Raw genomic sequence first — 72089 nt, 5'->3', positions numbered from 1 at the left:
ATTGCGCTCTACAGAATATGCGTCACAGAGCGGAAATCTAATTTCGCATCCACGTTAACATGGGTTTGCGGAAAGTGGCATTGCTTTATACATGTTGGTCAAATGACGGATGCGTAATTCCGCTTGGAATCATTGCGCAATGATCGCGGAAAATGGCATTTCTCATCCACGTTAACATGGGTTTGCGGAAAGTGGCATTGCTTTATACATGTTGTTAAAAATTAAATGGAAAATCTTAGATTAGTGAAGAATACAGTATTCTTATTTTAAATATTATATCTAATAAAAAACGAATAATACTAATAAATTATAACATATGGCCATCAATTGATGATTATGTAATAACAAGCATATATTCTTAAAGATACAGTAAACAACACAACTGATTGAAAATAAGAGTCCAGGATATATTTATCATTCATTTAATTGCGGAAACTATTAACTCATGGGACTACCAAAGGATTAATATTTTTCTATTGATTTGTTATTAATGTAAATATTTTAAACATGGCATGATTAGTATTAATGATATGCAATCCTCATTTAATATATTACAGATATGGATGTGGCTGCTGGATCCTCAAGCCAGGGCTTGTCACAGTATGGTATGTCTCATTTTAATTGACATTTGTCTTAGAAACATGGAATGAACATTACATACTAAATACACATTGTTCTATATTTATATGTAATGTCTATTTAATAGATGAAAATTATATAATTATTCGGATATACTTAAATAACATATTTGATTTTAATTGCATGCTCAATACCATTCATTACATCAACATATGGAGTAGATAATTCATTAACAAACAACAACATTGTGGAATCTATTTAATTTTAGATTAAAGGGATACTGAACTACAATTATTAATATTGTCTTTCACATACAGTATGCAATATTAATAAACATAAAATATAATACTATCATCATATGTGACATATTCTATTGCTAAATGTATTTTAAAATAAATAAAGTACGTTTATGTGCATCTAAATATTTGTTGACCAACCTGGGTTTATATTGATGATTGGTGGATACCTTCAACAAACAATATTTATTGAATCCAATATTCCTTATCTGCCTTTAAGATTAATATCGAACAACATTCGAATTATAATAGGAGTCAATGTTAAATCATTTTTTACAGTTTGAACATAGAAATCAATTATTTAAATTAATCATGTCAGTGTCCCCTTTAAGACAAAATAGATTCATTCATCATTACATTATTTTTATTAAAAACTATTGATATATAAATCTAATTATCTGTTGGAGTTACTTTATATATATCTGCATACTCTAACAGCACCATGATTACATATTTGTAATAATAAAGTTTGTTATGTATTGTGATAAATATGTGTTGTGTCCTAAACAAGATTACTGTACATTGAAAAAATGGCTCGATGTGACACATGTTTGTTTAGATTTGTCAACAGATGCTCCTCAATATGTGGTTTGTGTGTATTCTTGTAACTTCTTAAGGACATATGACGGAATTATTCCGTCATAAAACAATTGAGCTAAGTGAAAGCTGTGTCCTTAAAGGGTTAAGAACATTGATCATTGGGTATATTTAGATATGCAATAGCAGCATCTGAGATGAATTTGATGTCTAATGTAGTCTGACATTAAACATATGTTGAATACAGATATGTTTACAGAATCCCCTTGATTCAATCAAGCATTTTCTGGTGTAATGACTGCTCTATTCTTCACATTTTAAAGTTGATTAATGTTAAAATTCTAGACAGATGTGATTTAGTGATATCCAAAATGTATTTAATAATATATATCTATATCATTCATAGAGAGAGTTGGTGTGGGGAGCCCACAGGAATCCAGCAGTGACATAGAGCCGCCTTTGCGGTCTCCTGGTAAGTCCATTGACTCATTTATATGTAATTGAAGGTGTATTGCTAATCAATATTATGATCATGATTCCGATGAAGCATAACATTATAAAAAATCATAGAATTTATCTTCTGATTATATATTTATTTTTTATATTGAGCGATTAATAATTTCTACTTTATTATTCTACACATTTGTTATTCATAAGATGTCTAACATATGTTTTTTTAAATTTTTTTTTTTTTAACAACAGTCATCAAGTGATACACACATGAGAAATCTTAAATGTTCTATGTACTATGCTTTTATGAATTTAACATTAAGACAAACAATACATTAATATTCTGATTTATTGACAATAACAAATCTATTGTCATTTGTATGCTCCATCAAAATGATGTAAATCATAACTTTGTGTGTGTATATCTTTAATGCAACATTGATGTGCGTATTTGAGCAACAGTAACATATGTTATAATATCTGATCTTAAGGTGTACACAACATGTTATGTTTTACAGAGATTGATGTCACATGTGGGATGGAGGAGGAAGAGGCTGCCTTGGAGTCTGATGGTATGTGAAATATATCTATCATGTTTCCAACATGTTTCTTTTTTTGAAATCATTTTATTGAAGACATTCAAAGTCTACAGCTTTTTCCCTTTAAAAAGGAATATTATTTGTCTGTTCAAATACACTACTGCCCCCTTTCTATATCAGGCAGCATGAAAATCTGCTTGTATACATTTTTTTAAGAATATATAATTCATGCCATCATTATGTCACATGCATATTCCATGCCAAAACACAATAATAAGTTTCACATTGTACAGACAGTCATTGAGATTCATCTGAGTGCCTATATAGATACCATATCCTCATTTCAGAATAGTTTACAGATTCAAACACACTTCGAGGTATATTGAAAACATAATCAATTTTAAATGCGTTGATTTGATGTCAGGATGTATGAGATGTTAATATATTTATTTTACATTTTCAGATGGATCCACCACTTCTGGTCATCTGGATTCCGCCCCTGCCCAGTCACAGACCCCTCCCCGTGCACACACCCCTGACCATGGCCACACCTCTGCACACACCCAGAGCCCTTCCCATCACCAAACCCATGACCATGCCCCGACCACTGCCAGCCCTTCCCATATTTCATATCCTGTCCCTCCCAAAAAACGCCCATACACCCCCCTTCGCCGCTCTCCCCGTATTCTGGCCCGTACAGCTGCCCAGACCCAAACTCCCCACTCCCCAGCTGTACGGCCTACCCTGGAGCAGCAGCTCACCACTCCCCAAGCCATTCCCATCCCTCCCCGAGCCAATCCCATCCCTCCCCCCTGTTTAAACCTTCATTGTCCTGGGTGTCAGATTGTCCTTCCCAGGCACAGCTGTAAGTATCATTCTAAATACACTTTATAAGATACTTAAAGGTACAGTGAAGTTAAATTGGTTAAATTGTGATTCAAATCCAGCATGCAATGTTAAGCCAATGTATAATAGAATACTCTTATGAATTATTCGTCATTCTCTTGATATATTTATTGAAAACAACTTATTCCTATAATTAGTTTAAACAATAAAATAAATGTGGCCATCATTTCTTTATTGTTGGATGAATGTATCCATCAACCAGCATGCACAAACAAGGTTCATCAACAAATATTGGCTTCCATAAAAACCAACATTCTTGCATTCAAAATATAGCTTGACAATTAAAACATATAATGAATATGTGTAATTTCTAAAGATTTGTCATGTCATGCTCTATCTGAATCAGTCCATTAAATATTTAGGTTCAGTGTCCCTTTAATTGGATATCACTACATATACCAAACACCACTACTTGGATACAAAATTTTATGTCCAAATGTGGATACATTATCTCTTGTCTAACCCAGTGGGAATGTAATTTCTTCTGGTTGCTATGTTTACACAGCTTGTCCTCAATGCCAAAATGTTTAAGGATATGTGTGCCTACCACAGTCTAAATTGAATTTTTAAATTGCTAATGTAAGTACAATGTAAATCCTTTAACAAGATTTGATACACTCAAGCTGTATAAGTGGATCATCTAAAACCAATTAAAGGGTTCAACATGTTTGAGTAACATGAGCCTTTAATGATTTCTGTCTGTCTGAATAACCTAATTCATGTGTAAAGAATATATGAAAAATAATTGATGTAAATAATTATTTGTCTTTATGATGACAATGTATGTATTAAAATCTTTTATTCTGTTGTGTAATTATCCTTAATATTAATTTTTATTTTATTTTAGGCTGTGACTCAGCATGGCTCATGCTAGAAGGGATAGCAAGAGTAGAGCAGGCCGTGTTGAGGAACGCAGCTGTCCTGAGAGGGATGAACGACACCATGCAGGCCCAGCTCCGGGTTCAGGACTTGACTCTGCGTGAAATTATGCAATTACGTTCAAGGCCTGAATCTGGAGCTGGACATGCACAGGACAATGAAGAGGATGACCAGTAAGTGGAGGATCTGGATATGCTCCATGGTGGCAGATAATAATCCTCTGTCCACATGTTGAATTTGTATTTATATTGTTGCCATTTGGCCTTTTTATCAGTTTTTTGTTGTGCCTGTTGCACTCTTTTACCTTGTCATGTGTCTCCAATGAGGCTATGCTGGCCCTTGGCAACTCTCTTCATGGACTGTGATGCACTGTGTTACCTTGCCATGTGTCTCCAATGGGGCTATGCTGGCCCTTGGCAACTCTCTTCATGGACTGTGATGCACTGTGTTACCTTGCCATGTGTCTCCAATGGGGCTATGCTGGCCCTTGGCAACTCTCTTCATGGACTGTGATGCACTGTGTTACCTTGCCATGTGTCTCCAATGGGGCTATGCTGGCCCTTGGCAACTCTCTTCATGGACTGTGATGCACTGTGTTACCTTGCCATGTGTCTCCAATGGGGCTATGCTGGCCCTTGGCAACTCTCTTCATGGACTGTGATGCACTGTGTTACCTTGTCATGTGTCTCCAATGGGGCTATGCTGGCCCTTGGCAACTCTCTTCATGGACTGTGATGCACTGTGTTACCTTGTCATGTGTCTCCAATGAGGCTATGCTGGCCCTTGGCAACTCTCTTCATGGACTGTGATGCACTGTGTTACCTTGCCATGTGTCTCCAATGGGGCTATGCTGGCCCTTGGCAACTCTCTTCATGGACTGTGATGCACTGTGTTACCTTGTCATGTGTCTCCAATGAGGCTATGCTGGCCCTTGGCAACTCTCTTCATGGACTGTGATGCACTGTGTTACCTTGTCATGTGTCTCCAATGGGGCTATGCTGGCCCTTGGCAACTCTCTTCATGGACTGTGATGCACTGTGTTACCTTGTCATATGGCTCATATATTCCTTATTTTTACAAGATTATTTATAAACGTTGTGTATGTTTTCTTACATACTAATAAAATAAATTTTATTTCACAAATCTTTGTCCTCATTCTTCCTGTTATTTTTTGCAAGCTCTAGTTTATGTTGTTTATCCTTAAAGGGACCTAACAAATCTATTTGTTATAATGAAATCATATATGTAAGACAATAGTAAATGACTTTAAGATTAACATCTCCAATGTAATCTTATTATTTGTGTTTATATTATTTTCTCTTAGCTCTATCATTGCCTGATTATGATTAGCAGAGTAATTTCTTTATATATGTATATATATTTTTGTATTTGTGTATATATGTATATTTAAATGTTCATATCCATGTGTGTATTTATAAACTCTGCATGAATTGATGCACCTTTACCAAATGATCTGAGTATTGATACAATGATATAATCCCTGTAAAGTGTTCATTTTATTTAAATAGTATTGACTATGTGTATGCTCTTTTTAAAAACAAAATAATGTCCCTTTAAGTGATGTTGATCACTATTGTAAATGAATGTATTTCCATTTGTAAAGCGTTTTTGTCCTTTTTACAAGAACAAGGACATATAGTTTTATTAATAAACAATCTTATTGTAATGTTGACAGCACCTGTATTTCATTTTCAAATCTATATTATTGTCAAAGTGTAACCAAATCAATCTCTGTGTGTAATACAAATAATGTAGATGATGAATATTAGTTAACTAATATGTTAACAAAATACATCTCCTCCCATATATGGCTATAGGTAGGCTGACCATAATTAAACTTGAATAAATGACACGTTTAATCAATACATGTATAACTATTGTTATTCAACAACAATCCAAAGATATCTTAAAACATCAATGGCATATGTATTTCTCATGTGTATCTTTTAAATGTTAAAGATATACACCATAGCTATAGTTCAAGGGACAGTCAAGTCCGAAAAGATGATTCATAATTTGGTGACATTCCTAGATAGCAATCTACACACATACTAGTTCCTAAAATATAAATACGTTTCTTAATGATATGCCAAGATGTCACTGAGTCCTTGTATTGTCTGCGGTTTTTCAGCGATCTCGGATGCGCCATGTTGCTTAAGACGTCACCTGCCAGGCTGTCCAATGATTCCTTGTATTGACTGACGTTCTTACGTGATCAGGAATATGCCTTTTATTGGATTGCGTTTTGACGCGATCAAGGATGCGCCTTTTTTTTTTGGGCGTTCTTACGTGATCAATAATGTGCCTTTCATTGGATGGCGTTCTTACGTGATCAAGGAAGCGCCATGTTAAGACGGCACATGTAAAGTTAAAAAAACGTGTGATTGGATTGCGTAGTCCCGCAATATTTGTGCACGTTAAAAACGTTTGTGACTGCATGCAATTTTAAAAAGCTTGCGAATATGTATTATTTGCATCATGTTACATTGTTGACCCGTAGCTGATAAAGACCAACACATTCTCTTTTGCTGGATGTCTGGTTGAATCAACGAACGAAAGCAAAATGTTTTCATGCATAGGATATTTCTAGGCAAGTGCAAATCTCTACAGTCCATGTTTAATATGTTTGTCAACAATGTTCCTTTTTCTTAAAAATTAATGTTGTGTTTAATGTTGAACATATCTAATTAATAAATATGCGCTATTGTGTTTGAATAAAGTAATCAATATGCATTTATCATATGCTAAATATATGATGCCGACTTCTTCTAAATGTAATTTCGTTGTATATTTTATGAAAGGTTCATTAGACACTCACATTATAAATAAAAATATTTGATTTTGTCTCTAGTTAGATAGTCCATTGTTTAACCAATAGGTTTATTTTGTCTTGTGTTGTAAGAAAATGTAAGTAATTTTCTTACTCCTCGCAAAGCCAATGAGTTTCATGTGAGTACCATCTCCAGCTTTGTCCAGTTTGTGTAAAGGTTCTTTTCATATGTTAATGATGGGGTATTGTGTTTTACGGTTGTAATGGTGGTTCATCTATATTTAAAATATAGCTAACCCTATTTTATTTGCAAGTGTTTGAAGCTTTTTAATATTGCTATCAGTATATGTTAATCTTGTTGTTTGTAGTAGTGTCTATTACATACAGTTATGTAAAAAATATAGGATACTGTCCCTTGAATGCAAATGTTGTTTTTTTGTATCATGTATGAGATCCACATAGTTTAATCTTCAAATATATTTTTGTTAGCATATTTCACCCCCCCACTCCTAAAAGGACTTTAAACCATATTCATTGTTAAAATAAAAATAGTTACAATAAAATATTAACACAATAATGTCTCTTAAAGAAAATAGACTTTATTTAACACGTCAATATAAATGTGATTTTCAAATATTTTTTTTGACAAAGTACATGTAGATATAGCAACAAGCTTAAAATGTGTTAGCATATGTAATGTTGTTAAAGGGACAGTTTCGAAAAAAAATATTTTTACATTATTCGAAAAGTCAATTCTGTAATAACAAGGATATCAAATGTTTCTCAACAATTGAACATTTGCTATCTAAATTTGCTATCTAAACCTATGAGGTTGGTGTGCTCATTTCTTAAATCTTGAAGAGTGCTTGTAATCATTATACAATTTGAGCACTAGAGGGCATTTGGATAGCATTTGTATATGTAAAATCTTGTGCTCATACAGCATATTATTGACCATGTATTGATCATTGATATCTAAAATGTTGTTATGTCAGAACAACAAATAAGTGGTCATTTTTCATAGTCATAGATACAAGGGTAAGCACATAAGTCACACATGTATTTCTCCATGTTTTGTTGTTTCAAACTTTATAATGCGTAATACAGTGTTTTCTTTGTAATCAATAATTTTCTGACTGTCCCTTTAAGCTGTGTTATTGGCATTCAAACAGTAATATGCCATCATGGATAATTGTTATGGTAATTTAGTTAGCGATTCGGGAAACAGTTTGGACATCACATCACAGAAACCAATCAATATCATGAACAAGGATAGGTATGTGATGATGTGGTTTTCACACACTTATAACCCACACTCTGCAAAGAATCTTCCTCCATGGACCCGGTCCCATAGAAGTCGATTATATACAGAGTGTGGTCCACAAGTGTATGAAAACCACATCATCACATACCTATCCATTACCCAAAAAAAAAAATTTAAGATGGAAAAAAATACTTACTTCCTCTTCCTTCCCCTCTTCCCACGGGGCTGAGGCTCTGGGAGAGGCAACTGCCGACTCCGAAGAGTCCTCCTTGGAGCTGTTGTGGGAGGAGTGGAAGGAAGAGTACTGGGACGACCAAGGTGAGGAGTAGATGGCTGAGGAGGAGGAGGAGAAGATGGCTGAGGAGGAGGAGGAGAAGATGGCTGAGGAGGAGGAGGAGTAGATGGCTGAGGAGGAGGATGAGATGGGCCGGCAGGAGGAGATGGCCCAGCAGCAAGAGGCCCAGCAACAAGAGGCCCAGCAACAGGAGGTAGACCAGCATGCGCCTCCCGGAAAAATGTGAACATTTCCTGATGAAGATTGAACATTCTTGTTTGTCCTTCTTGTATTGTATTCAGTATACTGATTATTTCGTTTTGGCCTTGAATTATTTGATTCTGCCCATCAAGTATTCTGCGTCGTCCTTCTATGTTTTCTATCCGGGAGGTACGCATCTGGTCTATGTACTCCAGTAGAACCCGCACCTCCGCTATTTCTTCTTGTTGTGCCTGTTGAACCCGTGCACGGCGGGGTGCCCGTGCACGGCGGAGTGCGGGTCTTTGAGGGACCTCGGGTTCCGCGGCTTCAGCGGCATCCTCCTGTGCTTCCGGGGCCTCTTGATCATCTCCCGTGCGCTGTTCGTCACGGGGGGCCTCTTCCCTCCGAAGTGGGAATTCCTCACCACCACTCTCATCCCGGGGAGATGCAGGAGGCTGTGCTGCCTCGTCCCCAGACTCTGTATATTAAAAAAAAATTAAAAAAAGAAATGTATATATTAGCATATTTGCAAATAAAGGTTTAAATGACTTAGCTTACGATACAATTACAAATGCAGAATCATTAATCCACTTTGAAATCTAACAAACAATCAATACGATTTCCGCTTTTTCTAAACAGTGTTTGTGATATCTGGTCAATGTGAATGTTTTTGCGTTTGTTTTCAGTCTGTTTAAATGCACACCTAACCTATAGCCTAGATACTGATGTAACCGCTAAGTAATAGAATGCGTGTAAACAGCGTAATAGCATTAATCGGATCCTTAACACATGAAACCCAATGTTTTATCTTTCATGATTTATAAGCATACATTTAGTATCAACTTTCGAATGTACTTTTGTTATCTAATTAGCTTCATTCTCTGGATATTCTTTGCTGAAAAGCATATCTAAATATGTTTATAAGATTCTGATTGTTAGCTGAATATAGCTGCCTCCTGTGATTGTTTCACCGTGTGCATGGCTATTTCTTCATTAAAATATATCTCAAGAATGAATCAAATTATGTAATATAAGTACATTTGAATGTTTTGTCAAATTGTATTCGCTACCTCAATCATGAAAGTAAATGTTTGCGTATAGTGTCCATTGAAATACATTCGTATGTGAAATTATTGTTCAATGAGCTTACCGTCAGATGAGAGTGGCAGGTTCCCGGTATCGATTCCTCCGATACCGACTACTTCCACCTCGGAGATGCTGGGCCGCAACATTTCCTCCCATCTGCAGTACTCCATTTCAAGGGCAGGGCCGCCACCGGTCCCTGCGGCATGTCGGGCCTCCAGGCTTAACTTTTTTTTAAGTTCAAGTTTACAGTCCCGGTACCGATGTTTGATGGAATCCATATCCCGGTTCCGGCAACCCACTGCATTGACTGCATTCCGAATCTCGTTCCAGAGCCTCCTCCTGTCAGTCGGGGTAGTCTTCTGGTGCTGCAGCATCCTATACCTGGCCATATAGGCCTCTACGAGGGCCTCCTTCTCCTCCATCGTAAACCTCGCCTCCCTAGTCGCCTTGGCCTTCCCCTGTGACGATGCCCTCTGTTTCCCGGACTGTGAAGCCCTACTCTGACCGCCACTGGGCCCAGCCACTTGGTCATCTTGAACCAAGTGGCTGGGTCCACCCACCGCTTCCACCCCCGCTTCCTGCCCCCCTTCCTGCCCCCCTTCCTGCCCTGTTCCTCTCCCCCTCCCTCTACTCCCCCCTCTACCTGTCCCCTGCCTGGCCTCCATCTCCTCCCTAAACTAAACCCCAAATAATAAAAAAAAAGTGAGTGTGATGAAATGAAAGGGGGTCAAAATAAAGAACTAAAAAGACAAAAAAGGTGCTTAAAGTGTGAGGGATGTAAAAAAAAACAAAGAGGGTAAGGAGTATTTAAATAAACGAAAAGAATAAGACTAAAAGGAGGATATGTAAACTAAATGTAACTAGGGGATGGGTATGGGATGGGTATGGGTATGGGATAAGAGTAAATGGGATGAAAGGGAATGGGACTACAAGGAATGGGGTATGGAGTGTAGTATGAGGGGGTAGGGGGTATGGAGTGTATGTAGTGTTATTGATAAGTGTATGTATGTATTGAATGTGTTTGCGTGTAAATGTGTTAAGTGTACAGATAAATCACTCGCTCGCTAACTAACACTACTTCTAATTCTCAATAACAAACACTCCCACTAACGCTCACTAACTACCACTAACTGACGCTCACACTAACAACTATCACTAATAACTCCCACTAACTCACTCACGCTCCCACTAACAGACTCTCTCCCACTCCCGCTAACTCCCACTAACTCACTCACTCTCTCACGCTAACACTACCAACTGACTATCTCACGCTAACACTACCAACTGACTATCTGACGCTAACACTACCAACTGACTCTCTCACGCTAACACTACCAACTGACTCTCTCACACTAACACTAACTCACTCTCAAAAAATCGCAAAATCTCTATTCTTAAATCTCCAAAGACCCACCAGCAACACAGTCAAAGAAGCCCTGCTTGTGTGGTGCTTATATACCCTGTGTAAATGTTTAATGATGTCCCAATTTCCATTGTAATTAGTGTTCAGGTGTGCTTTATTAGCAATTAATATTATTGCAATGTGTATTAGGTGTGTTAATTTGCGCATGCTCATTTTGAGTTGGTATTTGTGGAATGTGTAGAATGCGATGATGTCATAGTGGTCGTTTTCTCTAACATTGTCCAATAGTATTCTTTTTAAATGTGAATTTGCGATGGTGTGTTCTTCGTGAAGTGTTGTATATGTATGTTTTTCATAATATATAATGATATTGAATGCGATTTTTTTTTTAGTGTATGTATATATTTTTTAATCCTTGTTGTTATTGTGCGATTTTCCGCATCTTAAAGTATATGCGTATTCCACGTATAAATAGTATTAAAACTTCCCCCGCTTGTGAATGTGTAATGCTTGTGTGCTTTGTTGATTGATTGATGTTGTGACATTTGCGGCGTGTTATTGTTGTGCATGATGTGGTATGCGTCATATGACCGAGCTGTGCGTATTTCTCGCGAGATCGAGTGTTAGGTGAAAAAAGCTATTTTTTGCCTTTCCCATTGATCTCTATGGGAGACTGTCTAACGCGGGCAGGATTACGCGTGTGACATACACGCGTTAGGAGCATCGTTAGATGGTCTTATATTAACTCTAAATACCGGAGTCAAACAATGCCGTGCGTTAGACATAAAACATGCGTGGCGTTAACAGCCCATCTACCGCCGAACTCTAAATCTAGCCGTAGGTTTTTTTAGTTAGGATTTTATTTGGGGGGTTTTGTTGTGTGGTTCGTGGGTTTTACTGTTGGGGGGGTGTTTGTATTTTTTTTTAAAGGTAAAAGAGCTGATTTCTTTGGGGCAATGCCCCGCAAAAGGCCCTTTTAAGGGCTATTGGTAGTTTAGTTTAGGCTAGGGTTTTTTTTATTTTGGGGGGGCTTTTTTTTATTTTCATAGGGCTATTAGATTAGGTGTAATTAATTTAAATATTTGATTATTTCTTTTTTATTTTGTGTAATTTAGTGTTTTGTTTTGTTTTGTAATTTAGTTAATTGTATTTAATAAATGTAATTTATTTAATTGTATTGTAATGTTAGGTGTTAGTGTAACTCAGGTTAGGTTTTATTTTACAGGTAAATTTGTATTTATTTAAACTAGATAGCTAGTAAATAGTTAATAACTATTTACTAACTAGTCTACCTAGTTAAAATAAATACAAACTTAGCTGTGATATAAAAATAAAACCTAAGCTAGCTACAATGTAACTATTAGTTATATTGTAGCTATCTTAGGGTTTATTTTACAGGTAAGTATTTAGTTTTAAATAGGAATTAATTAGTTAATGATAGTAATTTTTATTTAGATTTATTTTAATTATATTAAAGTTAGTGGGTGTAAGGGTTAGACTTAGGGTTAGGGGTTAAAAACTTTAGTATAGTGGAGGCGAAGTTGGGGACGGAAGATTAGGGGTTAATAAATGTAGGTAGGTGGCGGCAATGTTAGGGGCGGCAGATTAGGGGTTAATAAATTTAGGTAGGTGTCAGCAGTGTCGGGGACGGCAGATTAGAGATTAATAAATATAATGTAGGGGTTGGTGATGTCGGGGGTGGCAGATTAGGGGTTAATAAATGTAACCCCTAATCTAGTTTAGGGTTTATGTTACAGGTAAGTATTTAGTTTTAAATAGGAGTTATTTAGTTATTAATAGAAGGTTAATAAATGTAGGTAGGTGGCGGCGATGTTAGGGGCGGCAGATTAGGGGTTAATAAGTGTAATGTAGATGGCAGCAGTGTTGGAGGTGGCAGATTAGGGGTTAATAACTGTAATGTAGGTGAAAGCGACATGGGGGTGGCAGATTAGGGGTTAATATGTATAATGTAGGTGGCGTTGAGGTCGTTGGTGTGGTTATTAATTAGTAAAATCAGGCATATATTTACTTCACACTACAACACTCAATCTGCAGTAGAAACCACATTCACAGTTATTAACTTCAAGTTGGGATGTGCCTCTATCATTGCATCATCCCACTCGCCACCTTACTTAAATTTATGTTGCTAAATATTATTATTTACCCCTTTATGATATATATTATTTTACATCTCCATTGTGATACATTTTATACTTATTTAATTTGTCCAACGCCACCATCATAGATTCTTGGTTAGATCAGTCCTGATGACACCTGAAAAACAACAATCTATAATATGTGTTATTGGGGAAAGCTGGAAGGAAAGGTGAGAAGCCTTCTATCTTCATTGGTTTTCATCCTGCAAGATAAGACTTCAGACAGTTTACATAGAAATGTTATTGCATGTGGCCTCCCAAAACTAATCACAATGGAGGTATCTGTTATTTGTTTTTGTTTTTTTTTAGAAAGAAAATGCATCAATTAACTATGCATTCTAAACTTAATGAAAAAACACCTAAAATTATTAATTGAACTTAAAACTAAAGAACACATTACACAATACAAATGTACTGCAAACAAATATGCTTATAAACAAAAATGAATGATTTAATTTGAGCCCTCCAACTCTGTCAGCTGTTTCTTTAGAAACCCAATTTCATCTCTCATTCTCCTGTTTTTTTGTTTGAGTTCCCAATAACTTAAGTTGGCCTTATTGCTTATCTCATTTGGCCTCAGCCTCCAATTTTTACACTTGTAAATGTCGCCATTTAAATTCCTGTCTTTCCAGTTTCCTGTATTTGATGCTCTACTATTCTGATATCCCCAAACATGTCTCCTGTTACCCCTCTCTGATTCCTGCCTGTGAATATTCAGATTGTTCTCCAGTGACTGCTTCACTGCAGAAATTGCCTTAATGGTGTATGAGTAGGCTGACCATATTGCCGCTTTAAAAAGGGACACATATGAAAAATACAAATGTCAGGGCTGTTTAAAGAAATGTTTTGAATAATGTTCCATTACAAGAACCCTGACAAATGTATTTTTCATATGTGTCCCTTTTTAAAGCGGCAATATGGTCAGCCAATGTATGGGTGATAATTCCACCACTTCTCAGCTCTAGTGAGCACCATATCTAAGTTTGTTGAGCTTGGATCATACAGCTTTACAAACTCCTGACATTTTCTGTGGACAGCTTCAAGTACCCTCTGTATGTAAGCTGGTGACCCCCAGACCATTTGGGTCTGTGGCTGGCGCAGCACACACCAGAATAAAACTCTTTTTGCTACTTCAAATGGCCCATCTAGAGGTATCATGGTAATTTCACTAATCTCTTTTTCTAGACTAGTAAAATTGAAAACGGTTTTAACTATTCTCCCAGCCTGATCAGATATGCTTGAGGTGAATCCTAATAACCTGTTGGCATAGGGGCCCATGGCATCTTGAATCAATTCTGTCCATTTATGCATGCTCATACCTCATTTTATGGCTTTTTCAGATCCCTTGTGAAACCAATGTGAAAAGTTATTAAAGCTGTTTGTGGGGATTGTGCCCCACCATTTCTGAAAAATGTCTTTATCTGCTACAGTCATTGGCCTAGTCTGATTTGAGAAAACTTTCAGGGTGTTAAAATGCTCAGATATTATAACAACAGCCTTAGCCGACTTTAAGAGACAACAAGGAGATATAATACTTCTCCAAGAAACCCACTTTCTGAAGGGAAAAGAACCCAAAACGTTCCATTATAAATTTGGTAAAAGTTACTATGCATCCCATTCGCAGAAAAAAATCCAAGGAGTTGGTATCCTGATTAAAGACGGAATCCCTTTTCAAGAGCTTTCTGTCAACAGAGATAGAGAGGGCAGATTCATTATTCTAACAGGCCTTCTGTATGGCCTCCCCATCACAATAGTCTCAATATATGCCCCGAACACGAAACAACATTCTTTCCTTAAGAAAGTTTCAAATGAAGTATTAGATCTGCAAAAAGGCACGCTACTCATAGGTGGAGATCTCAATCTCCCATTAAACCCTAAGATGGACAGCTCCACCCAGAATCCCGCCATCTCCAAAACCAATCTAAAGAAAACAAACAATACACTAAGACAACTAGGCTGCTTAGATATATGGTGGACTGCACACCCAGACACCATAGACTTCACATTTTATTCCTTCCCCCATAAAACATACAGTAGACTTGACTACATATTTACAGATATAACCAGCATGAGTTTGGTAAAATCCATAGACATCTCCCCGATAACATGGTCTGACCATGCTGGAGTTAGATGCGCTCTGGAATGGCCCTCTAAGCCTATTAAAAACTATATTTGGAAATTAGACGACTGCTTACTAGCAGACCCTGCAGTTAAGTTGAAAATCCAAAATAAGATAGATGACTTTTTCTTACATAACGTATCCACTGACACATCCCCACAAACCAACTGGGAAGCCCATAAATGTACCATTAGAGGGGAAATAATAGCCTGCAAAGCTTACCTTTCTAAACTAAAGAGGGAAGCAGCTACTAACCTTATCAAAGAAATATCCCATCTAGAAGGGATCCACAAAACAAATCCTGAGGACGCGCTCACCCTACAAACCCTTCAGACTAAGCGTTTTAATCTAGCCTCTATTATTCACAAGGAACAGAACAGAAGAACCTTCCTTTTTAAACAACGTTCATATATAGATTTAAATAAATCAGGTCGCACATTAGCCAGATATATTAAAAAAAAAACAAAATCCAACTACATCCTTCACATAAAAGATAACAAGGGCAGATCACATAGGTCCACCCAGGCGATTGCGGAAACATTTAGGAAGTACTACCAAAATCTATACAACTTGTCACCCTCCCCCCCGAGAGAGGAATCGAGCACCTTGTCTCGTCAGCAACTCATCTCTGAGTATCTCTCTAAACTCAATTTACGTAAAATAACCCAGCTGCAGAGGGAAGCCCTAGATGAGCCTTTCTCAATAGAAGAATTGCAAACAGTCATTAAGAACCTCCCCACTAATAAAGCCCCGGGCCCTGATGGTTACACATACAAATATTTTTCAACATTTGCAGAACAACTATCTATGCATCTACTGCAGTACTTTAATTCCATATACCCCAACCACCCTTTCCCTGAACGGGCCCTAGAAGCACATATAACCATACTACTTAAACCCCAAAAACCCCCAGAAGAACCCACTAGCTATCTCCCTATCTCTTTGCTAAACACTGATATAAAAATGTATTCGAAACTATTAGCAAATAGAATTAATGCTCTATTACCTGATCTCATACACCCTGATCAAGTTGGTTTTGTTTTGGGAAGGGAAGCCAAAGATAACACGGTCAGGGCCCTAAACACAATTTTTTACGCCCAAGATAATAAATTACCATTAATAATGCTCTCAATCGATGCAGAAAAGGCGTTCGACCGTGTTGCATGGGACTATCTGCACTCTACACTCTTGACCATGGGATTTGGGGATGGGGTGATACATAGAATACTCTCTCTATATATTAACCCTAGTGCCAAAGTACTAATAAACGGAACCCTGTCAGATTCATTTAAAATATCTAACGGGACACGTCAGGGATGCCCGCTTTCCCCCTTGTTATCTGCCTGTGTAATTGAAACATTAGCAGTTAGGATCAGGTCCCACCCGGATATCAAAGGTGTCACAATAGATAAACAGCAATACACCGTATCTCTATTCGCCGATGACCTTTTATTCACTCTGTCTAACCCTGAATTATCGCTTCCTTTGCTGATTAGGGAATTTCATGATTTCCACGTCGTATCAAACTTCCTGGTAAATATTAACAAATCAGAAATACTGAATATTACATTTAACCCTTATAAACAAAAGCAATTAGAAAGATTAACTACATTCAAATGGAACAAGCACCATCTTAAATACTTGGGAATCTATCTAGCCACATCCATAGAGGCAATATTCAAAAGTAATTATGAAAAGATCAAATTTGAGGTGATCAGGGACCTTTCATCATGGAGATCCAAAAAATTGTCTTGGCTGGGCCGCATTAACCTAATAAAGATGAACATCTTCCCCAGAATATTATATATCCTACAGACCTTACCAATCCCCTTACCAGAAAAATACTTACCTTTCTTACAGCGAGCGCTTAGTGATTTCACATGGCACAAAAAACATCCTAGAATTAATAAGACTATTATGTCTCTGCCTAAATCACAGGGCGGACTGGGGTTGCCCAACCTATCTTACTATAGATATGCAATATTTCTACAAAGAATTGTGGATTGGAATATTCACAAAAGCTACAAAAGATGGGTGGATATAGAACACGGAATAACTCTATCTCAAAACCTTAGCAGCCCATGCTGGGCATTTAAACCCCCCCAAGCTTTGGCCTCCCGGTCGGGTGTCATCATTACAGAAACTTATAAAGTATGGAATAGCACATTGACCCTGTTTCCGAATCTCTCCTCCAGACCCTCGCCATTAACCTCTCTCAGTAAAAATGGCGAACTTGACCTAGGGCCGAGTATAAACAAACACTCATACCCTTCCCACCTCCACGACTTCCCAGCCTGTTGGGTAGTTCAAAACGAACAGATCAAACCACAGACGGAATTGGTACAACAAGGTTTCTCCTGTTTAGATAACTGGTTCACATACAGACGAGTACACAACTTCCTCACAAATCATAAGCAATCTCCAAATATGACTAGACCCCTGACTACATTCGAACAATTATGTATAAAGGCTCCCCCAGCCCGTCACACCTTATCACAGATTTATAAGATATTGATTACACCCTTCCCGGGGTACCTTGTCCCATACATGGAGAGATGGGAAAGGGATCTGGGAATAATAATACCACTGCACATAAGGTCAAAGATAATCAGCACAACACTTAAGACCTCCATTTCTACGGCTACCACAGAAATTAACCTAAAACTACTCCATAGGTGGTACTACACACCGCAAAAACTACACAGACTATTTTACAAATCCCAAAACAAATGCTGGCGCTGTTGTCATGTTAATAGTGGTATGGCCCACATGTGGTGGTTACCACAGAAATTAACCTAAAACTACTCCATAGGTGGTACTACACACCGCAAAAACTACACAGACTATTTTACAAATCCCAAAACAAATGCTGGCGCTGTTGTCATGTTAATAGTGGTATGGCCCACATGTGGTGGTGGTGCACTGCCATTCAAAACCTATGGAGATCTGTCATTTCTGAAATAGAAGACATACTTGAAACACAATTCCCACTAGATCCCTTGCTCTGGTTGATAAACAAGCCCCCCAAGATAAAACATAAACCCTCCCTCAAACTACTTTTCATAATGTCAAATAGCATAAATTTTTTGATAGCCAAAAACTGGAGATCAAAAGAACCACCTACTATAGAAATGTGGGTACAAAGAGTATCTGAACTAATCCATCTTGAAGAACTGTATTATTTAAAAACGGACAGAATGGAGGTGTACTCCGAAATCTTATCATTATGGGAAACATACCTCAAAGATAGCTAGACGGGTCCTGTATTTACTTTCAGTCCTGTGAAGAACCGGACTTACCTGTGGGATGGAATCTCCCTTTAGTCAAACAGTAATATAAATAAATGAAAGGAATGAACTCTTGTGCATAACCTCCTTTATAAGTTTTGTCGAGAATCAAATTATAAGGTTAAGTGTGCGTTGTCCCAGTCCAGTTCAATGTTAAGTTAATTAAAACTGAATTAGCTTCATATCTAACATGCTGTGCTTTACTTTATATGTATCAACACGGAGCTGCATCTCCACACCCTGCAACTCTACCTTTATTATCTTTTCAATAAAGCTGATTCAAAAAAAAAATAAAAATGCTCAGATATTATGACAGGGGCAATTGGAACATAACTTGGATTTTTAGTGGGGCCCATTTGCATTTTATCTTGTTTTATTACTTGTTTTGCCTCTTTCCTTTGTGGCAGTAAGTGATCACTATCTGCATTGTTCCCAGAAATATCACTAATTATTTTTTCTTCTTGTTTTATTTTCATTTGTAACTCAGTAATTTTGTTTGAGTATTCGTTTCTGCTGTGTTCTGTTAATTTTAATTGACGTTGTAATTTACTGATCTGTATGGTGTTAGTTCAAGCAGAAAGCTTAATACAATCTCTGTCAGTCTCTGTGTTATTTAACTTTAATTTAAGGTCTTTATTTTGCTCTGTCAGGTCTCCAATAATGTTTGTTAGTCCCCTAATTGTTGAAATCACTGCCTGCGCTATCATACATTTTCTTTTATTATTATTAATCTTTTTAATAGATACTACCTGTGTTAGAATCTCTAAAACACTTTCGCATTTTTGGTTCTTAGCTTCTGGGATGAGGAATGGACCATTGTATTTATGAATGTAATTGTTAAAATAATTACAGATTTCCTGTGAAATATAGTTTTTTCCAGACATTTTTAACAGATAGCTGTTAGAACTAAAATAAAAAATATAAAATATATATATATATTTATAAATATACTAGAACAGACTCTGAATAGTGTGTCTCTCACAGCATAGTAGTTTTTTTTTTTTTTAAATGTTAATACAGGATGTACAAGATACCATTGAGATGCTAATTTTACACAACAAAAGGACATAGCAGTTAAGCCATCTAGAAAAGGTAGTAATTAGATTTGTTAATAAGCAGTTCAGCATTCCAGCAGAGGTGGTAGTTAAATTTAGTTTTCCTAACCAGTGCTCAATATTCTTTATTTTAAATCTGGAGAACAAACTTAGAATAGTGTGTCTCTCACAGCATAGTTTGCCAGACTATTTTACCTGCCCCAAATGCAAGGAATTATCATATCTATAGGGCAATGAAACACCAGACTAAACAGAAGTTAAGCAACTTAGACTTTCTGTAAAGGAGATAACTTTGTATATAAGGAGCAGAAATCAAGCATTTAAAAACAAACAAACAAAACTAACTTCCGCTGGTATCTTACACCACAGATAACCTCACATGCCACTAGAAATAGATCCAGACTTTGTTATAGAGGTTGCGGAGAAGAAGGTAATTATAAACACATGTGGTGGGACTGTTCCCACTCGCACAGAGTCTGGAACCAACTATCAAGATTTCTAAGTTTTATTCTAGATAGCCCAATCAAATTGTCTAGGGAACAAGCCTTACTTCATACTAGACTTAAAGAATTTAATAAACACATCAATTTGTTCATTAAGATAACATGCACAGCCACAAGGGTATGTATAGCCCGACATTGGAGGGTGGGAGCCCCCTCCTGGGAGCAAATAGTACTCAAAATTAAATATTATTACAACATGTCAGCACAGGCAGCATTTATCCTAGACACCCAAGAAACCTTCCAGAAAGTTTGGTATTATTGGGTCTTACATAATATGGCTTAACATGCCAATCAATATAACCAGAGTCCTCCCCCCAGGGTGCCCTTACCTCATACTCACTTGGCCCCCCGTTGTGACAGGAGAAAAATATAAATACAATAAAAATTATGGATGGAGTGATGTGGTCAGGAGATAACCCCTTTTCCGTAACTAGTCTTCCCCTCTTTACTTTACTACTATCTATTTCTTTTGGTTAATCTTTTATGACTCTGTTCTTCTTCTTGGAAAAATTTTATTTTGCTGGGTCAATAGGTGATCTATTGTAATTAGCAACACTAAATATTTATAACCAGACCTAGTTTTTATTACATTGATACCTTTATTACAACGGTTGATGTATACCGACTTTCTATGATGATGTGGATTTATAATTAAGGGTATATGTTGATTCTGTATATCGTCATTTTTCCAACTTTACTTGCCTTGTAACTTTTGGAAGCTGAGATTCATGTTGTTATGGATTGTTCCTTTTTCCTTTTTTTTTTGTTATTATGCTTTCATTACAAAAAAATAATAAAAATTACTTTATCCTAAAAACAAACAAATATCTGTAGTCCTTAAATATAGACCAAAATGAAAATGAATGCTAAATTAAACACCCTTCAGATGTTTTTAGTTTAATTTTAAAAATATTTGTGCTTTTAAAATATTGCTCTAACCTATATTACTTGCAAATCCAAGTAGTGTGTCACACACAAAATAACTTGTCAACCTACCTTCCTGCACCTTCCCCCAACAGGAAGGAATTTACATTAACATATGTATAGGGAAAACTACAGTTCTAGGTATAACACATTCACAGAAATTAATCCTTTGTAAAAAAAAAAAAAAAAAATTTTTAAAAGTGCAAGAAAATTACAATCTTTATAAAATGGACATTACATTACATTTATAAAGGAGCAGAAGTAACTTTAACCTTACTATGGCAGCTATTAAATGCTGGTCCACGCAGCAAACAACCATCTTCTTTGTAAGAAAACAAAGTACTGTAAAGCTTTTGTTTGTAAAAAAATAAAACATTTAGATGGGACCAAGACAACAAGTAAATATCATGGGACCTATTTATCAAGTTGTCAACTGCAAATACGCTGGAATTCCACAGCGTAATTGTGGAGAGCTTGATTCGCCTTATTTATCAAAGGCTACAGACCGGCAAAAGTAGAATTTTGTGACGTAACATACGATCTGCCGGTCTCAGTCCGACACAGATCGATGCTTATGTGACTACAGATGTTCCGAATGCAAGTTCGGCACTATCTGACTACTTTTGCAAATTATCAAATTTCTACCAGGTACGCTCGGCATTATTCCGGCCCAGCGTACCTGGTTTTCAATCCGCCGCCCTGGATTCCATTGATTCTAGCCAAGCAGTTAGACCCTGGAAATTGTCTATATAAAGGGAGATGCAGCAGCAATGAAATCGTGAAACTACGCAATGTGAAGTTAACACCAAATTTTTGGCAGAGTATGGTGTTCTAGTATCCCCTTTTCTACAATGATTTGCTTTTCAAACTGTGTACTGCGTACTTAGGGATTGGTGCTGCAATAATCCCAGTGTTAAACTTGCACCTAGGTTTATGATAGCTTATGGAAGGTTATTATCCCTTTGAGTTATTGTGCTATTTTATACTTGTTGATAAAGGGTCTCCCTTTAGTAAGGGATAGATTATATCCGTGTGACTGGGTGATAATGTGTTAAGTCGCTTTGCTCTATCTCTCTGTAGGATTTACTGAAGCGCCATTTATGCCACGTGGGAGGCGCAGTAAAATGGTGCTTTGTATTTTTGCTCTGAAGAGAGTGACTGCCAGCAAGCTGCGATATTACCTCTGTTCTGTAGGGATGTTGCTCCTCTCACAGAGTCCGACCTTTTTCTTCACGGCCTGAAGCTAATTGCAGCCGGGAGTTAGATAGCAGCATGGTAACATGCGAGAGTTGCTGATCGCAGCGGGTGAGACTCTGATAATGGTCAAAACCCCCTAAGCGCCTGTGTCTGCACTTCTCATTTGGGATGTGTGAGTGTGTGCGTGAGTTTGTTTTAGGAGTGTGTTAGAATTCTTGTATGTAAGAGAGATTATGTGTTGTTTTTTCTGAATGTGTGTATGAGAGAGAGTGTATGTGTGAGTGAGTGTATGAGTTTGTTTTGTAAGTGTGTGAGAATGCGTGTATGTGAGAGATTATGTGTTGTTTTTTGTGAGAGTGTGTGTATGAGAAAGAGTGTGTGTGAGTTTGTTTTGTGAGTGTGTGAGAATTTTTGTATGTGAGAGATTATGTGTTGTTTTTTTCTGAGAGTGTGTATATGAGAGAGAGTGTATGTGTGAGTGTGTGTGTGAATTTGTTTTAGGAGTGTGTTAGAATGTGTGTATGTGAGAGAGATTATGTGTTGTTTTTTGTGAGAGTGTGTGTATGAGAGTGTGTGTGAGTTTGTTTTGTGAGTGTGTGAGAATTTTTGTATGTGAGAGAGATTATGTGTTGTTTTTTCTGAGTGTGTGTATGAGAGAGAGTGTATGTGTGAGTGAGTAAGTGTATGAGTTTGTTTTGTGAGTGTGTGAGAATGTGTGTATGTGAGAGAGATTATGTGTTGTTTTTTGTGAGAGTGTGTGTATGAGAAAGAGTGTGTGTGAGTTTGTTTTGTGAGTGTGTGAGAATTTTTGTATGTGAAAGAGATTATGTGTTTTTGAGGGAGAATGTATGTGTGAGTGAGTGTGTGAGTTTGTTTTGTAAATGTGTAAGAATGTGTGTATATGAGAGAGATTACATGTTGTTTTTTGTGTGAGAGTGTGTTTATGAGAGAGTGTGTGTGTGAGAGTTTGTTTTATGAGTGTATGAGAATATGTGAGAGATTGTGTGTTGTTTTTTGTGAGTGTGTGTATGAGTGGGAGTGTATGTGTGTGTGAGAGTTTGTTTTGTGAGTGTGTGAGAATTAGTGATGTCGCAAATTGTTCGCCGGCGAATAGTTCCCGGTGAACATAGCTTGTTCGCGTTCGCAACGGTGGGCGAACATATGCAATGTTCGATCTGCCCCCTATTCGTCATCATTGAGTAAACTTTGACCCTGTATCTCACAGTCTGCAGACACATTCCAGCCAATCAGCAGCAGACCCTCCCTCCCAGACCCTCCCAGCTCCTGGACAGCAGCCATTTTAGATTCATTCGGAAGCTGCATTGTTAGTGAGAGGAGGGACAGTGTAGCTGCTGGTGATTTAATAGGGAAATTGATAGCTAGGCTAGTGTATTCAGTGTCCACTACAGTCCTGAAGGACTCATCTGATCTCTGCTGTAAGGGCAGCACCCCAAAAAGCCCTTTTTAGGGCTAGAACATCAGTCTGTTTTTTTTTCCCTGTGTAATCTAATTGTAGTTGCCTGCCTGCCAAGCCACTTGCCCAGTGCCACCACTCATATCTGGTGTAACAGTAGTGTAAATTTTAAAAAAAAAACTTTTTTGACTGTGAAACATCAGTCTGCTAGTGTAATCTAATTGCAGTTGCCTGCCTGCCAGCGTGTGTGCCAGGCCCACTTGCCCAGTGCCACCACTCATATTTGGTGTAACAGTAGTGTAAATTTAAAAAAAAAAAACTTTTTTGACTGTGAAACATCAGTCTGCTTGTGTAATCTAATTGGAGTTGCCTGCCTGCCAGCGTGTGTGCCAGCCCCACTTGCCCAGTGCCACCACTCATATCTGGTGTAACAGTAGTGTAAATTTAAAAAAAAAAAAACTTTTTTGACTGTGAAACATCAGTCTGCTTGTGTAATCTAATTGCAGTTGCCTGCCTGCCAGCATGTGTGCCAGGCTCACAGCGTATACTGTGCCCACTTGCCCAGTGCCACCACTCATATCTGGTGTAACAGTAGTGTAAATTTAAAAAAAAAAACTTTTTTGACTGTGAAACATCAGTATGCTTGTGTAATCTAATTGCAGTTGCCTGCCTGCCAGCGTGTGTGCCAGGCCCACTTGCCCAGTGCCACCACTCATATCTGGTGTAACATTAGTGTAAATTTAAAAAAAAAAAACTTTTTTGACTGTGAAACATCAGTCAGCTTGTGTAATCTAATTGCAGTTGCCTGCCTGCCAGCGTGTGTGCCAGGCCCACTTGCCCAGTGCCACCACTCATATCTGGTGTAACAGTAGTGTAAATTAAAAAAAAAAAAAACTTTTTTGACTGTGAAACATCAGTCTGCTTGTGTAATCTAATTGCAGTTGCCTGCCTGCCAGCGTGTGTGCCAGCCCCACTTGCCCAGTGCCACCACTCATATCTGGTGTAACAGTAGTGTAAATTAAAAAAAAAAAAAAAAACTTTTTTGACTGTGAAACATCAGTCTGCTTGTGTAATCTAATTGCAGTTGCCTGCCTGCCAGCGTGTGTGCCAGGCTCACAGCGTATACTGTGCCCACTTGCCCAGTGCCACCACTCATAACTGGTGTAACAGTAGTGTAAATTTAAAAAAAAAAAAACTTTTTTGACTGTGAAACATCAGTATGCTTGTGTAATCTAATTGCAGTTGCCTGCCTGCCAGCGTGTGTGCCAGGCCCACTTGCCCAGTGCCACCACTCATATCTGGTGTAACAGTAGTGTAAATTTAAAAAAAAAAAACTTTTTTGACTGTGAAACATCAGTCAGCTTGTGTAATCTAATTGCTCCACATCAACGGCACCCCCCCAGCTCTCCAGGTACTATTCCACATCCCGGATACGGCAGTGTCACGCCGTCTTGGGGTTGACTTGCCTGAAAGCAGAGAGTCACACCGGACCAGCACTCCTGTCCGCCCTGAACGCACAGGTGGATCAGTGGCTGACTCTGCACCAACTGGAGATCGGCAAAGTGGTTTCTGACAACGGAAGTAATTTGGTGGCGGCATTGAGATTGTGCAAGTTGACACATGTGCCGTGCATGGCACATGTGTGTAATCTGATCGCACAACGCTTTGTGCATAAGTACCCAGGCTTACAGGACGTCCTGAAGCAGGCCAGGAAGGTGTGTGGCCATTTGAGACGTTCCTACACGGCCATGGCGCACTTTTCAGATATCCAGCGGGGAAACAACATGCCAGTGAGGCGCTTGATTTGCGACAGCCCGACACGTTGGAATTCAACACTCCTAATGTTCGACCGCCTGCTCCAACAAGAAAAAGCCGTTAACGAGTATTTGTATAACCGGGGTGCTAGGACACCCTCTGCGGAGTTGGGATTTTTTTTTCCACGTTACTGGACGCTCATGCGCAATGCCTGTAGGCTCATGCGTCCTTTTGAGGAGGTGACAAACCTAGTCAGTCGCACCAAAGGCACCATCAGCGACATCATACCATTTGTTTTCTTCCTGGAGCGTGCCCTGCGAAGAGTGCTGGATCAGGCTGTAGATGAGCGTGAAGAGGAAGAGTTGTGGTCACCATCACCACCAGAAACAGCCTTATCAGCATCGCTTGCTGGACCAGCGGCAACGGTGGAAGAGGATTGTGAGGAAGAGGAGTCAGAGGAGGAATGTGGCTTTGAGGAGGAGGAGGAGGAAGACCAACCACAACAGGCATCCCAGGGTGCTCGTTGTCACCTATCTTGTACCCGTGGTGTTGTACGTGGCTGGGGGGAAGAAGATACCTTCAGTGAGATCACTGAGGACGAGGAACGGGACATGAGTAGCTCGGCATTCAACCTTGTGCAAATGGTGGTCTTTCATGCTGTCATGCCTGTCGAGTGACCCTCGTATAAAAAAGCTGAAGGAGAAGGACCTGTACTGGGTGTCCACACTACTAGACCCCCGGTATAAGCATAAAGTGCCTGAAATGTTACCGAATTTCCGCAAGTCGGAAAGGATGCAGCAGTTCCAAAATAAATTAAAAAGTATGCTTTACACAGCGTATAAGGGTGATGTCAAAGCACTTTGGGAATCTAACAGGGGAAGAGGTGAAAGTAATCCTCCGACTCCCATGACAACGCCGGCAAGGACATGACGCTTTACAGACATGTTGTTGATGGAGGACATGCGGAGCTTTTAACTCCTATGCATCGCCACAGCCCTCCGGGGTCCACCCTCAGAGAATGACTCGACCGACAGGTAGCAGACTACCTCGCCTTAACTGCAGATCTCGACACTCTGAGTAGCGATGAACCCCTTGACTACTGGGTGTGCAGGCTTGACCTGTGGCCTGAGCTATCCCAATTTGCGATAGAACTTCTGGCCTGCCCCGCTTCAAGTGTCCTGTCAGAAAGGACCTTCAGTGCAGCAGGAGGTATTGTAACTGAGAAGAGAAGTCGCCTAGGTCAAAAAAGTCTAGATTACCTCACCTTTATTAAGATGAATGAGGGATGGATCCCGAAGGGACTGACATTGGGCGATACATTCGAGTAAAAAAGGCCTGATGAGATGAGCTGCCTTGGGCTAAAAATGGTCCACACGCTGCTGTATTTTATCTTCGAATGCCGGATGACTTGCGTGACTTATCCGCCACCAACTAGGGTTCAAGCCGCAATGTTTTAGGGCACTTTCTGCCTGGGAAACAAACATCAATTTGCAACAATACCTAATTTTTCAGTCATGTGTACATGCCAAATTTTTCTGGCCTCTGGTGCTGCACTGTGGCTTCAAAAACCAAACCAAAAAAAAGGCACGTAACAGGGATTAAACTGATAGGAATAGTACTACTTACCACACCACTCCTATCTGGTGGCACATTAGATTGCACCAAATTTGAAGTAGGAGGACCAACCAAGCATCTTTTTCCATCTCCTGGTTCCTAAAATCCATGCCATATACACGTCCCCTGGCACCGCAACTGCCTCTGGGAACCTTACCATGGGTCACAGACCGCACATCTTGTAATTCTCTGTCTGGGAAATTATCTATCTATCAAATCTATTTATCTATCGTATCTATCAAATGTATCTATTGCATCTATTGATCTATCTATGTAATCTATGTATCTATCTATCAAATCTATCTATCTCGTGGCCGGACTGTTATCTGACAGCCACTTGTGTTTCGGCCAAATGTCCGTCTGCCAAATGTCCGTCGGCTAAAAGTCCGGCCACGATTGCACGCGCAGTGCCCCAAATTTGAAGTAGGAGGACTGACCAAGCATCTTTTTCCATCTCCCGGTTCCTAAAATCCATGCCATATACACGTCCCCTGATAGGGTACGTAACAGGGATTAAACTGATAAGAATAGTACTACTTAACACACCACTCATATCTGGTGGCACAGTAGATTGCACGCGCAGTGCCCCAAATTTGAAGTAGGAGGACCGACCAAGCATCTTTTTCCATCTCCCGGTTCCTAAAATCCATGCCATATACACGTCCCCTGGCGCCGCAACTGCCTCTGGGAACCTTACCATGGGTCCCAGACCGCACGTCTTGTAAATTCTCTGTCTGGGAAATTATCTATCTATCTATCAAATCTATCTATTTATCTATCAAATCTATCTATCAAATGTATCTATTGCATCTATTGATCTATCTATCTAATCTATGTATCTATCTATCAAATCTATCTATCTATCTATCTCGTGGCCGGACTGTTATCTGACATCCACTTGTGTTTCGTCCAAATTTCCGTAGTGAGGACAAGGAACGGGACATGGCTAGCTTGGTATCCAACCTTGTGCAAATGGGGAGTTTGCGGTTGTGCAAATGGACTGTTTGCAGTTGTTTGCGGTGCGTTAAACGGGGAGTTTGGTCTGTCACTGTGAAGCGGGCGTAACCCTTACACTACCTGATCGATACAACATCATACCTGATGTTTTAAAGCACGTTATTCCAAACAATTTAGGAATGTTAGGTGATTTATGCCCTTTATGGATTAAAACCAGACTCTGCATCAACTATGTAATTTTACGTGGGAGTTTTGCCATGGATCCCCCTCCGGCATGCCACAGTCCAGGTGTTAGTACCCTTGAAACAACTTTTCCATCACTATTGTGGCCAGAAAGAGTCCCTGTGGGTTTTAAAATTCGCCTGCCTATTGAAGTCAATGGCGGTTCGCCCGGTTCGCCCGTTCGAGAACACTTGCGGAAGTTCGCGTTCGCCGTTCGCGAACGTAAAATTTTAAGTTTGCGACATTACTAGTGAGAATGTTTGTATGTGAGAGAGATTATGTGTTGTTGTTTTTGTTAGAGTGTGTGTATTAGAGTGTATGTGTGAGTGAGTGTGTTTTGTTAGTGTGTATGTGAGAGAGATAATGTGTTGTTTTTTGTGAGAGTGTGTGCATAAGAGAGTGTATGTGTGAGTGAGTGTGTTTTGTGAGTGTGTGAGAATGTATGTATGTGAGTGAGATTATGTGTTGTTTTTTGTGAGAGTGTGTGTATGAGAGAGAGTGTATGTGTGAATGAGTGTGAGTTTGTTTTGTGAGTGTGTGTATGTATGAGAGAATGTATGTGTGAGTCAGTGTGTGTGTATGAGAGAGTATGTGACAGTGAGTGTGTGAGTTTGTTTTGTGAGTGTGTGAGAATGTGTGTATGTGAGAGAGATTATGTGTTATTTTTTGTGTGAGAGTGTGTGTATGAGAGTGTATGTGTGAGTGAGTGTGTGAGTTTGTTTTGTGAGTGTGTGAGAATGTGTGTATGTGAGAGAGATGATGTGTTGTTTTCTGTGAGAGTGTGTGTATGAGAGAGAGTGTATGTGTGAATGAGTGTGAGTTTGTTTTGTGAGTGTGTGTATGTATGAGAGAATGTATGTGTGAGTCAGTGTGTGTGTGTTTGTTTTGTGAGTATGTGAGAGATTATGTGTTGTTGTTTTTTGTGAGAGTGTGTGCATGAGAGTGTATGTGTGAGTGAGTGTGAGTTTGTTTTGTGAGTGTGTGAGAATGTCTTACTCTGAGTTTGTTTATCTGTGTTATTAGCACTACAACATTTTTAAGTTTGACTACACTCAAAAATAAAGTGTGTGCACATTTTAGTCACTTTTCCAAAAAAAAAAAAAAAATGGGCACAAAATATTAGAGGGAACATTACTGAGCATATAAATAAATGTAAGCATCCACGTGTTGCTATTGTTTAAATTATAGTTAAACCTATTGAATAAGGTTTTAACCTTATATATAACTTAAAAGGTATCCTGACCTAATAAACATAATACAAATACAGTATAACTATTTTTTGTAAACATTTATATACTTATGTATAATTATACCCTCGAGCATGTATTTTGTTGGAAAGTTACTTTTCTTGATGTTCTCTGATACAGAACACAAACAACATGTTTTGTTCAAACACAGCCTCAATCTGTTTATGAAGTATGCACAAGGCAGGGCTTCATTAAGCTATAAACAACCCTGCGATTGCCATGATTACACGTTAGGTAACTCATTTAACTATTAGATTATGTTACAAAGCAGATTAATACACTAATAATCTTTACTGACTATTAAAATAACTATAATTTGCAATAATAAGGAACTAGAGAAGCTGGTTAGATGATGAGGAAAGGGTTAAGCTGTCATGTGATGGAGTCAGGCAATGAGTCACATGACCAGGTTATATAAAGGGAAGAGTGCTGTGTTTGTTTAGTCTGTTTCCTTCAGTGCAGCCTTCAGACAGTCACAGCAGCACCCAGGTAAGTAATCGCCTGGCCTGTAAATTATTAGTGGTCACTTGTATACGCTCTAGAGGTGTAGGAAATAATCCTTGGTTTATGGTCAGTTGCAGTTTAGACCTTGTTTCAAAATGTGTAGTGGGCTGGATGGTAGCTATAGATTGCAGCTTTCTCTGGCAGCTACAGGGTTAATATAATTAACCGCGCCCCCTTTCTGGTGGATCAGTGCTCTGCAGATTGTTTTCCTGGTTCACAGACCCCACCCAGGTCACAAGACAAACGGGCATTCTCTATAATTACTGTCAGTCTTCCCTTTTTGTTATGGGTACACAACCCTAGCAATGCCCACACTGGGAGCTTTATGTTTCTCACATAGATCAATTCACCTTTAGGTAAATGTTAACGCTGCAGCTACCAGGAAGCTTATTGATTTACATAAGGATTTTAGTGTAAAACATAAGTGATGAAGCTCTATATGTTTTAATGCACTTTATAAACCTAGCTAGGGCTCAGAACAGTACTTGTATGTGGAATAGTAAATCTTTTTTCTCTCGGTAGTGTGACACTTAGGGAAGTATATGGTTTCCAGCTACTAATCTGACTTCTGCCCCTGTAAATTGCTGCTGTATAACACTTGTAGCAGTTTTATTTACTTTAACTGTTTGGCTGCCAAAAACGCATCCAGTGATCTATCTCCTTGATTACCATACAACCCTGGGGGTAATTAATGGTTAATAAACTACAGAACAATACCTTGTGGTGCAGCCTGTATGGTGGTGGAAGAAAGGGACTGACAGGATTCACAAATCCAGTCCTATTACCCTGACACAGCCTTTATTTTAAAAAATATCAGCAATTTGACTTCTCTCCCTTGGTTCAGTTGCCTTAGAATGTACAGTAACTTCTTGTGACATCCAAGATGTTTGTAGTTTGCACATAAAGCAATAGAGGGAATCAAATTCCAAAGCAGTTGTGAAATGGTCATCACAAAGTAATGTTATCATATTGTCAGGCTTGTGCAGGCCACAGTTTGCTGAAGATTGTTGAGTCATGAAATAAATCCCTTTAGTTTACTCTGGTTACTGTGCAGATAAAAAAAAAAAAAAAAACTTCCTCCCCCTAGCTGTAGAGATTTGGATATTTGACTGTTTTATTAAAGTACAAAGAAAATTCTTGTTTTAACCTATATGGTTAAACTTGGGCCTCTCCAGAGCTGCAATGCACCACTGGGAGCTAGCTCAGCATATTTGGTGAGCCAATGACGAGAGATGTGTTTGGCCACCAAACACCAGTAATGTAGGATATGTACACGTTTTTTTCAACAAAGGATATCAAGTGGACAAAGTAAATTTGAAAATAGAAGTGAAAATGTGTCAAATGAATTTCATGCTCTGCCTGAGTCATGCAGCTTTAAGTACAGTGTTCTGTTAACATGATTTAATATAGAATTTCAACTCCATTTATTACCTGGTGTTACTAGATTTATTTACAGAGCGGCAAGTCTTCTCAGATGCTTTAAAAAAAAACCCAGCTGGCAGTAGTTCATCTGAAGGGTACAGAGTACCTTGGGAATGTTTAGCAATGCCCATGTGGATGGGGCAGTCTGTGTTTAGTGGGGGTTTTAAATACCAAAATTCTGGAAAGCTTTGATCAGGATGTACTTTTTACTAGTGAAAACAATTGTCTGCTCATTTCCTGCTTTTTTGCTTCTGCCTCTTTATCTGTCTCAGTCTAAAAAATTGCCCAGTTTCTTACTTGCTCAGCAGTTGTGGGGAAATAAGTTGTTACACAGCAATACTGTGTATGCTGACCAGCTTTATCTGAAATGACGTGCCTGTGAGCAAGAATCTGTAAGCACTTTGTCATGTGACTGCAAGCAGGAGCCCTAAACGCACTAATTTCTTTTAAAATGTGTCTTTATGGTAGGAAAGATGTAACTTGTGTGGTTGCAGTTTATCTTTCTGCACCTGCCCTGATTGGTCAGTCCAGGCACATTCAGAGCTGTCCATATCTTTCCACAACAGATACAGAATATGCAATGGACTTGTGCCAATATTTCTTACAATGACATTTAAAACCTTTTATGTATAGTTTTGGCTGTAGTGATCATATGTGGATAAACTATGTATATGTGATGAGGGGGTAATGCCCAGGAAAAAAATGGGTAATTTGGACTAATTACTACAGGGTAGAATTTTCAGTGTTTGTTGAAATTACAATATTGGCGGTGTGGTGGTGGTGAAATTCTACGTACAATGACCTTTTACACTTATCAGTGTGTTGTATCTTGGCAGGGACCATACGCTTTTAGACTTGCCTGGAGTGGCTAAGCTGGGACAATCTGGTTGAAGGCTTGGTCCAACCCTCTACAGCAAACTGGTGGCAGCTACAGGGTTGGGTTAACAATTTAAGTCACCCTGTGTATGCATACTGGATGCTGCCATCTTAAAGCTTATGTATTTACATCCTATGATAAAGTGGTGAATATGCAGACAAAGGAAGCTGCCGGCTTTTACAGCTGTATTGTCTACTTTGATTTGGCACACAGCAGTAGGTTTAAATATGTTTTAAAATATACACACTTTGCCATCTTGAAGATTAGGTATTTTAATGACATTGTCCTTTATGAAGATGTCTGGTTTGATCAAACGCCACGGTAAAGGGACAGTCTACACCAATCTTTTTATCTAAAGATAGACCACTCCTTTACTACCCTTTCCCCAGCCAACTTTGTTCTATTCAGGGCTCAAAATTTCCTCTAGCCATTTTGGCGCGTGAAAGTTAGTGAATGTCTGCAAATTATCTAAAGGGATATTGTATATCCATGAAAGGGCAAGGATACGTGTTTTCCTCTAGGGCTATAGAGACTGGATTAGTGCTTAGACTTCTGAGAGGATAAACAGGAGAAGAGAGATTAAAGAAAATGGGAAAAAAGAGTTAAAAAGTAGTGGAGAAAATTAAAATATGGACTGAGAAGGGAGGAGTTAAAGAGATTGAAGAGAGGAGGGAGTGATAAGACAGATGAGATAAGTATAAACTTTTTGGGGGGCTGGCTAGTAGCTTAGGGCTTGACATTTTGAGCCGTGGTTATAAATATACTTTATAGCATTTAAACCTCAAAATTTCTGTCTTTTTAAGCCACTACAGAGCTCTTATTTGTTGTTTTTTAGCTTTTCACAATAAGACTGGTAATTCATGTATGCCATAGAGCTGCGCATCTTCACTTGTCTCACGATTCGATTCGATTACGATTATCATCGTAACGATTCGATACGATTCGATTCTACGATGCATCGCGATGCATCACGATTACTGCCTATGATTTTCATGATCTTGTTCTATTCCATATTTAATATATATATATATATATATATATATATATATATATATATATATATATATATATATATATATATATATACACACACACTTATATATATATATATATATATATATATATATATATACACATACACACATTTATTTATATATATATAGAGAGAGAGAGAGATCTATACATACACACACTATATATATATATATATATATATATATATATATTATATATATATATATATAGTGTGTGTGTGTATATATAATAATCTTTTAAACAACTGTGTAAGATGGAAGAGCACTTATAAACATAATGCTACAATATGCACAGATATGTATGTGTAGATTTATTTTACAAAGGAAAACCAGCAGCAGTGTACTCACTCAAACATTCTCACGGAGTACATGCAGACATCTGAAACCTGACCCAGAGAGCATTACCAATAGACCTCCTCTCACATGTTCCGGTCAGGAATTTTTATGACACCTATCCTAAAGAGCCGACAGCAGCCTCATGTAAACAGTGAATCTTTTCTTGTATTATAGATTCACTGTTTACTGTTGCGGTCTCTGCTGCATGTTTCCTCTCTGTCAGACCCCTAGCCCAAAGGAGCATTTGAGGGTTGCTGTAAAACTTTTGACTTGCTGTATCTAATAGCAACCCTCAAATGCTCCTTTGGGCTAGGGGTCTGACAGAGAGGAAACATGCAGCAGAGACCGCAACAGTAAACAGTGAATCTATAATACAAGAAAAGATTCACTGTTTACATGAGGCTGCTGTCGGCTCTTTAGGATAGGTGTCATAAAAATTCCTGACCGGAACATGTGAGAGGAGGTCTATTGGTAATGCTCTCTGGGTCAGGTATCTGCGCAGTGTGCACAGGAAGTCCTGATGTGGTGTAGCTGGGGGCTGTAACCAGATTAATCCTGACACAAATGCTGTCGGCTCGTCTGCTATGTGAGAGAGGCGGGGTCACGTGACGTTGCGCGATGATGTCACCCCTGAATCGATTCTGATCTGCACTGCATCGATGCAGCATCGTTAACAGGCTGCATCGCGATGCATCGCAGAATCGATTATTTTAGGCACCCCTAGTATGCCATATAGAGAACATTGTACTCTCATGGAGTTGTACATGACACTGCTCTAACTGGCTAAAATACAGTTCAATAGATAAGTCATGTAATAGGGGGCTGTCAGAAGAGGCTTAGATACAAGGTAATTAGAGGTAAAAAGTGTAAAATATCCATGTTGGTTATGCAAAACTGGGTAATACTTAAAGGGACACTGAACCCAAAATTTTTTCTTTCGTGATTCAGATAGAACATGACATTTTAAGCAACTTTCTAATTTACTCCCAATTATCATATTTTCTTCATTCTCTTGGTATCTTTATTTGAAATGCAAGAATGTAAGTTTAGATGCCGGCCTGTTTTTTGGTGAACTGGTGGATAAATTCATCCACAAATAAAGTGCTGTCCAGAGTACTGAACCCAAAAAAAGCTTAGCTGCATTCTTTTTCAAATAAAGATAGCAAGAGAAAACAAAGAAAAAATAGGAGTAAATTAGAAAGTTGCTTAAGAAAGAAAAAAAAATTGGGTTGTGTCCCTTTTTAAGGAGATTATCTCATTTTAAACAATAAAAAATCTAGAGTAGACTCTTTGGTAAGAAAATGGCTTGAAATATATTGTATAGAGTTCCTGATGCTAGGTATAGTTATCCTCAAACATTTGTTACACTAACAATTCCCTTTGTTGTAGGTATTAATGTATCAAATGATTTTTGGGACAATAAAAGTCCTTTTTTTCCCTTTTTAAAAAGGACACAAGCCCTCACATACATACTACATTGTTTCAGAGTTAATATCGCACAGTAAATGTTTTATGTAAGTAAGCATAAAACTAAAAATGTAATGTAGCTATGCATCAAACTTAAAACTTTACCATATTCACCTCTGGTTTTATCACTGCCAGAGGGCTTCAATGTATTTCTTTGGGAGTTAGGATGGCATGGAACGTTCTAGCAGCTTTCCCCCTTTGGCGAAGGCAAGGATCAGCAAGGGGGCATAACTAGCAGTATAGGCAGTACCCCATGATCCGATCCTGCCCTTGAAATCACATGACCTAATCAATCGCATGATTTCATTTTTACAAAGTGTTAACATCGTAACTTCGTTCCAATGTGAATGCTATCCTGCCACAAAAGGGTTAAACGTGTAGCCTTGCAAAATAAGTGAGTTTTTGCATTCACTCTTTCAGTAGCAAAGTTGCACACACCACTTGCATTATTTGGATGAGCTAATCCTACTTGAAACTGGAATAGCCAGTCATGTTGGCAAGTGCCATTGTTTTGCATTTCCTTCCCTTATATCAGTCTAATAGGGGACAGAGGAACATCAGTGTTAGGCTTAAATAGGAAAGCTAACAAAAGGGAAATTACATGGAGGACCAAATAAAGCGTATTGCAATAGTCTTACTATCCATAATTGAATTGCAGCCTTATGTCCCTTTTTAAAGGGAAACTAAACACATTTTTTTTTTTCTTTCATGATTTAGAGCATGCACTTTTAAGCAACTTTATTATTTACTCTTTTTTTTTTTTGTTCTCTTGCATTTTTATTTGAAAAAGCAGGAATCTAAGGAGCTGGCCCATTTTTGGTTCAGCACCTGGGTGACGCTTGCGGATTGTGTCCAGTGTTAATTTTGACTGCAAATTTTGATTTAGTTTTAGTCTTGACTAAAATGCCATTTTGGTTTTAGTTGTATTTTAGTTTCCTGAATTGTTTTTAGTAGACAATCCCAGTAGATTTTAGTGAACTAAAATCTAAGGGGTTTAAAGTATGAAGCAATGTTAGTACTTCCCTTCAGGTGCTCGCTGCCAGCCCTGGTTCTCCCAAACAGTATATAGAAGCAGAAAGTGTTAGAAATGGCGGTGCTGTCGCCTCCAGGGAACCAAGCTGCCCATGTCCTGAGTCAACCTTGTTGCTTTCACCGCCACAATAAAAGCTTCCAATAGTATAGCAGATTTCGGACAATGTGGTAGGCGCACAAACTGGTTATACTCACAAGATTGCAGTTAAAATAAGTCTTATTAAAATCAAAGGTGTCTTCAGGTTTTATTTAAAATACAGCTCAACGCGTTTTGGCTATAAAGCCTTTATCAAGAGCATAAAGTTAAAACAATTTCTGGAACAAATGGTTATAGCCTAGCAATATTAAAGGACCAGTCAACACATTTGCATAATCAACAAATGCAATAGCACTTAGTCTGAACTTCACATGAGTAGTAGATTTATTTTTTTTGTGACCATTTTACGTTAGGTCTTTCCACTCCCCTGTACCATGTGACAGCCATCCGCCAATCACAAATGCATACACGTACCATGTGACAGCCATCCACAAATGCATACACACTTATTCTTGCACATGCTCAGTAGGAGCTGGTGACAAAGTTTAAATATAAAGACTGCACATTTAGTTAATGGAAGTAAATTGGAAAGTGGTTTAAAATGGCATGTTCTATCTGAATCATGACAGTTTAATTTTGATTGCGTATCCCTTTAACAAACAAGTTTAGTCTCAAAACCCTGCCTGCCTTCAAGACGCCCATCCACAGGTCGCAGTGGCGTCACTAGGGTTGATGTCACCCGGTGCGGTAACTTATGGTGTCACCCCCCCCCAGAAAGCAGACACACAAACACAGGCACACACATACAAAAACTCAGACACTTAAAAACACACTCGGATGCACACACATCGAAAACACACTGACACACACAAACTCAGACACACACAAAATATGTAAACTGCATTAATTATAAAGCTCATGCCTAGTGCTGCTCAGCAGAGCATCAAATGAAACATAAACAGAGCACTCTAAAATAAAAATAAAATTCTGCTCTTACTCTGTTCCAAGTCTGTCAGTGCACAGCCCCGGGCCGCGTGTCTACCGCTTCTTATGGCCAATCACCTCTGCACTCTGCCCTCCCCTCCTACCTCTTCAGTGTGCACTTAGTGTACCGTGACCATACCGGTCTGGTGGACAGCATAAGTGGCTCCTTCACTTTAGAGACAGTGTCAGACAGTCATATAGTCAGGTGCCAGGCATCCCCCTCACGATTTCCCAGTTCCTGTTTAGAGAGACGGCACAGCAGTGAGGGACTCCACTGCTCCACACGTCAGTGAGCACAGATAGGCAGGCAGGTTTAGGCTAGCAGTCTCCAGTCCCACTAATGTTCACAAATGCCGGCCCCTCTAATAAAAAAAAATCTATGTATCCCTACATGTATTTCTTTGAATTTCAATAAAATAAAATAAAAAAAACTGTCACCCAGGTGCGGCCCGCACCCCCCTAGTGACGCCACTGACAGGTCGTGCTGTATTCAGCTTACATCAGGGCTGTATCAAATTCCTATCTTTTTATATCGGGAAGTGTAGAAATATACCAATGAAATTCAGTATGCCAAATGACTTAAATTTATGTTTACTCTTCCACATGACATGCACAAGGTCCTGGGATCGAGACAGAGTGGGACTACTGATTTCTTCATTGGTTGACACAAGGACATTTGACTGTTTATTTTTGTTGATTGGTCACTATCTTTATAGTGATTTTAATATTGATGTTGACAGATCGCAATAAGATGTTTATTTAGGGCACAACTTTTGCATTGTAACAATAGCTAATGGGGTTCATCATTTAGATTATCAACAGACGGTCTGTTCTCAGAATGGAAGCTTTTTATGTGGGGAAGTGTAAACATAAATGTATTTAAGGAATTTGGCATACTGAATGTCATTGGTATATATTTCTACACTTCCTGATAGGACTTGGATACAGCCCTGATGTAAGCTGAATTCAGCACACCTGTGGATGGGTATGTCTTGAAGGCAGGCAGGGTTTTGAGACTATAAATTTGTTAATATTGCTAGGCTATAACCATTTGTTCCAGAAATTGTTTAAACTTTATGCTCTTGATAAAGGCTTCTTTTAGCCGAAATGCGTTGAGCTGTAGTTTAAATAAAACCTGAAGACACCTTTGATTTTAATAAAAGGCTTATTTTAACTGTACTCTTGTGAGTAACCAGTTTGTGCACCTACCACATTGTCTGAAATCTGCTACACTATTGGGAGCTTTTATTTTGGAGGTGAAAGCAACAAGGTTGACTCAGAGGACGTGGGCAGCTTGGTTCCCTGGAGGAGACACAGCTCCGCCATTTCCAACACTTTCTGTTTAGTTAAAGTGTAATGCATTTCTCTATAATTTGCTAACTGATTATATACTCCAGTAGTAAACATAACACCTATTTATGGCATTAAGGTTTAAACATGCAATACAGACACAGATTTAGCGGTTGTAATAACATCTTTATTAAACTTCAGATTAAATAAAACCAAGTTTCATAAACAGAAGTGCAACTTTAAAATATAATAAAAAAAAAGTAAACTAACGCCATTGCACGTATTACCCAATATAAAAACTTTAACAGTTCTCTGTTAATTAAAAAAAAGTGTCAAGTAACTCAGCACAACAATATGTCTGCAGCTAGCACAGGCACCGCATAACTTAAACTCATACTCGTGGGTTATGATTATTTCTATAGGAAAAATCAATTGTTCAGATTTGAAAAAAATTGGCAATGATATTAACACAGCTCCAGAACTTCCAAACTTATTCTATACTGCTGGAGTAAAGGTTTATTAACCTGTGTTTATTTATGGTATTAAGGTTTGAACATGCAATACAGATTTAACTGTTGTGGTATAACATGTCTGTCTTAATTTTATTAAATTTTAAGTTTTTTAAATTTTACAAAAGAGCAGTAATTAGATATGGATTGATTATAACACCTTGCATAAAATGTTTGTCAGCAAATTTTGATTTAGTTTTAGTCAGTCTTTTGACTAAAATGCCATTTAAATCATCAATTTCTTTAGTTTGTCGACTAAACTAACACTGTCTAAATGTACCCACCATTCAGCAAGCACTATCCAGAGTGCTGAACCAAAAATGGGACGGCTCCTTAGATTCCTAATTTATCAAATGAAGATAGCAAGAGAATGAAGAAAAATAGATAATGGGTATAAACTAGAAAGTTGCTTAAAGGGACAGTTTACTTAAAAAAAAAATAAAAAAATTATCTTCTTTAATTTGTTCCCAATGATCCACTTTACCTGCTGGAGTGTATTAAATTGCTTCCAAGTATTTCCATTAACCTTATTTTGGCATTTAAATTTGTTTACTTTAGCCTGTGGTATCCCCACCCATCCTGAAAGTTTTTGGCCTCGAGGCCAAGCTGTGTTAACACAGCCAGTAGAAGAAATTACACTCCCAGTGGGGTATAGAAGAGTTATAACATGTTAATTTTTCCATTGTTCTCTCCAAGTATTGGTGATTGGTTTATGGACAGATATCAGATAAAGAAGCAGCTATATTTACACAATGAGATCTGATTATACCTACAAGCTCAACCCATTTTATTAGGTTGTGGCTTTAAAACACAAAATAAACTAATTCATATACACTCTTAAAAAGCAAATCTCATACATTTTATACTCTGCAGCTGGTAAAGTAATTGGAAACACATTAAGGGATAAACAATTTTATAGTATACTGTCCTTTTAACAGATGTGCTATCTGAATCATGAAAGAGAAAAAATGGGTTTAGTATCCCTTTAAGACCTTGGTCAGCACTTTGCTTTAATGTGACTTCACTTTAAACACAAATGCAAATAAATACATGTATATAAATATACGTTTTACCTCTGATTAACCTTTCATTTTAGCCAATTAGTGCAGTGTCTGCCACAATCCACGGGTGTGATAACAATGTTATCTATATGGTTTACATGAACTAGCTCTCCCCTGTTGTGAAAAGCAAATAAAAAAGCATGTGATAAGAGGCGGCCTTCAAGGGCTTAGAAATATCATGAGACTTCCTAGGTTTAGCTTTCAATTAAGATAACCAAGAGAAAAAAGCAAAATTGGTGATGAAAGTAAATTGGAAAGAAATTTAAAATTGCATGCCCTATTTGAAACTTTTTTTTTGGACTTGACTGTCCCTTTAATTGCAGACTACATTTTGACATACCTGGAGTATGCTATGACTGTTGCAAATAACAATTGTGCTCTTAAAAATGCATCAATTTTTAATGCAGTGCTCCCAAACATCCTGCATTTTATGGGATATTTAGATTTAGTAGCTCTGTCCTAGCACTATAAATATCCCAGCTTCACAAAGTAACTGCATCATGCCTGGTACTAATTGTTTTGGGCCCCACAAAGATAAATTAGTAAGCAACAGTAATATACACTCTGCTCTGTACAAGGGTTTTAAGGATAGATGAACCTGCACTAACAAAAGGCTGCATTAGGATTGAACATATTCGGCGCACACCTATGTTTAGACTTGCTGCTATGGCAGCCCCATCACGTTGTTCAGCCCCAGACTTCCCAATACCACAACTGTCACTAGCCTCCAGGTCCTGTATACAATCTGGGTAGTAATACTTAAATATGTATGTGCTGCACTTGGCTAGAATGGGAGATGTGTATTCAATAAAATCCTTGTGATTTTACTGGTCAGGCCTTAGATCTACAGGTTAACTGCAGTCTACCTTTTGGGTACTCATGCCAGAACAGCCTAGAAAATCGGTTTGCTCGGAACTAAACTTTGAGAGCCAAGCAAGGTAATGATGGAGTTAAACTGGTTTAAATGTTCTAGGACTGGAATATACATGAAAGTAAAAACACTTTAAGATGCTAATGGAATACTAAATTGCTGAGTGGTTTTACTATGCATTACTATTTAAACTGAAACATCAATGAGGATAAATGACAGTAGCTGGTAACTGAGGCATGGATGAATGCAGATTGCTACCTTACACAATTTGTCTGTACCTTGAGTTGTCGCCCATTAGCCAGGCCAGTTTTTTTTTTTTTATAGTTTATTTCAGGGTAGGTTATAAAGAATTAAGGCCAATCGGTAAACTATTAGATTTGGGTGAAGGTAATAAAGTACCTCCAGATGCAGCATATTTACTTTGTTGCCTCCACAAATCAGTCTATGCACCTCCCAAACTAAAGTTGGACATGAAACCCCGACATCTGTCATTCTGCAATATAGTACTCCAGACACGTGCATGCTCCTTAGCCTATCCACCCACATACTTATCCTCAAAGGATACCAAGAGAATTAACTTTGTTAGAAATACACTGGAATTTGTTCTTTTAAATTGTACTCTAGCTCAATAACGAAATATAAGGAGTTTGGTTTGGGGGTAACTTTTCATTGATTTCTAGGGGCAATGTGGGTGGGTTGTGGGCATGGTCAAAATGTACCATGACTGGGTTTGCTTGTTCTATAGTTAAAGGGACAGTTTACTCAAATATTCTCCCATTTAATTTGTTCCCAATGATCCATTTTACCTGCTGGAGTGTATTAAATTGTTTACAAGTATTTCCATTACCCTTATATTGGCATTTGAATTAGTTTATTTAGCCTGTGGTATCCCTACCCATCCTGAAAGTTTTTGGCCTTGAGGCCAAGCTGTGTTAACACAGCCAGTATAAGAAATTACACTTCCAGTGGGTTATAGAAGAGATAAGGTAATAAAATGTTGATTTTCCATTGTTCTCTCCAAGTATTGGTGATTGGTTTATGGACAGATATAAGATAAAGAAGCAGTTATATGTACACAATGTGATAAAGTAGTAAGATCTGATTATACCTACAAGCTCAACCCATTTTATTAGGTTGTGGCTTCAAACCACAAAATCGTTTAATTCATATACACAAACCTTAAAGCAAATCTCATACACTTTATACTCTGCAGCTGGTAAAAAAATGTAATTGGAAACACATTAAGGGAAAAACAATTATATTTTATTGAATGTGTTAGTGAGTAAAGCACACAAATGATCATTCAATCTCACTTAAATTCCAAACCCATATTACCACAGCAGACAAATTAAATCTAAAGTATATACAGGGACTGAGGGACATTGTTCATTACCAGGAAAGAAAAAAATTCAGCTTTTTTTTTTTTCAGACACAAATATTAAACATCAGTTTATTTAATTTTCTGTGATTGAAAATCATACAATTCAAATGTACCTTTTCTTCCTATGTGTGAACAATACGAGCAGACTCTGGTGGTCTCTGTCACGATATTGCTGCTGCGTTAACCCTCATTCCTCTGACCCAGCCCCCTTCTCCTCCGTGTAAGGCAGGGAAGTGACCTCATTTCAGGTCGGATTGTATCAACAGATTGAAACTTAAGCTCTAAAATGGTTACTGCCGTCACAACCAGACTAATTCTGCATAGCTAATGTCTGCTTAGTTGTGGTACAGAAACATTACACTATATAAAAATGCAGTGTTACCTGGAAGTGCAGCTGTAGATAATTGTCAATGCTGTGGCTAGTGCCCTGGGCAGCTGCCCGGTTTGCCCGCCCCTAAAAATGGTCCTGCCTGTGGAGTTATTTAGGAGTCTGCACTGATTGGTTACACTGCATGTCTATTAAAAGCACTGAGATAAGGGGGGAGTCTGCAGAGGCTTGGATACAAGGTAATACGTGTATTAATATAACCAGTCGGTTATGCAAAACTGGGGAATGGATAATAAAGATTCTTTTTAAACAATAATTATGGGGTGGACTATCACTGAGACCAACCTTTCACTGGTCTTCATAACAGTTGTAAAAGGATCTCAGCGAATGTCTGAATGTGTAAGAGGTCTTCTTTTTAATGCTCTTCTACACAGAAGGAAAGTATTAGAGTAACTTAGCTACATTAAACACTAAGTGCTATATTTAATCTATTCAAAGCAAAGTTGGGCTTTAATAGTATGTAAATTATTTTTTTCACAATTGTATTTGTTAAATTCTTGAAATAAGTAGGTTTTTTTTTTTTTTCTAAAACCCAATGAGTGCTGCTATGTTGAAATCTAGGTTTCCCAGTTTAATCTCCTATATCTTAAAGGACTTCTGCTGAGGAAGTTTCAGTGTGCAAGCAATCTATGTGTAAATCCCAATGTAAACCATGCAATTGTAAGTGTGCCTTCTGTGGGCCAATTGGGTAGAGATATAAATGATCTCCTAATGATCAATCACTGTGTGTAATGTAGCATGTCTAGGCTTGTGTGGGTAAATGTAATTCCAGGATTTTTTTTTTGCTTTGCAGAACGGTTTTATGGAGCACTGTATCTTGCAATCTTTTTATTTTTTGTTGTTGTAGGAGTTCTACAGCAATGTGGCAGCCCGTGGTCCTGTTTTTCCTGACCTCCCTTGCCAGTGCACGGCATGTCCCTCACTTTGCACCCCTGTCCCAGGACATGATCAGCTACATCAACAAGATCAACACCACCTGGACAGTAAGTAGCCAACAGCAGATGAGCATGACTTGCAAGGCTCTGCAGAGGTGGTGAGCCAAGCCCAGCTGTGACCCACCAGCAAATGTTGCCTAATTTAACAATGATCTATATTGAAACTAAGTATCAAGCAATAATAGTTTAAAGGGACATATTTTAAACATTCTAATTGGGTTAAAGCATGTAAAATTTGGGGGTTTAACTCAGGAGGGAGTGCAGATCCTGAGTAAATATAGCCAGTTATTGGCAGGGATGTGGGACTACTGATTGGCACACCAGCTGTTTCCTGCTTGGGACCAGCATTTTCCAAGTGGGGACTTTGTTCCACAAAGTGCAGAAATTATATGCACTAACAGCATGTTAAAAGGGACATGAAATAAATTATTCCCCCCCCCCCCCCAATTTACTTTTATTCATCTTGTCTCCTTAGAGTAGCAATGCACTACTGGGAGCTAGCTGAACACCTTGTTTATGCCAATCAGCAGCTAGCTCTCAGCTCCTACCTAGGTAGACTTTCAACAAAGGGTAACATTAGTGATCAGAGGGAGGAGTGTGGGGGGGGGGGGGCTTTTAGGGACCGCTACACTACAAAATAAATTAAACTAAATTAGGTACTGGGATATAGTTGCCAACTCTAACCGTTCCCCCCCCCCCCCCCCCATAGGTGCCCATCTTACAAACTATATGGAAAGTATGAGTCTAAGGGGATCCTACACTGCAGAAAATAAATACATTTATATAATTAAAAAAAAAAAAAAACTTAATGCTGGCTATGTGCCAGTATCGAAGATGGTCAGAAGTGTGGGTAGGGGGAGAGCTGTTTGGGAGGGATCAGTGAAGTGGGAGGGTAATCCCTGCATTCAAATACCCAAACCAGCTAACTAACCCCTTTACTACTGGGAATTTCATAAGTGTGTGGTGTGCAGTTGCTATTAATGGCCTACTAATTGCAAAGCCATGCATGTCTGTTTCTGAACAATAGACCCCAGGGAACCTTTTACAACTGTAGCAAAAACATAGAAAAAACTTCAGCAAGCCTCGACGTAAAAAAATCCATATACTTTATTTAAATGACAAAAGCACAAGGCAATGAGAACCATACACTCAGCTGGTAATAAGCGTCGTACGCGTTTTGGCAATATGTAGCCTTACTCATAACCTTTTACAACTATTTGTCTTATGACTGTCACTGCAGTAGTGTATTTCAGTGAGAAGCCCAGTATGTTGGCCAAGGTTTTTTTTTTTTCTTAGAAATTCCTGGTAGCTAGGGAGTTAATGACATGCACAGCAATGAAGTATATTGCAAAGCAGTTTTACTACATATAACAAAACCTGTTATCTCAGGTGTTTAATGTCCCTTTCATCATGAAGCTGGATGGACTCCCATACATTTTATCTATACCATTCATTGTTTAGCTATTCAAAGCTAAAGTTAATCTAAGAGTTAAACTCTTCAGAACCTGCTGGTGCATTGCGCTAATTTACTCTCCCTGAAGCCTCTTGTGCATGCCTTACTGCATAACTAGCGGCGCTAGATAAACTAAGGAGTGGAAAATTATTGGTATTTGGCAAGGTCTAATAACTTGAACACTTGAGTAAACACAGCCCCCCCCCAAAAAAAAGTGTCTTCATATGCAAGTTTAATTTTATGCCGAAATGTTTAACTCGGTAACTGGTGGGACAGACATTCATGCCTCCTCATATGAATAACTTTGTCCATTGCCCCAGAATTTTTTTTTTTTTTTTACTCCTAGCTGCTCAAACACCCCTTAAATGTACTATGACATATGGAGCAATCGCTAGATCCTGTAATGGGTTTTCAGGGTTGCATTAAAAGACAATTCAATCAGAAAATGTAATTAATCTTACATTTGCCTCTCTCGCAAATTGTTCAGCTAGAATGTACGACTTATTTTATTTTTTTATTTAAAGGACCACTCAATGCAGTAGAATCCGATAATTAACAAGTGCTTATTTAGACAGGGCAATAACTACTCCGAAAAAAAAATATTTATTTGAAATTCAGACATTTATTTTTTCTCCCAATTTGCTGGCACCCTGTATCATGTGACAGACATCAGCCAATCAGACTAGTATACATATACCCTGTGAGGTTGTGCACATGCTCAGTAGAATCCTGTTCCCCATAAAGTGTGCAAACATTTAATAGAAGTAAATTGTCTTAAAACGGCATGCTCTGAGTCATAAGTTTATTTTGACTTTAGTGTCCCTTTAAGTCTCTAGGGAGGAAAAAAATCCCTCAACACATTGCAGCTTCTGAGGAAGACTGACTCCTGTGTATATAGCTAAATGGCTCTCCATCTGTGTCCTACTGAGAAGCTTCAATGTGTTTCAAGCAGTTGACCTTAGTGCTTTGCTGTAAATAATTATCTAGTCTTGAAGGGATATCTTGTTAGCCAGTGGCACTTATTTATTTACGTTTTTCTCTTTAGGCTGGACACAACTTTATAAATGCAGATGTGAGTTATGTGAAGAAACTCTGTGGTACAGTTCTTGGAGGTCCAAAGCTAAAAACAAGGTGAGTGAGCATTTGGTCACATGCTTAATGTGACACACTTCTGCTTTCCTGTGGTTCCAGCTGATGACATTAATGGTTTTGTCCCACACAGATGCTTTACAAAGTTCAGCTTCTCTGTTTGCCGCTATCACTAAGCATTGCAGAATACACGGTTTAGATGGACTTGTGAAAGCTGGACTTGTTAATTACAGTATCTGTAACATTTACTGATAGTCATTTCTATTAAAAAAAGACTGTTCTGTGGTTATTGCTTCATTCTTGTCACATTTAATGTGAACTAATCATTTATTTGGTTTTCTGGAAGCCCTCCAGGATTTCTGGCTTATAGCATTTACTCTGAATGATCCCAGAAAAGGTTTTTTTAGTGACTAATAGGGCAGTTGTAAGAGGCATCTGATCCTGACTGTTTAATGTATATTTTGCATACACCAGTAACATTCTCCATTTTTTTTTTTCTCTCCCTCTGAAAGGGTCTCATTTGCTGGAGCAATGAATCTGCCAGATAGCTTTGATTCCCGTACAGCTTGGCCAAACTGCCCAACTATCCAAGAGGTCAGAGATCAAGGCTCTTGTGGTTCTTGCTGGGTAAGAAGCTTTACATATGACAAATGATTCAGAAATATAGGCTTTTTTCTTTTGCGCTATCACCTTAAACTGTACAAAAAAATGTTTAACTTCAGTTCTCAAATGTATTTAATAGGCTAGACTTTTAATGTCAGCTGTCCTGTGCTATGGGCCAGTTATGCTTTCTGATACTTAAGGTCCCCTGTATGCATATACATAAAATGTTGTTTGGTTTTTTTCAGGCCTTTGGAGCAGTGGAGGCAATATCTGACCGCGTCTGTGTACACTCTAATGGAAAAGTGAACGTGGAAGTATCTGCAGAGGATCTTCTGTCCTGCTGTGGCAGTGAGTGTGGCATGGGGTAAGAACACATCACACTTCATATCCTCAGTTATGTATAATCATTAGTAACCCATACCTACAAACTAATTCTAAAAGAGCTCTACTGTAAAAAAATAAAAAAATAAAAAAAATATTCTGAAATGTAGCAGTTTTGTTACATGACCAATACCTTCCCCACCCCTTGAAAGGAATAAAGACATTGCAACACTTTGCTAAACCTGCATAAGATTGATTTTTCCAATTACATACCAGAGAACATTCTAAAAATATTTTCTTAATATATATATATATATTTAGTTGTCCAAGTAGGAAACACTTTATAAAGGGTTTTGGATTTTGGTGTATCTGTAAACTAAACAAAGTGATAACAATAATTGATATAATTTAGACAATATTTACATATCATAATACAGCTTATACATACTACCTAAAGGTAGTTTTATAATATCTTTTGAATAAACAGAAAAATAGTACAGTAATCAGACAGGTAAGTTGTTTGGTTTGTTCTTGTGTTCTAAAATGCTAATGCTCTTATACATAACAAAGAAGTTTAACTTTGTTATAGGGGAAAAAAGTTCCCTATATGTTGTAGATTTGTACCTGTACTATTATTGGTAACCCAAAAGGGACATAAGTTAAAGGAACATTAAACTCTACAACTTACTAGTCACCATGCTATTTTTCCTCATAAGCCTGCTACAGTCTTCAGTCATTTTTTTCTTTTAACCCCTTAACATTGTTAGTCAAGCTCTGCGTCTTCACACTGGGTGCCACAATTTAGGAGCTTAATGTTGTGTATCTATTACTCTGCAAAAAGATATAACTCTTCCGATGTCTGAGCTAAATAGAAGTGAGGTATAGCTGTCAAACTGGTAACATGAAAGCAAAAGGTGCCACAATTGCCTAGTAAAGTGATGGTGAACCTTGGCACTCCAGATGTTTCAGAACTATTTCCCATGATGCTTAGGCACTCTGCAGTTCAGTCAAACATCATGGAAAATTTAGTTCTTGAACATATGGAGTGCCAAGGTTGGCCATCACTGGCCTAGTACCACTAAACCAAATATTAAAGGTAAGACAAATGGATACTCACAAACATGATGCACCCAATGGTGCTAATGGATCAGGCTGGAACTTCACAGTAGTCCCAGCTCACTGAATGGAAACAAACTGTAGTCCAACACAGGAAAGTTCCGGGGAATCGCCACCAACACCTGTATGCGAATATAAAGAGAACCACCATGGCCTGGTACAGTTGGGTAAAGCAGAGTTGATTGTTCAGGTTACACTTACAAAATTGATAGCACCTCCAGGTGCAATACAGGTAGGCTGGGGCTTCTCGGCTGACTGAACTCCACTGCCAAACAGGTTAACCTCTAAGTCCCAAGATATGGGATAAAATCCAAACAGCAGCAAGTAAATATAATAAATGTCTTTGTTTAAAAGCAACAAGTTTCTCAGCCTCTCTAGGGCTGTTTCTTCAGGCTATTGTACAAAACATTAAAAAAATAGACTTGCTATTTAACAGGTAACAAACACTCTGGTGAATAATTGAGTTTCATCTGTGTTGTAGCCTCATTTCATTTGGCCACCATGGTAACAGATAGTAAACATCTATACATAGAGAGATAAGGCAATATTAATTACAAAATAAGATCCTAATACATGTTAGTAAACATTATCTATACATCGAGATATAAGGCAATATTATCGGTTACCATGGTGGCCAATTGAAATGAGGCTACAACACACAGATGAAACTCGTTAAGTTTTGGGACTTGGAGGTTTCCTGTTTAGCAGTGGAGTTCAGGTGGCTGAGAAGCCCCAGCCTACCTGTATTGCACCTGGAGGTGCTCTCCATTTTGTAAGTGTAACCTGAACAATCAACTCTGCTTTACCCAACTATACTAGGCCATGGTGGTTTGTTTCTTTTTCCCATACAGGGGTTGGTGGTGGTTTCCTGTGTTGGACTACAGTTTGTTTCTATTCAGTGAGCTGGACTACTGAAGTTCCAGCCTGTTAGCGCTATTAGGTGCATCATGTTTGAGTATCCGTTTGTCTTACCTTTAATATTTGGTTTGGTGGTACTAAGCCATTGTGGCTTTTTTTTTTTTTTCTTCCACCAGGACTGATACAGTACTGATTAGGAAGCACCCCCTATGGGAGGTTTGTACTAGTACAACTTTCCCATTTAAAAAAAAAAAACTGGTAACATCTCAGAACTCAAGAAAATAGAGACACTCACTAACAGAACAATAGCTAGAAAAACTTGTCCACAAGGCCAGTGCCACTCAGGGTGCAGTCTTTTTGCACACTGCCTTTTCACAGAGAAAAAATATCCTGTAGCATATCAGTCTGATCCTGCCCAATGACAGTCCAGCACCGAAATACCAGGCAATTCTTCTCTGAACAAGACAAACCCCAGATGTACGTTTCAGCCTCACTGACGAGGCCCACAGAAGGCCGAAACGATCGCCTGGGGTTGTTGTTTCTCTTGTTCATTGGGAAGGGTCAGACTGATATGCTACAGGATATTTTTTCTGTGAAGGGGCATAGTGTGCTAAAAGAGTATGCACCCTAAAATGAACAGGCACGGAAGTTTTCTTAGCATTTGTTGTCTCAGCTGAGTGCTTTTTTTTTTTTTTTTTTTTTTTTTTTTTATATTAACATCTCAGAACTGTCACAGGATCTAACAATATGCGCCCTACAAGATGGAGGTACCAGTATAAAATGCAGAGTTTTAGAAACGTAATTATTTAAACTAAGAAAACTGCTTTTTAAGACGGTTGCAGGTACAGGGAAAACAATAGCATGGTTAGTACCACTGCTAGTGTAGTTGTACTTGGCTGTTTAATGTTCCTTTAAGTAGGCAAAGAATGAGGTCTGAGGCAATAAGTAACTGGATACTTACTAGTGCAGCCATTTCCAACATGAGTAAACCTGGTCAAGTTTAAAGGGATATTTATATTGAAAACCTTGCAGTGTACTTCCTTATTTTGTCTGTTTTCCTTAGAATTTTAAATCTGAAAATGACTACTTCCCACAATCCCAAAGAAGTTAGTGTGCATTATGTGAAATTGTGATCAGTGCAGGAGCTCATTTTGTCTAAAGTGGCCACAGCAAAGAAGCTGAAACCTGGTCTCTTTACCGCAAAATGATGCAAATTTGCTAAGAAAAGTACAGTTTGAAGTGTTAAAACATTTTGCAATCTCTTGCAATGCACTAAATTCACTGATGCATAGATTAAATCATTTTAAATATCTAACAATGTTTAACCTATTTCATCAATATGACTTGTGCCTACATTTACTTATGTATTTAGCACTGTGGATCAGGAGTATGTGGCACTAAATAGGTTTACTTAGTGTTACAAAAACACCTGTAGGTATCCTAGTTAAAGGGACACTGTACCCAAAAATTTTCTTTCGTGATTCAGATTGATCATAACATTTTAAGCAACGCTCTAATTTACTCATAATCAAATTTTCTTCATTCTCTTGGTATCTTTATTTGAAATGCAAGAATGTAAGTTTAGATGCCGGCCTATTTTTGGTGAACAACATGGGTTGTCCTTACTGATTGGTGGATAAATTCATCCACCAATAAAAAAGTGCTGTCCAGAGTAATGAAACCAAAAAAAAAGCTTAGATGCCTTCTTCAAAAAATGATAGCAAGAGAACGAAGAAATTGATAATAGGAGTAAATTGGAAAGTTGCTTAAAATTGCATGCTCTTTCTGAATTATAAAAGAAATGAGTACAGTGTCCCTTTAACTGACGCACAATAGAATGTTAGAGCTTTAGTAGACATGCCCTATATTTTTTTTTTTTTTTGGTCCATTCACTAGCTGTAATGGTGGCTACCCAGGGGGTGCTTGGAATTACTGGACGGAGCGTGGCCTGGTATCCGGAGGCTTGTATGACTCGCATGTTGGTGAGTAGATCTCGTCTTTCCTTATGCACATAAGAGGTTTTTGTTTGTTTTGATCTAACTTGCAAAAAGTGTTTTTGTACAATAGGAAATGGACTGGATATACTTGTCAGACACCTTCATTGCTGGCATAAAATGTAGTCTTGGAGCAGTCTAATGTTTACCAAATAGTGTAACTTACTACTCCTGTTCCTAGTGAGGCCATAAATTCTGTAACCTGTTTTCTTCAACATACTGCAAATATAAATAGGAGGTGTCGGTAACAAGCGGCATTTATCAGAATTTTGCTTTAGTCTCCAGGAGGTGTAGGGCAGCACATAGTGGTGGTAAATGTCTGGTTTTAAATTTAACTTGGAGTTGAGAAACTGGACCATTCAAATTAGAAGTCTTAAGACAGATCACATGTGATCTAGCAGCAGGTTTAATCATATTTTGAATATAACAGCGAGCACAACATTGCAGATAAATATGTTGTCTAATAGTAAATGTGACTCACCACTTTTGTTTGCCTACAGTCTTAATGGAAAAGCTAAGTTTCAGTTTTTTAGTGAATAAGATGGGAGGACAGACACTGTAAAATTACAATATTTCCCCTTAATTCTCTGCATTAGGTTAGGCATAACATATGGAAAATATTTTTTTCACTTTTTTTTTATATTTGAAATAGCTGGTTTTGTTAAATTGCCTGTTCTCAAGGGCTGAACCTGCTGGTAAAGCTAATGTTATCTGGCTAAATGTTTCTATAAAATGGTAATTGTGGCTAAATAGACTAATATTTTCAGTATAGGTGAAAAAGGAGTCTTCAGAATTCTTGTTTAAAGAGATGATCCCTTTATTACCCATTCCCTAGTTTTGCATAGTAAACGCTGTTAAAGTGATACCTTCCTTGTATCTAAGCCTCTGCAGACTGCCCCTTTCAGTTCTTTTGACTCTTGCATTGGCCAATCAGTGCTGACTCCTAGATAACATTGTGCTACATGATTTCACTGTCTAGCTGTGAAACAGTCAATGTACTGAGATAAGAGGTGGCCTTCAAAGGTTTGGAAATTGGCATATGAGCCTACCTAGGTTTAGCTTTCAACAAAATACCAAGAGAACAAAGCAAATTTGATGATAAAAGTAAATTGGGAAAGTTGTTTAAAATTGCATGTCCTATCTGAAATTTTACTTTTGTGAGTACAACATCCCTTCAAGCTCATGATTTTTAATCCAGTATATCCAGATCCTTTTGTGCCACATATTAAGAACACCCTGCTTTCACTACAACTCCACCATAACCTGTTTTTTAATGCAGAGCTTATATTGCTTGGGTGGTGACAAGACTAATTCTATATAGAAGGCTGTACAAGGAATTTTCAGCTTACAGCAGGGCACAAGTTAATCTCCATCTGGCTATCGGCGACTGCTAGATTTGATGAATACTTAAAGGGACGGTATACTGTAAAAGTTTTTCCCTTAATGTAGAAAAAAGCAATAGAGGCGCCAATGGTGATTCAAGAGCACTTGTAATAAGTGATATACACAAGGTACTCACATGTATAGAAGGCAATCAGTTATGCCTATAGAGACAGGCTGGATTTCTACAGCAATCCAGCTGGCTGATCCAAGAGACAAAGGCAGGATACTGGTGTGAAGGGTTCTCACCCTAAACGTAGCGTAGCAATAGACCATACACAGCACTCAGAGTAGGTAAAATTAAAAACATATTTATTAAAAAAGTATATAAAAGTTTACCACTCATCTCAGTGCCAAAATAAGTTATGGCTAGTGGAGAAACAGTGCAACGCGTTTCTCAGATACTGTTTCCTGCCTGAGGAAACAGTATCTGAGAAACGCGTTGCACTGTTTCTCCACTAGCCATAACTTATTTTGGCACTGAGATGAGTGGTAAACTTTTATATACTTTTTTAATAAATATGTTTTTAATTTTACCTACTCTGAGTGCTGTGTATGGTCTATTGCTACGCTACGTTTAGGGTGAGAACCCTTCACACCAGTATCCTGCCTTTGTCTCTTGGATCAGCCAGCTGGATTGCTGTAGAAATCCAGCCTGTCTCTATAGGCATAACTGATTGCCTTCTATACATGTGAGTACCTTGTGTATATCACTTGTTACAAGTGCTCTTGAATCACCATTGATCTGCACCATTGGCGCCTCTATCTATTGCTTTTTTTTCTACAGATTGTCTTCTATTGGATGCCGTTAAGAGAGCTGCCCCTATGATCAGCTAGCTGGACTGCTGATGAAATCCAGCCTGCCCCTATTGGCATAATTGATTGCCTTCTACACAAGTGAGTACCCTGTGTTCGCCTAACATCAGCTTCATATAAGAATCACCATTGATCTGCACCATTGGCGCCTCTTCCCTCCTGTTTTTTTCCCTTAATGTGTTTACAATTGCGTGTTTTGTTTTTTTTACCAACTGCAGAGTAAAAAAAATATGAATTAGCTATTTAAGGTTTATTTGTGTATATTAAAGCTCTGATTTTGTGTTTTGAAACCACAACCTAATAAAATGGGGTGAGCTTGTAGGTATAATCAGATTCATTACTGTATCACATTGTGTACATATACATGTTTCTCTTATCTGTCCATAAAACAATCACCAGTACTTGGAGAGAACAATGGAAAATCAACATTGTATTACCTTATCTCTGCTATATCCCACTGGGAGTGTAATTTCTTCTGCTGGCTGTGTTTACAAAGCTTATCTATAGCTTGGATCTGTGGCCACAAACTTTAAGAATAGGTGGGGATACCACATGCTAAATCAACAATTTCAAATGCCAATATAAGGGTAAAGTAGCTACTGGTAAACAATTTAATATACTCAGGTAAAGTGGATCATTGGGAACAAATTAAAGGGGAGAAAAAATGAGTAAACTGTCCCTTTTTAAAGGGACTTTAAAACCCAACTTTCCTGATTCATAGGATACAGCTGTAGTAAACTATCACTTATTCATATAACATTTACTTCATATTTTTTGTTGGAAGACCAGCAATGCACTACTGTGAGCTGAGCTCATCTGGTGAGACAGTGATGAGAATAATTTGTGGCCATCAATCTGCAAGTATCAAGATACCAAAAGAACAAAGAGAATTGAATTATTTAATTAAAATCACATGCTCTGAATTGTGAAACCTTTTTAGCTTCTTGTCCCTTTAACATTGTGCAAACAATCAAATTCATAAACGGCTTTTAAAACCTTTTCTCTGCTAGGTATATAAATTTGTAACTTGTCTAAGTACATTTTATAATGAGAGAATTTGAGGACTGTAAGGATTCCTCTTCAGGTGTTAACCAATGGTTAAATGGTATAACATAATAACCATCTTTTAATATCTAGGCTGCAGACCATACTCCATCCCACCATGCGAGCACCATGTGAATGGCTCACGCCCTGCCTGCAAGGGAGAGGAGGGCGACACCCCTAAGTGCCAGAAGCAATGTGAAGACGGCTACACCCCCTCCTACCAGAAGGACAAACACTTTGGTGAGACCGCTCCCCCTGTACAGAGACTGCAGCTGATCTGATTGCAATGGTTTAGCCTTTAGCAAATGGGCATCTATAGCAAATGGGCAGCTATAGTTTCCCACCTTCACTTATTCTAGGTTCCAGGCTGAACTTTACTAGCAGTATTAATTTGTCATGTTAAGATGTTAAGCTTATTTTAACCTTATCCCTTTGTTGTATAAATTACCTATGTTTCCTGTCGTGGTGTCCACTCTTAACTGTCAGATTGCAGAAGAGCTATGGTCAGTGGTTAAACAGCTCTCTCTGTTTCAGGTGATACCTCCTACAGTGTCCCCAGTAGCGAACAGGAGATCATGGCTGAGATTTACAAGAATGGCCCTGTAGAGGGAGCTTTCCTTGTGTTTGCCGATTTCCCCCTTTATAAATCGGGTAAGTAACAGCAGTGGGCATGCAATTAAAATGCACCAAATTGTGTAATAGAAAATGAGAATGTAGTCTAAACTTATCGGGTCCCAGAAATCTGACAGGTTAAGGCACATAATTTACTGAATTCCTTATAGTTATACTTGTAGTATTTTTTTTGTTCCCTTTTTCCTGTAATTTAACTCTGAAAACTGTTAACATTCGAAGCAAATACTTCAAATCCTTACTATAGAATATAACTGGGTCAAATTTAACAGGAGATGGTATATCCCTGAACTGCAAAACAATGCAAACTTTAAGCTGTGGGGCTTAAATATAAGGAATATAAAGATTTTATTGTAACATTACTTCCATAAGTACCAAGAGCATTTTGTATAGTGGTTCCAACACATTGTGCTTCTGATGTACACAAAGTATAGACGTATGGTCTTAACCTTTCATAATTTAATCTATCTGAAAATAAAATTCAAATGATTTGGTAACTGAGCAGAACACCACAAAAAATAATTGTATATGGGTACCTTTTTTTAGACAATTATGCAACTGCTACTTGTTCTAGGTGTGTATCGCCACATCACTGGAGATGAACTGGGAGGACACGCCATTAAGGTTCTTGGATGGGGTGTGGAAGATGGAACTAAATACTGGCTGTGTGCCAACTCCTGGAATACAGACTGGGGTGATAATGGTATGAAAGAAGTCTCCCATATCTGTACTCAATATGCAGTGCTTTACAATAGACTTAGATACTATCAGGTTTCAGTTTAAAAGTAGGATAAAGCTAGAACATGTGGGTTTTGATTTATTTTTTTTAGACTAATTTCCATCTCTTGTGATATCATCTGTAGAATAGACTAAGGCAGGCTCAGGAGCAGCAATGCACTACTGGGAGCTAGCTGCATATTGTTGGCTGCCCTTTTGCCAATACATCAGGTGAGACTGACAAACATAAGTAGCCATCATTAGTGCGTTGTTGGTGCTGAACGTAGTAAATTTGCAAGTTATTTAACATTCCACGCTTATAGCTGAGTTTAATTTTGACTTCACTATAGCTTTATAGATTACAAGAGATTTTGCAGGTGCAGACAATCTGTACGGCACTAATGTCTAATTCTACATGCCACACCAGTCCTGTTTACTAGGGAGTGCAGTCTATGCATGCAGCATTCTGGGGGAAAAGCTACACAATTACGATACTGATTCTGAACTGCTTCTTTCCCCAGGTTTCTTTAAAATCGTCCGTGGAGAGGATCATTGCGGAATAGAGTCCGAGATCGTTGCTGGAGTTCCAAAATCTTAGTCTCCTAACTTCAAATATCTAATTTTAGCTCAAATTATTTTAAGAACTTTTTTTTTTAATTGAGGCTGTAAATGTGAACAATTTATTTTGTTTTTAACTGACTTAATCTGAAAGCAGGAGCTAGCTAGGGTTGAACAATTCCATCTGCATGATTATCCAATGGATATTAGAGGTCACTTAAATAGTTATGACTAGATTTTCCTCGGCACAAAGTTTCTAAACTTAACATGTAGTGATGAAACTTAGCTTAGTCTCCCTGTTTGTCGCCTTATGTCTGCTCAGTTTGGCACTGACCTGTAATTCATATCCTTTAGAGTATGACAAAGGGAAGTACATTCAGGAATTCTTATCGGATTTAGTTAGGAGGAACATGAAATGCTGCTGGTTGTGATCATTGGTTTGAGTGTCTGACTTTCTTTTCTGGAGTCTTCTGGGCTTGACTCATTTTACCCTTTGCAAAAGATTCTTCCTGTTGTATTTATGGGAAAACCAGTTAACTGAAGGGAGACATCTATTTGCTTTTTAGCCAATTCTGCAGTTATACAAAGTGTAAAGTTTAATTTTATGAAAATTATGCAGGATGTTTTTAAAGCTGCCAACTGAATTTGTTTTCAGCAGGGTCCTTAACAAACCACTATAGTTGGCAGTGGCATTGTGGCTTTACAAATTTTGTTAAACTGTCAATTTGTTTTTTACCAATAAAATGCCTTGTTTTAAAAGTAATGTGTGTAATTATATGGCGATAATCATTACTTTTGTATAAATACATTACTAGTTGCCTTTACCTGAACTTCTGGAATTGCATTAATTTTTAAATAGGCAATAAGCCTGCCCAGAGGGCAGTCTGTTTAACAAATACAAGCTAAAGTTACAAAAAATTAAAGTAAAATTACAGGAAAAAATAAACAAAGCTATCTAAAATAAAAAATCCCCCCCTAAATCTAATACTAAACTACCAATAGCCTTTAAAAGGGCCTTTTGTAGGGCATTGCCTTAAGTTAAACAGCTTTTACTTACAAAAATTACCAATTACCCCCTAACAGTAAAACCCCCACCCACCAAACTTAACACAAAAAACTTAAACTATCCATTGCCCCTGAAGGGGCATTTGTATGGGCCTTGCCATAAAAAGGCAATCGGCTCTATTCCATCCTAAAACTAAGCTCCAAATAGGTATTCACCGTTCCAGAAGTCCGGCGGAGAAGGTCTTCGTCCAGAACGAAGGCGGAGCGGCATTGTCTTCCCCGATGCGTTCCTCGGCAGCCTTCCACTCCATCCGATGTCCATTGTGTACACTGAAGATTGAATGCAAGGTACTTCATCCAATTTTGGGTACCTTGCTATTCCTATTGGCTGAAATTTTAAAATCGGCCAATAGGATTAGAGCTACTGAATTACTATAGGCTGTTCAAATCAGGAATGGGGAGTACTTATTTGGGGATTAGTTTTTGTTTTTGGTGGGTTTTTTCTTGCTTTAATGGGCTTGAAAGAGCGGATTGCCCTGTTAGGTTTGGTGGTGGTGGTGGGGGGGGGGTTAAGGGGATTTAGTTTTTTTTTTTTTTTTTAAATGTAAAAGCTGTTTAACTTGGGGCAATGCCCTACAAACAGCCCTTTTATGGGCTATTGGTAGTTTAGTATTAGATTAGGTTTTTTTTATGCGGGGGTGGCTTTATTTTCATAGGGATTAGGTATAAAAATATTGATTTGTTTTTTCTGTTATTTTAGTAGATTGTAATTAAATGTTAGGATTTATTTTAATTGTAATTTAGTAATTGGGGTTAATTTAGGGGGTTTAGTAATTGGTGATTTGCGTTGTGTGGGGGTTGGTGGTATATTAGTTAATATATTAAGGTTTATTGCGATGTGGTTTTTTTTAGGGATTAATAGGTTATTTAGGTTTATTGTGATGTGGGGGGGTTGGCAGGTTAGGGGTTAATATTTTAATTGCTTGCAAATTAGGGGGTTTATTACTTTTGTGATGTGGGGGTTGGTGGGTTAGGTGTTGACACTTTATGCAGGAGGTTAAAGTTGTGTTTTTTGGGTTTACCTAGGCTGCATCCAGGTGGATACTTTTGGCTGCCTCGCGCAGTCAACATTTCTTTGAGGATGCGTGTGCAACTGCCGATGGGCACGTTACAAACGTGATTATAGTATAGCTAATGCTTCAACCCCAGTTGCAAGCTTTTGATTATTGCAGACCTTTGTACAAAACATATAACACTAGAGTGCTGAATTTTATCATTGCGATCTTATATTACACTATAGCGTTTTATTCCAACTTGGATATAAATTACTACAGTAGTGAGGTTTCATGGGGTTTAAGATTCCTCCTTGAATATATATATATACTGTGTATAGTACATATACATATTCCTTCGAGGATGCATGCGCAACTGGCGATGGATGCGTTACAAACGTGATTATATAGATTGGTCAGATGTGTAGACAGATCTTACTAGGCAACCAGTCTAAAGTTAGTCAGTTTCTATATGTGGTAAAACTTAGCATCACAATATCTAGTAAATTCAATACAAATTAAGATAACTCTACGCTGCTTTGTTTGTGTAAAATTTGATTTTTTTTTTTTAAGATCTGGTATTTAAGTATGCACATAAAGACCTTTTTCCGCATAAGGACCGCCATGTGGCAAGCTTAATTGTATGCTAACCTACCACCAATAAATCTTTGTCTCGATGACTGTTTTACCCAAGTGTTTTAAAGTACAGTGCTCTATTTATTTTTTACCCACCAATATCATGGTCTATGTAAAAGTGTCCTTAATTACATCCAACTTATACAATTTAAGTGACAAACATTTTCAAATTATATCAAACAGAATTCTCATGTAAACTAAAGATTGTGATATTATACAATTGCACATTCTGTACACTAAATTTTGGCATTTAGTTTCAAATTAAAGATTAAAAATCTTGGTAATTTTAAAGATCATTAAAAGGATTATAGGACATCATGCATATGTGTAGTCAAATTCCACAGCACCATACAAATATCCTGGGGCTACAACTCCCAAAACTATGTGGAAAGCACTACTGCCAATGTCTATTAAACTAGTCTGCATGCTTTTACTTGGCTAGCTTGAAATAAAGATAAGGCAACTTTGTTATCAATGTAAATAATTCACTATCTCTATTCTAGAGTTTGACTGCTATAGCACACTTCATGATGTAGCAGTATCGCGATCCATATGGATGCAGTCTGGTAGAGGCCAGACCCTTCACAGATCTGATAACAGGAAATACCCCATTACCATAAATATGCAACATTCTATGGCAATACCATGAGGCGCAAGAAAGACAAATATAATAGCTCCTGATTTTGTCAAGGATGGTTGTTTTGAAATCTTGGAAAGTAATTTGCAGTCATTTGCTCAGTAATATTTTATGGCTACCGTCCTTCCCTCTGTATTGACGCTAGAGTATCCTGAAGTACATGAGCAGGCAGTTGTTGCATCCGTTCATCCTAGTAATGAACCCAAGCAAAGGCCCTGCTTCTCTCTCCTTTTATGGTTGCCTACAATGCAATGAAATAGTTGTTGCAATAAAGAAATTAATTTTAGTAGAAAATTTCCTTGTAGACCTGTTTAGCTGATAAACCTACAGTTCATGCAGGGGCAAAGAGGTAAATTCCAATCTCTTCCAGTAATGAAGTAAAATGACCATTAAAATACAGTAGAATTGCATTTCAAATTGGGTTTATTTTCTGGCAAAGTCTCCATTTTTGTGACAGGCATAAGAAAATAACAAAATGTGTATTTTATATACTGTGCTTTTTTGCACATTCTCAGGGGCTGCTGCCTCAATGAGCCTAAAGATGTTCATTTTTATAATGGATGGACTTTTTTTGGGTGTGTTTGAGATGTGCATAGCCTAAAAGGGCTAATTAAGTAAAATTTAGTTTGCATAAAAGTTAAAAAATAAGCAAAATTAGTAACATAGCTATGTTGCCTGGGTTAGTCTGACCTGCCCCTCCTTATCAGTGTTTAGCATCAAACACAGGCATTGTATTTCAGCTGAGTTCAAAGCAGCTTATTAGCTTCTAGGAACGCTCCAGCAGATCATGTTTAGATCAGAATATAGTTTAGTCAGTCATCAGCAGGGTTTGAAAAAAATATATCCAAGTGCTACTAGTCCCATAAATTCTTACTGGCCCACACTTTCACTGCTAAATTGCAGCTGTATGTACAGCAATGCTATTGTCTATTGGGATGCTGCATAAAAAGCAGTTCTATAGTTATCACGCAAAGATTTTAAGGCTAACTTGTGGTACCACACTGCAATATAAGCCAGCAGTCCTAGGTTCAATACCAGAGTAGGCTGTTACAGTTTATTAAGGAAAAGGGTTCAAACCCTATAGGGGGCGCTAATATATTGTGGGCGACTCAAAGGATGTATAACAATATAAATGAATTAAATAGTCGCCAATATATATATATATTCAAGTCCTTAATGGATGAATCCAAAAGTGGGAGGTAGTGAGATGTAAAGTCCAGAGGTATTCCACAAAAGTACAGGCAGCACTTAATCTTCACCGTATGATGGTCAATAATTCTGAGAACAAAACAAGGAAAGAGGTGCCGTATGTGTGAATCAATAACCAGAAAAGGAAGTGTTTAAACAAGTGCAAGGTACTAACATTCTGTAGCGGCACTCCAATGTGCCAATAGAAGCAGGCTGGTTTTCACAGCAGACCAGCTAGCTGTACAAGGCAGGATCAGGAATCCCGGGAGGAGCGAGGTCCGCAGGTAGTGTAGAATAATGCACTCAGCAATGAGGGTGTATAATTAAAAGGTTTAATGCACAATAAAAACAGCTCATGCTGTATTGTGCACAAACAATCATGCAACGCGTTTCACAGTACACACTGTTTCATCAGGCATGTATTCTGTTAAAAAAAAATCATCCCTTAAATAGGGCTATGCTACCTATTCCCACCCACTCCAAAAAACAACCAATCAGTATGCCCTTTGTCTAATTGGTGGTAGTTAAATTGTAGCACCTCGATCACTTTTTTTATAAAAAAAAAGTACTAAATATTAAAAAAACCCATGTGATCTATTGATAGATGTATATATAAATGAGGTATTTTGTGGTGTAATCATAGATGCATATGTGTAACCAAAATATATCAAGACGATTGAAGAAAACAAGCAAGAGTAAATAAACGGACTATCTAGTGAGAATAAGTAAAAAGCCCAGTCAGTGACTCTCCCTAACGCTAAACTTCTCCTCTAAATGAATTGCAGTTTATCATCTTAATACGTTATCGTTGGTAACTTGACAATGTCAATATTAAACAAAAAATTGCCGAAATTTATAGGCAGCTGATTGGAGGAGCTCACGTCCTCTATTGGGCCAAAGGCAGAGGCCATATCAGTACACACCTTTTGACGTTTTTATTACGCTTATATGAGGCCTTATTATGCTGGGAGTAAAAGACCTAGCTACATTGCTAGAATCTACACCGGGTCATCCGGTTTTTAGCCAATAGACTGTGTATTTGTGTCAATGGCTGATTTGTGGGAAATGCTGAAAATGGAGGCTTCAGATAGGTGCTATTTTAAAAATAACCCAGAGTTACTTGAAAAATGGTATTCAGCTCTAGATGAATGTGTTTTTAATTTAATAGACCTCATCGCACACAGACAAAAATTAGTTGATACCGGATTAGAAAGAACTAGAAGGGGTTAAAGACCATCCTGATTACATCAGATTAAACACAAACAATTAAAGGGACACTAAGGTCAAATTCAATTTTCATGATTCAGATACAGCATGTAATTTTAAACAACTTCCCAATTTACTTCCATTAAAATAAAATGTGCACAGTCATTTATATTTAAACTTTTTGAGTCACCAGCTCCTACTGAGCATGTGCAAGAATAAAAGTGTGTATGCATTTGTGAATGGCTGATGGCTGTCACATGGTACGTGTATGCATTTGTGAATGGCTGATGGCTGTCACATGGTACAGGGGGAGTGGAAAAAGACCTAACTTTTAAAATTGTCAGAAAAAAAAAATCTACTCATTTGAAGTTCAGACTAAGTGCTATTGCATTGTCTTGTTATCTTGCATTTGTTAATTATGCAAAACTACTGTGTTGACTGGTCCTTTAAAGGGGTAGATGAATTCACATTGGAAATTATAGCATAAAAAAATGAAACGTGATGGGGATGACTATAGTAAGGGTGAAGTATACACTTTCAATAGAGTAAAACCTCAAGTTGAAAAAGAATGGACAGTGGTGCAAAATAATAAAAATAAGAAATATAATCAGAACTATAGACATAAACAGAGCCATTTGGATAATCCAAATCATCAGAATAATGGATCCTATAGTGGTCATGCTTTGAACAGTATGCCCCATGGTGGACACACTATATCCCATAGATCTGAAAATAATTTCCACACAAATTCTTGGAACCAACAATCACATAATGACAGATCATTATCTCATGATAGAGACTTTAGGAGACCTCAATCCTATGAGAATTATGATAATCCCAATTATATACCCATCCAGAACAGATACCAGGCTTTAGGCCATCCTAGAAGTAATACCGACGCACATCACCCCACAACTAGAGAGAGCTCCAATATGTATAATATACCATCTACCGCTGGAGGTTTTTTTAGGGACCCCCCAACTGGCCCCACTTTGGAGGAGGCCAACACCACAGGCTCTCACCCCAAAAAAAGAGACCCTATCCAAACGGGGAAAACGAGGCAGGGGGAAAACCCATAAAAAAGAAAAATTACAAAAACTAAAAAGCAGTATTTTCAGTTTGTCTTCACATGTGCTAACTAATGATAAAGTAAGAATTCTAGGTAGGGGACTATCATATTGTCCACCCAGTACACATAATTTGTTTGTTGATCTTAATAGATACACACGCAAATTATCGCTACAAAGGTATTTTGCTTTGAAAACTATGAAGCATCAGAATATACCAGGTATGCCTATAATACTAGATACTTAGAGAGAGGGAGAATCCGTTAATCTCATATACTGTGATCCTAGCCAAATCACAGAAGAGCTTTTTGAGGGTTATTTACATACTCCTCTTGCCCCATCCTCCACATTCAATCCTCCTAAGGAAGATGTTTCTTATATTGATCTGTTTCAACAATTAGTGTTGGAAGATTGGGAAACAATTCCAAATCACATCCCCCAGCAATAAGAAAATCTGGCCTAATGAGGCAAGAGCATTGCGCAGCTTGATGGATGACCAAAATTTGGTCATCCGTCAGGCTGACAAGGGGGAGGGATTGTTTTACAGGACCATTGTAATTATCTTAAGGAAGCACAACGTATACTATGGGATGAGGAGTATTATAGGAAATTGCCATCTGATCCGACTGTAGAATTTTCTAAAAAATTGGGTAAAATACTTGAATTTGGTTCAACAAAAAGGTATCTGACCCCAGATCATCCAAGCATACCTTATTACCACCACCTACCGAAATTACATAAAGATAAGGTCCCCCCAGGGAGACCTATCATTGCAGGAATAAATAGTCTAACAGACATTGTCCGAATATGTGGACATCTTCCTCCAAAGGTATGTCTGTAATTTACCATCTTATATTAAGGACACAAAGGACCTGCTGGATAAGTTATCCCATATTAAAAGAAGCCATGGTACCAACATTTTGTGGCTATCTTGTGGTGTGGGATCCTTATATTCGAATATTGCACATGATATAGGTCTCTTCACTACCAGAATTATTTTCAGTTCTCTGATGAATTTTATTTACAGATCAAGGGTACGGCCATGGGCACCAGATTTGCCCCGAGCTTTGCAAATCTTTTTATGGGTCATTTTGAACAACTATATATTTATGACTCAAGCTGGAGGGGCAATCTGGTGTTCTATGGCCGGTACATTGATGACCTTATCTTTATTTTTGAGGGTTCTGATACTGAGGCTAGGAGTTTTGTCACACACCTTAATCATAATGATATGGGTATAAGTTTCACTTCCAACATACAGGAAGCTGCCATTGAGTTCCTTGATTTAGTCTTATCATGGGATGTGGATGGCAACATCAGTACTGCTACCTACTTTAAACAAGTAGATTGCAATAATTTTTTACATTTTGGTAGCAACCACTTGTCCAATTAGAAGAATATACCCTTCAGCCAATTCTGCAGGATTAGGTGTAATTGCTTTTCTATAGATAAATATAATGAGCAATCTTTGACATTGACTTCGAAATTTTTAGAAAAAGGCTACCTATCTGAATTAATTTCCAAGAGTTGTGATAGGGCCAGAAAACTGGACCGAAAAGAACTTTTGACTCATTCCAATATTAAGAATAAAAAGGCAAATAGTGAAATAATGCAGAAGGGATCACCCCTCTTTATTACACAATTTAATTCTAATCACAAAGCTGTAGGAAACATTTTTGAGAAACATTGGCCTTTGTTGATGAGAGACCCTATCTTAAAGAAAACACTGCCAGCACGTCAGAAAATAGTGTATAGGAGGGCCCCCACTCTCAAACAAAGATTAGCACCCAGAAAATATAGTGAGAGACCTAATAGGTTTGATATATCGAATGGTTCCAAAAAGGCGTTTTCAAATGTGGTAAAACACGTTGTTTTATGTGTAGATACATAACCCATGGTCTCACTAGTATTAGATCATATACCACAGGGGAACAATACCATATGACTAATAGACTATCTTGTGATTCAATATATGTTGTGTATGTCCTCACATGTGAGTGTGGACTCCAATACATTGGGAGGACCTGTAGAAAAGTGAGAACAAGGTGGAGCGAACACCTGAGGAACATTAAATACGAATCACTAAAGCAATAGTGTACCTAGACATGCTTGTCAAGAACATACTCCAGGAAGGTGTAACTTCACTATAACTCCCATAGAAAGTATCCCTTGTCGTCTTTCCAATAGATTTTCTAGACTCAGACAACTGGAAACTTACTGGATCTATAGATTCAAAACATTGTTCCCGCTAGGTTTAAACGAAGTGATAGATTCGGCTAGTTTTGTATAAACTGTGTTATGAATTATTTTTAGAACTGTTAATTGCCCATTGGGGCTGTCCTCCGCAAATGTGAACTGGAGTCTTATATTTATGCAACATACACTCTTATATAAATTGATGGATATTGTGTAATTCAATATCATATCTCAAAGCTTCCCCCCTTTTTTTTTTATATATTACATATATTGTATTATTAGTATATAATTCATATTTTTATTTATCATTGTATACATGATTATGGCAACTGTCATGTATATACATACATACATTCCAGCTTACTGTCACCGTTGCCTATGTAATGCCTGTTATTATTATTAGAGTCATTTTATTAGGCACACACATCATGCCATGGTTTGTATCATCACATATTCATCACTATAGTCACACAATTTTATCACATATGTATCTTTATCATATAGGTTCACACATATCTTTAGTTTGGTGTTATCTCATTTAGGTTCTTTATATTCCCTAGCTCTTTTCACAGCATCAGTATCCTCAACTACCTCCACCTCATTCAGTCTCTGGATTTTCATTATTCTTCCTCTTTCTGATCTTGGTTGATTATGTATTTTCAATATTTATATATCTATATACCGGTACATTAGATATCGCCCGTTAATCATATATGCACAGTATAGTCTTTATATATTTTTTCTTTGTAGCTAACACTATACTTAGTTATTCACATATTGTTTCTTTTATATATATATTTATATATATATTATATATATATTATATTTCTACAATACATTCTTTGAGTACAATTTAGATATCTACAATTGTTATTTTAAGGTTTATGAGGAAATAGTTATCACATATTTATTTATAATTATATTTACATTTATTTTTATATATTGTCATCAGTTAGGTGAGTATCATATTATCACCTATTTATTAGCCCCTTTTGTTACATATGTTGCAGCCGTATCTATCTGACCTTTTGTACATTTATGGGTCTACATAAGTACGAGTTTGTAGTAGTGTATAAAAAGGTGTGCTTGAATATGGCTTATGTGATTGGTCCGTTCATCCATATATCCATATTTCCAGGATATATGTAAACTGGAATCTGTTCAAATGAGGTCTACTAAAATGGTACATGGTCTAAATTAAACTTTCAAAGAAAAGCTTGATGACCTAAGCATGCATAGCTTTGCTTCAATAAAGTTTAATATCTGCCTGGGGACGTGCTTAGCCCAGGATCTCATCCAAGCATTGGAATCACATGATCACTGATGCGATCACATGACTTTCTTTTTCCTCGTAATGTTTACATCGGAACTTTGTTCCATTCATTAACATTTGCCTGTCATGAGGGGTTAAAGGGACAGTAAACACCAGCTTTTTTGTTGTTTAAAAAGGTAGATAATCCCTTTATTACTCATTCCCCAATTTTGCATTACCAACACAGTTATAATAATATACTTTTTACCTCTGTGATTACCTTGGATCTATGCCTCTGCAAACTGCCCCCTTATTTCAGTTCTTTTGACAGACTTGCATTTTAAGCCAATCAGTGCTGACTCCTAGGAGCTTCACATGTCTGAGCTCAATGTTATCTATATGAAACGCATAAACTAATGCACTCTAGTGGTGAAAAACTGTCAAAATGCTTTCAGATTAGAGGCAGTCTCCAAGGTCTAAGAAATTAGCACATGAACCTCCTAGATTTAGCTTTCAATTAAGAATACCAAGAGAACAAAGCAAAATTGGTAATAAAAGTAAATTGGATTTCTCTGTCAACATGGAGAAATCAATGCTAGTACCGATACACCTTGCAGTGGACGAGTTACAGACATTGCAAGCCATACTTCATTTCAAATGACTAACAAAATACACTATTTAGATATAGACATCTCACCTAACTATACGGAATTGTTCAACCTTAATTATATACCCCTTCAATTAGAAACTAGCAAGTCATTAGAGCTCTGGAGTAAACAGGGTCATCTTTCTTAGGTGGGGTGCATCAATGTAATAAAAATGAACCTCCTCCCTAAATACCTATACCTGTTTCAGGTCCTTCCATTAGACCTCCCCTCGCAGTATCTATTAAAACAACAAAAAATGCTAGACTCATTTATTTGGGATCAAAAGAGACCCAGAGTAGCCAGGAGTACTTTATTTTTAAATAAGGAGGATGGGGGTTTGGGATCCCCGAATTTAAAGAATTACTAAAAATCGGTCCACATTGCTCGCATAGTTGCTTGGAAGCACTCTCCACCGGGGAAGCCCTGGACACAGATAGAAACCTTTCTGGCGGGTGGCTTGAACCTGGGCGACCAATGCTGGATACCACATAAACACAGACCAATAGAAATTTGGGGAAATTACTATATTGCTACCACTCTTAGGATATGGGATAACATTTTATCTGAAGAAAGACAGATCTCAACACAGATTTTCTCCTCTATCCCCTTTGCTTAACAATCCTTTGATGTTACAATCTCATACCTTCCCCCTGCCGCAGGTTGCAGGTACCCCTACTAATATTCCGACACATATGGTACTACAAAAGGGACTTATAAAGTCCCAAGCTGACATACACCAGCTTTTGGGTGCCCCTTTCCATTTATGGTTCCCATATTTGCAAATTAGACATGCCATTTTTACTAGTACTTATAAGACTGATCTTACAAGACCCCTAACTCCCTTTGAAACGTTGTGCACATCTACCTCAGTTACCAAGTCTCATGTATCTATAATATATAAATTACTTAGAGGTACCTTCCCTAGCAAGAAACCTACATTCATCACAATATGGGAAAAATAACTAAATATAGAAATTTCAGACACCCAGTGGCATCATATTTTTTCTGAAACTAAAAAAATCATCCCTATCATTGGCGTTGGTAGAAATGAACTATAAGCTACTTTTGAGGTGGTATCTAACCCCCCCATTGCCTACAAAGCATTTTCCCTAATTCCTCTTCACTATGCTGGAGACATTGTGGGTGGGGGGGGTTACTCTCTCACACATTTGGTGGTCCGTTCTTATTGGGACAATATAAATAAACATGTAGACAGAGTACTGGGAAGGCCCATTACACTTACTCCAAGTCTGGTGCTACTGAGCGATACCCCTAAAATACCATGTATGTATCGAAAGAAATTATTACATTGTATGCTTAGCTGTGCTAGGCACTTGATTCCTAGGTTTTGGGAAAAAACTGTTCCCCCCACTTACACCATGTGGATAAATGAAGTGAGTCATGTGCTTGAATTAGAAAAAATATATTTTGTATATAAAGGAAAGCAATATGTTATTGCGGATATAATTTTCATTTGGGAACAAGCAAAATAATTGTATTTTGACTGAGGGGAATGCTATCATTGATAATTGAATTAATGTGACTTGTTCTACTATCATATGTCTCTATATGACTCTTTGGGATCTGGTTTGAACTGTCTCGGTTGGGTTTAGCTGTGATCCTATGCCTTTACTTCTATATTATTTGCACATGTGGCCATTATCTGTACACTACTGTCTGTACATTTCTTGTACACTTGTTTTGAAAATAATAAAAATTACTTGATGGGAAAAAAAGTAAATTGGAAAGTTGTTTAAAATTGCATGCTCTATTTAAATCATGAAATTTTTTTTTTACTTTACTGTCCCTTTTAAAGTCTAGTCCTACAGGAGGAAGCAAAATACTCCACACAACAGCTGTAATCCCTCCCATTTTTTCATGATTCTTTAGTCCTACTTATGGACAGGTTTTGTGGACTCTCTCCATCATGAATGAAATTAATTTATCAAGAAGGCATATTTCATAAGCTGGTGAAAGCCCACTAGCCATCACATGTGGGATCCTATACCCAAGATATGAGGTCCTTGAGACCACAATGAAATAGAGTGGGAAAAACAATTAAGGCAGGTAGCGGTACTAAGTAGGCACGGAGGCCTGCAGGAATTTCCTACCGATAGCAGAAGTGTCAAAATGGTAGAATTTGATAACAGTATGTAAATATGACTAAGTAGCTGCCTTGCAAATCTGTTCAAAGGAAGCTTCGTTTCTAAAAGCCCAAGAAGTGGCAACTGCTCTGGTAGAATCCTTAATTTGTTAAGGAGGAGACTTCACCCCTACTAGGAAAGCTATGCTAAAAAAGCATTGAGGATAAACAAGCAAGAATTAGTGGCATTAGTAGCGCTGCGGAACCCGTTGGCGCTCTACAAATACCTGATAATAATAAGATAAATTTCAAGGCCCTTACTACATCTATTTTTTTTGGTGCTGGAAAGATAGATGGTACTACAATTTCCTGATGTTTTCAGAAGAAAACATGAGGAAGGAATTGTTTTAATTTTTTTTTTTTTTGGGCTGCCAAAGAACTTTTCAATCTTTTTCACAGATTGTTTGCAGATGGAGAGTCCTCAATAGCAAAGCCATGTAAAAACTTCCTGTAATATAGTGTATGTGCTTTAATTTGAAATTAAAGGACACAGGAAAAACAGAGCACAGTTTTGGCAGGAAAATAAAATTAACGTCCTGGGGTCTGCACTGAGGGAAGTTCAGAAACGTATGAAAATTAGCTCCCCAGTGTTATCTGGTGTATGTAGTTATGTCCCCAGGTTATTTGAATAATGTGCATGTGTCCATACTAATAACCTTTGGGCTAATACCTACTTGTCAGCACACTCTACTGTGCTTACCAAGCTGCAGGAGACCTGCTTCCAGTAGAAGAGCCCACCCTGTGTAGCACACACTAACACAGGGTCTAAGGAAGGAGTACTTCAATGCACCAACAGGAGGAGGCTGCAGGACAAGTCCCAGTGACAAATTACAGCAGGAGAATTACTCTCCCTGCCAATGTATTCTTTTACACCACTCTGTACTATCCCTGGCTCTCTAAGGGGATGCCTAGATCAGCACTTCAAGTTTCACCATTGCTCCTTGCTAAAGACAAAAATTTCACTAAGGAATCATGGGATGAATTAAAGCTCTGTTGTGTGTGGTGTTTTGCCTCCTGCTGTAGGTCTGGACCTGTGATCGCTTGTAGATGCTCACCATCCTATTACAGAAATATGTGATTTGATGGAAACTTTTTAAATATTTAAGGGGCTTAATCAAGCGGAGGCTGTAAGCATTTTTCACATAAAGAGCAACACCAGAACAAGTGGTCATGATCTCAAGTTGAAAGATGGCAACAGTGAATTGTGGAAGCACTTTGTCATAACCACCTCCCCTGATCAGACTGTGCAGGTTAGGCCGTTACTGAGATGTCAGGATGAAAGGGTTACCAAAACACTTTTTCTAAACGATTTTAGTTATAGAAAATACAAAACTCCCTTTTATCACCACCCACTATCTGCATCTATAACTCTAAACGCTGCCACTATCTTAAGTTTATTATATGGAAAACCCCCAGACTAACAGATTAAAAACCCAAAACACAATTTCCAAAATCAGTCTTAAAAACCCCCACAGAATTATTATTATTTATACTACCAGTCTCTTCGGTAACGTGAATTCAAATGTTAAGACGAAAGCCAAAACTATAATAAGAAAACATAATTTATACTTACCTGATAAATTAATTTCTTTCATGGTGGTGAGAATCCACGATCCATTACTCCTGGGAATTATGCTTCTCTACCACTAGGAGGAGGTAAAAAAAACCCTAAGAGCCCTATTAAACCAAGAAAAAAAGGGGATGAGTTGCACACTTAATAATTGAATAAATGTAAAATATAAAATACAAAATACAGGTGCTACCTAGAAAAGGTACATATGAAACAACAGAGACAAGAAAGTAGATACTCCAAAATAAGGAGTGTCTAAAAGTCTAGGCAAATCCAGCACAACTCTATAAATAACAGACACAAGAGATTCAATATGTCAGAAATATAAAGCACACTTTAATAAATTAAGCAAACACACAAATCACATTCATACAAGGGATCCCAATATGTACGTTTAGTCACACTGGCCAAGAAACATCTGGTGCACCAGGGAAATAAGAGCAATGATGAATCCACTGTAAAATGTAAGTATTTGTAATCCAAATGAAATGAAGTCAAACAGTGACATATATTTCCCAAAGTACCTCAAAGCCAGACAAGCCAGACATCTACCCCTGACGAGAAATAGCCACAAGACACGTTAAAGCATGGAAAAGGAGGAGCCGTATAGCAACGCGTATTCACAGGTGTATCTGCTGTAGAAGTGTTCCTTCATGCAAGAGAGAGTTAACAATTGTAACGGTATTTTTCACGCAACCGCTCCTCCTGCCTTCACTGCTTCCATAACGTGGAGTCTTCCGGGGTAATGCTGGACAAGTGGGGATCCCGTGTAGAGAAGAGCTGCTAAGCACCTAGCCCTATTAAACCCCTCGAACATACCTCAGTCTAATGTATAGTCAAGCAAAGTGAGGTAAGAAAAAGGAATGAGAGCCATAAAGGAGCAGGAAAAAAAACAAAAAAACAACCCCCCTAAAAAACAAGGGTGGGGTCTAGTGGACTTACACCACCATGAAAGAAATTAATCAGATAAGCATAAATTATGTTTGCTTTAATACAGATGGTGAGAGTGCACGATCCATTACTCTGGGAACGAATACCATAGCAGTGGTGTCCACAAGTAATAGCATAAAGAGAATATCCTACCAAAGGCTGCTTCAGAAGGAGCAAAAACATTAAAATGGTAGCAGCTGACCTGTCTCCAAGTAAGTCTTGTGAAGTTTCAACCAAG

At 37.9% G+C, this 72089-nt stretch overlaps 1 protein-coding gene across 1 annotated transcript; it reads left to right on the top strand.

Moving 5' to 3' along the window:
• Positions 1-29967: 29967 nt before the first annotated feature.
• CTSB (cathepsin B) lies at positions 29968-57085 on the top strand. Its single transcript, XM_053709550.1, has 10 exons — positions 29968-30104; positions 43656-43791; positions 46242-46327; positions 46798-46912; positions 47134-47252; positions 51080-51165; positions 54511-54657; positions 54952-55068; positions 55622-55750; positions 56286-57085. Exons 2-10 carry the CDS (start codon positions 43669-43671, stop codon positions 56360-56362), a joined length of 999 nt encoding a protein of 332 aa, XP_053565525.1. The 5' UTR covers positions 29968-30104; positions 43656-43668; the 3' UTR covers positions 56363-57085.
• Positions 57086-72089: the final 15004 nt, after the last annotated feature.

Source organism: Bombina bombina, chromosome 4, assembly GCF_027579735.1.
Source record: "Bombina bombina isolate aBomBom1 chromosome 4, aBomBom1.pri, whole genome shotgun sequence".
Lineage (NCBI taxonomy): Eukaryota > Metazoa > Chordata > Amphibia > Anura > Bombinatoridae > Bombina > Bombina bombina.
Note: the sequence above shows the minus strand (reverse complement) of the source record. Positions and strands in the feature narration are given on the sequence as shown.

Bases quoted from the DNA above. Each gene is read 5' to 3' on its own strand.
- CTSB (XM_053709550.1), top strand. From the start codon at position 43,669: ATGTGGCAGCCCGTGGTCCTGTTTTTCCTGACCTCCCTTGCCAGTGCA. The intron at 46,328-46,797 runs GTGAGTGAGCAT...TCCCTCTGAAAG, and splicing joins GGTCCAAAGCTAAAAACAAG to GGTCTCATTTGCTGGAGCAA. The intron at 51,166-54,510 runs GTGAGTAGATCT...TTTAATATCTAG, and splicing joins CTTGTATGACTCGCATGTTG to GCTGCAGACCATACTCCATC.